Here is a 72,089-nt window from a genome sequence, read left to right as displayed (position 1 = left end):
ACTGGAATATAAATCCCACAAAGCAGGATATTTGTTCCTTTCCTTGATGTATTATCCCACCTGAATCGGGGCCTGGCATACTACAGGTATACAATAAACCGTGGTGTGTTGTTAAATGTTGAAAAACCAGCTCCTAAAACAAAAGCAAGCAATGTCCATGCTATAGGTGCATGGTGTGGTTGAAAAATACAGTAAATGCTTAATTTTTTAAAAATATATCAAAGACACACTAACCCTCCTCAGAAAGCTCCGCCTCACTTCAAACACACTTACCCCATCATCTTTGCAACTTTCCAGAGCAGTTCTAGTCCTTTTTGTGAGTATCTTTAGTTGCACTGAATGGCTGCCTTGATGTCCTAAATCCATTCAAAATATTTACCTTTCACAGTCACTACACTTTAGGCAAGAGCTAGAAGTCATATGGTGTGAGAGCCCATAAATAAAGTAGATGAGACACCCCAAAATGTTTTTCCAAGCCTGTCTTTTTGTTAGATGGATTTCAGCTACATTCAAGGTTTTGCTGATCATATCCCATAAAGACTCAGTGTTGTATTTTTCAATCACCATTGGTATTTCTGGCATGGCCAGTTTCAGCCTATATGTCTGCACGTGGATCTGGGAATATTTTGCCCTCATGAGCCATTATAAGTCAGCTCTGGCTGTAATATTAAAAGACTGCACAACACACACCTATAATTCCACCACTCTGAGAGGCTGAGGCAGGAGGATCAAAAGTTCAAGCTCAATCTGAGAAACTTAGCATCTTAATGAGACCTTGCCTCAAAAGAAAATTTAAAATAATATTAAAAGGGCTACAAATACTTCTCAGCGTGAAATCTTTGGATTCAATTCATAGTACTGCAAGAGAAAGGAATTCTAACTTCCAGATGGTGGAAAATACTTTTTCAGATAAACAAAACTATAATTTACTCCCCCACAAAACCTGTTGGATGGAACCTTTGGTCAGAGTAAACCCAGAGGGCTGGGATATAGCTCAGTGATACACAGTGCCTGCCTGACAAGCATGAGGGCTTGAGTTTGATTCTTGATACCAAACAAGAAGAAGAAAAAAAAGAAAGAGTAAATCTAGAGATTGCCTAGAGTTTTAAAGCAATGGCAATAGAGCAGAAATTAATAAAATGTACTGATAAATGTAACTAAGTATCCAACATAAAAATTTTAAGTACATGACTAATTTTTATAACTGTTTACTAGCTTTCTTTTCCTATGAACCTAAGGATTGAACCCAGTGCCTCTTGTACATTAAGGAAGTGCTCCACTCCCTGCCAAGGACTAATGTTTTTATATATGTAAAAATATGACACTAGCCAAGCATGATAACATGTACTTATAATTCCAGTACTCTGGGAGGCTGAGACAGGATGATTCAAATTTGACCCAGTCTGGAAAACTTAGCAGTTTAACCTAACTGTGTCAAAATAAAGAAATAAGCCAGGCACGGTGGAATATGTCTGTAATCCCAGCACTCAGGAGGCTGAGACAGGAGGATTGTTGTGAGTTCTAGGCCAGCATGGGCCATGTAATGACCAGACCAGCATGAACTACATAGTGAAACCTTGCCTCCAAAGACAAATAATAAAAAGAAAAAGAAACTGAAGATGGATCTCAGTGCAAAGCACCTGGGTTTAATTCCCAATCCAAAAAATAGTGATACTGAAACTCCAGACAACCAAAAGGAGAAAGGCTAAAAGAAGGAAGGGTTCAGTGATAAAGAGACTATTGATATGATCTTCATCTTACTTAAGAACTGGATAGAGATCATGAATGTTTAACATAATATTAAATATCTGAAAAATTCAATATATATTTACCAAACTTCCATTGTGAAAAAATAGATAAAGACTAGAAACCTTTGCATTCCAATACACAGGGGGAAATGTACCAAAGAAAAAGGGTAAGAAAAAATATGAAATAAAAAGGAAAAAGTAATTCACAAAACACAGATTAAATGTTTTTATTTACTGACAGAACATGTTTTTAATCCAACTCTATATCCAATATTCACTTCTAAATAAATACAACAAAGGGATTGAAAAGCAATGGATGAAAAGCTATATTACTTTTAAATAAAGAAAAAATGACAAACGGAATAAATTTACTTATGATCCATTTTCTTGCAGTAGGTACTGATTTTATTTATTTTTTTTATTTTAAAGAGTATAAAACCCAACAAAACAAAACAGAGTAAAGTCCATCAAAGCAAAGCAGTGAAAGCGATACAGAACTTTGAAGCAGGATGATAGGAAACAGCAATGGCTACCATAATGTCTCTTGTTATCTTCACAATAGTTGTCCATTCCATCAGACTTAGTAAAGTGAAATAAACAAAACAGAATAAAACTAATCAAGATAGAACATTGAATAATACAAAACAATAAATTGGAACAAAACAAAACAGTGTGAACAATGTTGGATTTCAAAAACAAGGCAGAAGGAAATCCCCCACATGTGCTATCTTGTATACTGTTGTCCGTCTAGTAGATGCTCAAACTACCGGCCTTAGGACTGCAAAATCAATCAAACATACAAGCATTTAGTTGTTTCTGTAGTCAGTTGCTATCAACTCAGCCTGTCCTCCGAACAAGCCAGTTGCTTACCCTGGGGTGGGGTGTTCTTGATTCTCAGCCTATTTGCTAGTCAAACGTGGAGGGAAATCTGGCGTCTCTCTTCCTGGGCCTCACATGGTTTGCACAGCTTACTGGAAGGGTGAACTGGCTTCTTGAAGTACTCCTCCCAGAGCAGCATGGCCTCTTTATGATCCATTTTGAAACTCTATTAAGATAATGTTTTTAAGACCTGAATTTACAAAAATAAAGCAATGGTAAACCACACAGTTATAATTTTACTAGTCTATGTTTGTAGGTCATGCAGTTTGCAGTCATGTTGGGAGTGAGCACACATACACAATGTAAGTTGTTTCTTTTTTTAATACTATTGCTTGCCCCACCCTCCCTCCTCATTAATTCTCCATTTTCCTTCTTGTTCATATTACTAACCTTCACCTCACATTTACCACGTACAATGTTTACATTCATTGAGATTATCAGGGCATGATACATGGTATATAATCTTTATTTACCTCCCTTTCCCGTCAAGTAAAATGACTTCATCACCCTGACCTCACCTCCCTCACCCCTCTAGGTATAATATTTTAAAAGCTGTAAAACAAGTGGATTCTTAGTAGTTAACTTAGCTGTTAGTGAGAAAATCATAAATACAACATGATTTACATGCAGACTTAAAAGCCTTAAGTCTTGGTGGCACCAGGGATCTCTGGAATTGGGTGAAAACAATGAAAACTATACTGCAGATAGAAAGATGGGCTGAAAGGCTTTAAGAAGACGGTACTCAGGTACATTTGTTAGGTTCTTTGATGATTTTACTGGTGATATATATAAATTACACAGATAAGTGCCGGACACTAAATTAACGTTCTGTAGATGTTTGCTACAATTCCATAGTGGAAAGTTAATAGATAATTTATTAAAAATAGTGAAGCAGCAGTGTACACATTTATTATAAAGATGGAGATTAATACTAAACAACCATCTAGAAGAATGTAAAGTTATTTTACTTGAGGGGAACAAAGTAAGGGGTTCCCAGTTTTTTTAATATAACAAGTTTGTAGAATACTTAACTCTAATGCTGTGTTAAAATTAATATTTTTAAAAATACAGAATAAAAGGCAGACATGCTAGTGTTAGAATTAGAAGAAAGCTAGTGTTTCTACTCACAACATTTTTGAAAAAGAAACGTGTGGGAGTTTTCCTTCAATTCTCCTCATACTAATTGAGTAGCCTGGAACTAAACTAACAATTTAAATAACCAATAAGACAGTCTGGACTCCACCGAATTGGAGCTCAATTAGTCTTTCCCAATTTCAGATGCCAATGCCAAATCCAGTCACCCAGCCTTCTGACCACTCAGCTTTAAAATTGAATGCTCTCAAAACTCCCAGGTTTGATAATTGATTAGAACTTTGCTTACTATTGCTGATTTACTATGAAAGATTCAATTGAGAAACAGCCAAGTGGAGAGATGTATTTGTGCCTATCGTATTTCATAGCGCAGATCTGATCTCTATTTCAGACAAGTTGTTTCGTATAACAGAAGAAGGAAACCTGTCAAACTAGTAATGAGGCTTTAAAAACCCTGATACCAAAACCAAACAAGAATAGTACTAGAAAAGTATGTGTAGCCAAATCTCAAAACACAGATGGGATAATTTAAAATAAAGTATGAAATTTTATATGAAAAAAGTAAAGGTCAAGAATATCTAAGTCAATTTAAAACAAAGAAAAGAATAGAACCTGCTCTAGCGGACCTTAAAAGCTATTTTAAAACTGTGACAATGAGATTGTTTGATATTGGTTCAAAATTAGTGATTAGGCTAAAGAAACAATAAAGAAAACATGCTTTGTGACAACCATACCATTGCAATGCAGAAGGCAAGAATGTACTGTTCAATTTATGGTGCTAAGACCATTTGTTGTCAATAATTTTTAAAAGGTGAATTAGATCCCTATTTTATAGCTCCCACAAAAATAAGACAAATGTTTTAAAGACCAAGTATGAGAAATGGTATTCTAAAGTTTTATAGGAAAATACAATTTTTAAAGTATTTCTTAAACAAGATTTCATAAACAAGACTTTAAAAAGATTGAATTAAACCTGTTCAAGATTAAATTTTGCTACATTAAATGAAAAACTTCTGTAAAGCAGAAAACATCTCACAATATTAAAAAATAATTCTCAGCCTAGAAGAAAATATTTGTGATAAAACTAACATAAATACAGAACTGGGATACACAGAAGGACACAAGAATCAACTCTGAAAATCACAAAAATCCAACAGAAATAAGAAGAAAGAATATAAAGAGTCGCAACAGTTTTAAAATAGCTTTTAAGGTCCGCTAGAGCAGGTTCTATTCTTTTCTTTATTTTAAATTGACTTAGTCGCACATCAAAAAGGCTTCACAAATGGCTCTTAAACATATGAATAAATGGTGAACCTCACCACTGATGAGACAAATACAAATGAAAATAATGACATAATATTGGTACTCATTAGATTAGCAAAATTTTATTGTGATGATTCCCCGAATTAGTGGAGAATATGAATCGATAGAAACACTTCAACACTGCAGATGACAGTGTGAATTTGAATAATTACTTTAGAAAGTAAACTTTTTAACAAATTTCTAGTAAAACTGATCCTGTGAGGACCCCATTAGACAACAATTGCCCTTTTAGGTAATATTCTCTAGGAACTATTCTTGTTCATTAAACAGGAATTTTGTCCTCCTTAAATTGATTCTTTAGAGTGAATCTAGAGGAGGTTCCAATTCCTCAACTCCAAAGCACATCAAGATATAACACAGTTTATCCTCCTTTATAGCTGAGTTGTATTCCATTGTATAAAATTACATTTTTTTTCCATTCTGCCATTGCTGGGCATTCGGGTTGTTACCAAGATTTACCTATTACAAATTCTGCTGCTATAACTACAGATGCACATATATCACTGTGGTATGATGTTTTCAGTTCTTCTGGGAAAATACCCAAAAGGGGAATAGCTGGGTCAAATGGGACCTCTATTCTAGTTTCTGAGGAATCTCCGCATGGATTTCCACAGTGATTTCACCAGTGTACTCTCCCACCAACAATGAAAAAGTGTTTCTTTTACCCCACAGCCCTACAGCCCAGCATTTGATACTGGTTGATTTCTGGAATGCAGTCATTCCTTCTGGAGTGACATGAAATTTTAGTATTGCTTTAACTTATGTTTCTCAATGACCAGTGATGGCGAAAATTTCTTCATGTGTTTATTTGCCATTTGTATTTCCTAACCTGAGAAGTGTGTATTCATCACAGATGCCCATTTTTGGATTTGGTCTTTGAATTTGGGGAGTCTGATAGAGGCTTTTATAGGTAAACAGATGTGACTTGAGACTATACTTGTAAGTGGAATAAATCAGACTTGCATATATAAATATAATATTGTCTCCCTAGTGTAAAAAGCTAAATAGTAAAAAGATCCAAAATGTACAATAAACACTGTGATAATGAAAGGAGAAGAAACTGCTCAAAATGAAAAGACAACTGGGATGAGAAAAAGGGAAAAGATTATTTATACAGATATGATACATATTTATATATTAGATAATTATACTACTATTCACTATTAGTTTATCAAAAGAATGATTTGTCATTTAATTTTTTTTTATTTTAAAGAGGATAAAACTGAGGAAAATAAAACAGAATATTTATAGTAGTGAATTTATAGCAGTGAATTCCCCTATTGGAAAAACAAAGCAATCTCAAATAAACAATATAATGTTGAATATCAAACATCTAGGAAAAGAGCAAGCTAACCCTAAAGCTGATACAAGGGAAGAAATTATAAAGATCACAGCAGAAATTTTTGCAATGGAGACTAAAAAAAATACAAAGAATCAATAAATTGAAGAGTTGGTTCTTTGCAAGATTAAATAAAATCGACAAACCTTTAGCCAACCTTATTAAAGAAAGGAAAGACTCAAATCCATGTAATTAGGGATGAATGGGTGAAATCACAACAGATATTACAAAAATTCAAAAGATCATCTATGCCTACTTCGAGAATCTCTTCTAATAAGATAAAAATACAGAACAAATAGATGGATTCCTAGATACATATGAATTAACAAAGCTGAATCAAGAAGACATAAAAATTCTAAGTCAATGAATATCAGTCAATGAAATTGAAGATGTGATTAAAAGTCTACCAACAAAGAAAAGCCCAGGCACTAATGATTCACAGATGAATTCTACAAGAAATTTAGAGACAATGTTTTACTTTTTACTTGTCACTGAGACAAAATACCTGATGCCCAAAGTTAGGGAAGGAAACATTTATTTCTTACAATTCTTGGAACTTTCAATCCATATTCAGTTGGCTCCAAGGTAAGTACAGCATGGTGAGTTAGCCATTCACGGTTGCTCAAAAAGCAAAGTATGAACCAGTGAAAGGGAGAGACACACCTTCTTTCTGCCATTACATCATATCCTGGCTCCACCCCCACTCGGATGAAACACTCACAACCACCAATCAAAGCACTAGACAATGAGACAATCACAAATGCTAGATTTGGTCCAGTCCATAATTCATGAGACTTGGGGGCCACCGAAATAAACCACGACAGACAACCTACTGCTATTATTTCTCAAACCCTTTAATGAAATTGAGGTCGAAAAAACACTCCCAAATCATCCCTGAAAGCAAACATTACCCTGATACAAAAACCAGAGAAGGATCTAATGAAAAAAGAGGCCAATCTCCCTAATAAATATAAATTCAAAAATTCTCAGGAAGATACTGGCAAACAGAATGTAGCAAATCATCAAGAAAATTATACACCACAACCCAGTAGGATTCATCCCAGGGATACAGGGTGTCATGGTTTGTCAGTGGCCACCAGGCCTCATGCATTGTTCATTTATGATTGGTTCATTGTCTAGCGTTTAAATTTATGGTGTCAGTGTTACAACCACCTAGGGGTGGAGCCAGAATACAATGTAATGGCAGCAAGAAGGTGTATCTCTCTCTCTTGATGGTTTCAGCCTTGCTGTTTGCATCTGCCATGATCTGCGGCCCAGCCATGCTACCCTATTTTGGAACCAACTGAGTATGGACTGAAACCTCCAAAAACTGTAAGAAATAAACCTTTCCTTTCCCAACTTTGGGCATCAGGTATTTTGTGTCAGTAACAAGTAGAAAGTAACTAAGATACAGGGTTACACAAATTGATTCATGTAATTGATACACAAATCAATAAATGTAATATATCATATTAACAAAGCCAAAGACAAATCATCTAATCATCTCAGTAGATGCAAAAAAAGCTTTTGTCAAAATCTAACACCCGTTTGTGAGAAAAAAAAAAACCTAAAGAAAATTGAAATAAATGGTGTTATGGTTGATACACTGTGTCAACTTGAGTTTAGAGGTTTAACTAAGCAACTTATCAGGGGATCTGTACTTTGTAAATATAATCCATGTGTACAAGAGGAGGACACAAAGGTGTTGTGAGTGCTACACCCACCCTGGGTGAATAGCCTGTTTACAATATAAAGAAGGAGAAGAGGCTTGTTCTCCCCTCTTTGCTCTGGCTGCTTTTGTTGGCTGCTGCCTTGAAGTGTTGTCCAATTCTATGCCACCTTGCCTTGGAGCCAGCTGATTATGGACTGAAACCTTCACAAACAGTAAGCTAAATAAACCTTTCCTTCCTTCATTTGGGTGACAGGTGTTTTGCGCAGCAATAAGAGAAAGGTAACCAAGACAGATGGTCTTTACCTCAAGCTAATAAAACTCATCTATAACAAACAACCAATATCATACTAAATGAACAAAAGCTGAAAGCTTTCAGTCTGACATCCAGAACAAGACAAGGATGTGTACCATCACCACTCTTATTCAATATAGTTCCAGAAACTTTAGCCAGAGCAATTAGACAAGAGAAAGAAATAAAAGGAATAAGGATAGGAAAGAAAGAAGTCAAATTATCATTACATGCAGCATTGTACTCTACATAGAAGTCTTCAAAAACCAGCAAGAGACTTCTGGTTTAATAACCAAATTTGATAGCGTAGCTGAATATAAAGCCAACACTCAAAAATCAATAGAATTCCTGTACACTGAGTTAATGGGGAAAATGCCTTTTACAATAGTATTCAAAAAATGGGATACCTAGGAATCAGTCTAATGAAGGAAGAAAAAAGACCCCTACACTGAAAACTACAGTACTTGAAAAAAGGAAAATGAAAAGGATAACAGAAAATAGAAAGATATCCCTTGTTCTTGGGTGAGAAGAACCATTATATTGGAAATGGTCATACTTCCAAAATTGTTATACAAGATTTAATGTAATCCCAATTAAAATACATGCTATTGAGAATTAGAGAAAATAATCCTAAAATTCATTTGAATGAGAAGAGATCTAGAATAACAGAAGCAATTGTGGAGAATAAAGGCAAGACATGGAACATTACAATCCCACACTTGAAATTGTACTCTAAAGCTACTGTGATAAAAATAATCAGAACCAAGGATCAATGTGATAGATTATGAGATGTAGAAACGACTCCAAACATTCAGCCACCGTATCTTTGACAAAGGTGCCAAACATGTTCTCTGGAAGAAAGATCACCTCTTTAATAAATGATGCAGAAAAAAACTGGCTTTCCACATCCTAAAGATTAAAAATAGACCTATATTTTTCACCAAGCACTAAATTAAAATCAAAATGGATCAAAGATATAAATATTAAAACAGAAACAGTAAATCTGCTGGAATATAGAATAAGTAGAACTCTTGAAGGCACTGGTGTAGGCAAAGTCTTTATGAACAAAACTCCTACTACACAGGATATATCACAAAGAATCAATGGGGATCTCATCCTGTTAAAAAGCATTTGCACAGTAAAAGAAATCACCGGCAGAGTAAAGAAACAACCCACAGCATGGGAAAATATTTTGCCAGTTGTTCTTCCAAAGGACTAATATCTAGAACTCAAAAAACCAGACAACCCTAATTTGAAGATCTAATCCAAAAAGGGACATCTGAGATGAATACACACTTCTCAGATGAAGAACTACAAATAGCAGATAATTATATGAAAAAATGTTTAGCATCCCTGGTCATTCAAGAGTTGCCAATTAAAATATCCTTCTTACTCCAGAAAAATGGCTAATTATCAAGAAATCAATAAGCAACAAATGCTGGCAAGGATAAAAGAATGCGTCTCCACTGTTGGTAGGAGTGACACTGGTCTAACTACTGTGGAGGTAGTTAATGTGGAGGTTCCTCAAAAGACTAAAGCTAGAGGCTCCATTTGACCCAGCTATTTTCCCTTTATATCTTCCCGAAGAAACAGAAGCATCATAACAGTAATATATGCCCACCCACGTTTATAGTGGCACAGTTGGTAATAGTTAACTCTTGGAAATAGCCCAAATGCCATCAATCAATGAATAGACAAAAAAATTTTGATTTTTTTTATACAGTGGAATGCTACTCAGCCCTAAAGATATTTAAGCTTGAGACATTTCTGGGTAAATGGAACACCTTGAGACCATATGCTTAAGTGAAATGAATTGAAGACATGTACAAACACAGGCTAGTTTCTCTGGCATGAGAAACAGAAAGTGTAAGTAAGGAACCAATAGTATGGGGAAATGGAAGATGTTCAAATGGGAACTAGAAAAAGAGATAGGGAAGAGGAAAGGAAGAAATGATGAGAAAGAAAGGAATAGAAAGAAAAGTGAAAATAGCTTTCCTAATAAAGGAGGGGAAGAGGGGCCATAGAGAGGGAAAGGGAAGGGGAAAAAAAGAGCAGAAACAAGGTATGTCATGTACAAGTACAAACCTATTATTTATATCTAAAATGCACCAATTTTTTTAAACTTTAGGAGACTGTGTACAGCAGGGTTCCCAGGACAGAAGCCACAGGAAGTTATAAACAGGGAACCAGGTGTGCTTAGTTGTATTTAAATATATCCAGTCAGGAACCCCAAAGGCCTCAGAAACTCTGGCTAGCAATTTACCTAGTAATTTTTGTGGCTACCAATAGAGATTGCTGGTCAAGTGAGTCTTGTCAGGGTCAGTGCATGGCATCATTTGTCATCTGTGACTAGCCAGACCACTGAAAAGATTGTGTGGATCTAGCTAGAGGACCAGCCTGTTGATACCTGAAGGAGCCATATTACTGACTCCTTTTTCTGGTAAAGAACTCACCATGCTTCTGTCCCCATGTAACCCTGACATTTCTAGGTGCAGTGGAGTTAAACAGATTTAGAAATGGAGCTACATCAATAGGAAAATGAAAACTGTATTCTTGCAGAACTGGCAAGTCAAAACTCAAGTAGATAGTGCCCTCGTGTGGAAAGAATTTTTCAAAGAAAATGAACTCCTAAGGGTAAGCCACAGCTAAGTGTTCTACAAAAATATGCAAGAGGTAAGTTTCACTCCGCAAATGAGAGCTAGCTGACAATCTTTCACAGACAAAACTAGCTAAAATTCTGAAACCAAATACTTCATGAAGTATCACCCCCAAAGGGTAGGAACTATAAAAATTTACATTCAAGAAGTTGTCTATGATTCACCCACAGTAGCCACTTTCGTGTTGCTGTCATCATCCTCATCCTTGTTGTTGGGATTAAACCCAGGGAGTACTGAGCTTCATACCCATGTTCTTATCTCTTTTCTTTTCTTTTCTTCTCTTCTCTTCTCTTCTCTTCTTTCTTTCTTTCTTCCTTTCTTTCTTTTTCTTTGTTTCCATAAGGTCTCATAATTTGCCCAGGCTTCTTGTTAGGAACAAGGTAGATACTAAAATATGTGTATGTAATCGTATGATGTGCAAGGAAAGGCTTATGATGGCCATCTGCAGAATCAGGGATAGAAGAAGGCAGACTGGCATCTGCATGCTGGAGATCCAGGGGATCTAGTCAAAGGCTGAAGCTTGGAGCTCCCTGCTGTGTATGGTGTGAGTCTGTCTTGGAAAACCCAAGGGTCTGCCTTGGAAGGCTGAAGATTCTGTGTTGGAAGCCTGAAAGAATTGAAGACAAATGTCCAAGACAATGTAAAGACCTGAACAAGAAAGTAAAAAGACCTCCTTCTTTTTTCCTTTTCATTCTGTCCAGGCTACAAGCCTATTGGTTAGTGCCATTCATATCCTGGGCAGGTCTTCCCCCTCAGTTTGCAGTCTATGTGTCAGCCATCCACAGACACACCCTGAACTTTACTAATATGCTAGCAGCTCTGACTCATTAAGTCAAGTAGACATATCACAGTTAACAATCACCATCCACCCCTGTCGACTTGACAAACAGACATGTCTCCTTCAACCGTATCTAGTCTCCAAATAAAATAGCAAGCTCATAATTACACCTAACATGATGTGGCTGCCCTGCACACCAATGAAAATGCACTAACTCCCTTGCCATAAGAAAAGCCAAAGTTTTTCTTTAGGTTATACTTATTACTCTCTTCACGTTCCATAACTTAAACATTATAATACAGATTTAGCAATAGTTAAAAACCAATATTAACTCTTTCTATAGTATTTTACAAAAAAAACAGATACCCACTTAGTATTGTGCATGTATATGCATATTAACAAAACAGCGAAAAAAATACTCATGACAATTACTATCCTCAGTTGTGTACCTGGTCATGAGGTCATAGTTGGCATTTGTATCTGCCCTTTTCTATTACCCATTCTATATTCTCTTGGCCTTGAAAAAATACCTCAGCAGGTCTTGATTCATTACCTGACAGAGTAACATATACCTTTACTCTTAAAGGGTTATTTATCACCGTGTCTGGATTGGGTTGTTATAATTTACCATCGACCTTAATAATATGCCTTGGTAATACTAGAAAACACCCTAAGACCCTTCCTGTACTCCAAATACAATCCTTCTTCTCTCCATTGCTGACTGAAAGTCTAATTTCCCCTTTGCAGTCTGGATCAATCATCCCTGCCAACACCCTAACTCCTTCTCAGCTTGTTGATTCAGAAGAACGAGGAACACAGTTATCAGAAGGAAGTCTTAATGTCCAGTTCAATGTCAGTTGTGCTTTCTGGTACAATCCCCTCCACCCCAAACCTAAAACTTATAGACCAGAAGAGGGTAACATTAAAGGTCCAGGAAGCAAAATTTTGCTAGGGGATCACTAGAGGTAATGGTGAGTGGCACTAGTCCCTTGTTCACACCTTGGTTCCTGGACTGTGAATCCTGGTAATTGGAGAAACAGTACTGTGTACTGGTAACGAGATGGTTTTTTGAAGCACATACAAACTCGCGGAGAACCTCTCCCCAGCTCTACAGTGCCTTCAAGTTGGCACCGTACTTGCATCTCACAGACACAATTTCACCTTTTTATCAATCTGGTTACTTCTGGATAGTGAAGAACAAAGACTGGTAGTTTCATAAATATGAGCCCTCTGTCTCACTTCTTTAACCATGAAATTCATTCCTTTGTCAGAAACAATGCTATGAGAAGTACCATAATGGTGCATGAGGCATTTTGTAGGTTCACAGATGGCAGTTTTAGCAGAAACTTATGTGTAAGGAGGGAAATTTTATACCCAGAATGAGTTCCTATGTCAAAAAGACAAAGCGCTATCTTTTCCATGACAGAAGTAGTCCAACATAATCAACCTGCCACCAGATCACAGTTTGGTCACCAGAGAGAATGGTGTCATGTCAGGGCGCCTTGGTTACTTTGTTCTTGTTGCTGAGACAAAAACCTGACACCCAAAATGAAGGAAGCAAAGGTTTATTTAGTTTACAGTTTGGGGAGGTTTCAGTCCATAATCAGTTGGCTGCAATGTAAGGTTTCTTGGTATTGGGGCAACACTTCAAGGCAGCAGTCAGAGCAAAAGGGGTAAAAGCAAACTTATTTTCTTCCCTTATACTGTACACAGGCCACCATCAACCTCTCCCTACCCCAGGGCAGGTGTAGCACTCACAAAATCTCTGTGCCTTTCTCTTGAACAGGATGAAGATATTTACGAAGTAAGGATATTGGCTCTCTGTTGAGTCTCTCAATAAAATTTCTAAACTTCTTAAATTGACACAGCATATCAACCATAGCACAAGGATTCAGTTCCAATCTCTATTATCGCCATGTTTAGCATTCAGCACTGTGACAATAGCCAGATCGGCCTTGGTACAAGTCCATGTTGCTGAGTCCATTCATAGCCTTCACTGATTCTACCATGGCCACTCTCCTCTTGAGTCCATTGGGCAATTACAAGGGAAGCTAAGGAAAAAGTTGACTGCTATCCACAGAATGAGTCATCCTATCTGTTTAAGTAAAGTCCTTTCCTGATGAGCTCACATTTCTGTGAGTATTTACATGGGACATGAGTATCTTTACATCCTTTGTTCATACAAAAAGGTCTAGTCACATACCTTTCCCCCAAATAATTTTGTCACCAATTTTCAAGTCATGCTCCTTCCAAGTCTTTAACTACTCGGCCATACCCCTGGCTCAGGCTATGAATCAGTATGTAGTCCCACACTGGTCATGTTTTTCTTCCAAGCAAAACTTATAACCAGATGCACTGGTTGAATCTTGTCTGCTGTCCTTCACTACTGTCATTCAGGAACATTGTGGGAAAAAAAACACAGAGATGCAGCTGTCTACTTTCAGATGGTGTTTGCATAATGTGCAGAGCCATGTGTAAACCAGGCCCTAGTTTTTCTTCATCTGTCAACTGATCATAGAGTATACCCTATGAGATCATAGGTGCGTACTAGAAGACAGAGGACTATATAATAACAGTGGGAACAATTGGTATTTACACAATTTCTTTATGTAACTTACTTGCACCTTCCAAATTTGCTTGAATTCACTTACATTAAATGATAAACTGTTGATATACATGTTTAACTTTATGACTTAGTAGGTCTGAGAGTGCCCAGCTCATGAGGGGCAGCTTAGGTCTCATGGTAGCCTGGAATCCCATAGTCAAGTGCTCAGTTTCCACTAAAGCCCAGTAGTAGCAGGATAGCCGCTATTTCTCAGAGGGAGGGGGGTTATCTACAGATGATGGCAAAGCTTTGCTCAAAAGTCCTAAGGACCTCAACTGTAATTCACCCATGGGGGAGGGAGACCACCAGAGTCTAAAAATAGCATCTGCCTCTGTTACCTCAAGTACTATTGGACCTGTTGGATCTTATGCTCCCAGCAGCAGAGCAGCCCACACCACAGGCTGTTGCAGCTTTCTCTTGTTCTGGGCTCCACTCAAATCCAGTAGCTTTTCAAGTCATCCTAGGACTTTTTAGTTTTTTGGGGGTTGTTTTGTTTTGTTTTGAGACAAACTCTCACTAAGTTGCCCAGTCTGGCCTTGAACCTCTGATTCTCTTTCTTCAACTTCCCAAGAAACTGGGATTGATTACTGGTGTGCACCACTGCACCTGGCTCTAAGGTATTAAAAAATAAGCATAATACCCAGTTAATAAAAACTTTCCCTGGCTCTCCCCCACTAATTAAAGATGAATTTACAAAAACAAAAGGGGGGAATTTGAAAGTATGCGTAATTATTAATTCTTCTCTAGAATTTCTGCTTATTTCACTGGTCTTTATAGCCTACCCATCTCCAAGGTTATAGCGACACAGCTTTCCAAGTCCACTAGTGCTTTTTATTCCCTCTCTAGTTTTCCCAGGAGCAGTGATGTTTGGACATTGAGTTAGACCTTTGTGTGAATGTGGGTCACATGCAAAAAGAGTAGGGGATTTCTCTAGAAGAAGCAAAGTTTTAAGGGTCAGAGAAGAGAGTCTCAACCCCCCTAGAACTGGAATCTTTCCCTGTTCTCTAGTAGCTCTATAGCAGATCATGCAAGCTAGGTAAACAGCGCTAGACGTAATGGACATACCAGCACATCGTGTTCCCCTTCTTTAAATTCTCTCACTCTCTTGTTCTTGCTTCCCTTATTCTTCCCACTGTACTTTCCTTCTTTTCTCCTATCCCATGTGCTCTATTTGCAAACTCACATCCATTCTAAACTCCCTCTGTTCCACCACACTGCTCTGATGTTTACACCCTTAACAGCCTATGCTTGTTCCACCTGAAACCCTTCACTCATGAATCCATTAAATACATGTCTTTTTCTTCTTCTCATGTCGTGGAAGCATTGCTGGAGAAAACCAAGTTGCCCTTAATGTTGAAATCATTGTCTGTGGTAAACAGTCTTACATTGCAGTCTCTTAAGTACTTTTTTAATATCTATTTATTGTGACTGGTTACTTAGCTCTTCTGAAACTTATCTGCCTTCCCAGAGTTGGTTATTCTCCACCAGTCTTCCCACACACACCTTCTGCATGTAATCCCGCATCCTATTTTAAGAGGAAAACTTATGATAGAAGTCATAGCACAGAAATTCTTTTAACTTTTTTAATGACCAGCCACCTAGAGTAATTATGCCATTGTCATCTAATATCTTTTCTTCTTATTCCAGTTGAAAAAAAACTGTCCCATCTCCTTTCCTTCTTTGTTTCTACTGTACTTCAATTTCTTTAGCGATGTATCATCTCCATATTGGCATATAAAGCCATTTAAATCCACATAATACCTAGCTACCACTTAGCTCTCTCTTCAGAGAAAAATTAGTTTAAAATTTTATCTGTTGAGCCTGCCATGTTTTTCTATTACTTTTCAATGACTAGTATAGCATTGACTGGAAGAAGCAATAATAGGCCTTCTATTATAATTGCCATTGACTCTGAGATGGTTCCTCAAAACTACCGTGTATGTTGTATTAGCTTGAATGATTTGAAATATCCAATAAGCAACTACTTTTGACTTACAAAAAGAAAGTTCTGAATCATTCAATCTGTCCATATCCTCCAGCCACAGATTACCATAAATATACCCACAATTGAACAAGCTGGGATGTGGGAGAATGCACACCATTGAGACCTGTGGGATATCTCAGGAGGAAAATGTTAGAAAACATTATATGACTTGAGTTTATCTTGGATGATTAATGGGACAGTTATGGAAACAGCAGGAAACAGATGTAATTCTGTCATTAGGTATTTTAATAATCTTATCAGAGAAGACTAAAGTTAACACTGCAATTGACAAAGGAGCAACAGTCATTCATATTATTCAGAGTAAGAGAACATTTGATAAAGTTGGTGATTTAAATAATATTTATGGACATGGTTATAGAATGGCCTTAGCTTTTATACTGATCCATCGTGGCCACAGAATGTCTTTGTTCGATGTTGGCATTCCATGAAATTATGTTCACTGGAAAAACATACAACTTAGCTAACAATCCTAAATCAACAGATGACAACATGATGGCTTGATGGTGGTGCCAAGCTAGCTTCTGGATATCAGAGACTGTTTTCTCAATTCGCTTTTTCTCCTTTTTCAGTTTCCTTCTTAACCAAGGAAAATTAATATGTAGGTTTTTGCTGTTGCTGAGATTGTGAATCTAAACATTGAAAAGTGGTCCAGAAGATAATCTACAGCTGGACTGAGATTAACTTTCCCATCTTCTCTGCTATAAGATGTTTTTAAATCATCTCACATAACAATGATAGTGCAATAATATTTAAAACTGTGGGCAGGCTATGCTAGCCAACTACAGAAAAAGCAATAACTTGAAAAAATATTAGTCCTTCACCTTTACATTAAATCTCAAAACCAAGGGCCAAGAATACAATATTCAGATAATGAAACCATGTTCCCAGATCTACCTGAGTCTGTTTTAGAATGTCAGGTAGATTTTTATTTTAGCTTTATTTTTATTTTTATCACAGTCTGTTCTACTTGTACTCTGCTATGTAAACACATAAAGAAGTGATTGTTACAGGGTAAATCTTTTCTTGACTTGTTAAGGATAAATCAAAAGCCTTGGCTGTCTATGATAATTCTACCCATTTAAACTCATGTATCAGTTATCTGGAGAAGAAATTTTATGATATATATTAAGTTTTTCTAAGTTTAACATCTTACCAGTGCTTTTTGTTTTGATTTGATTTGATTTGACTGTTGTAAAAGCTATCGCTCATACAGTATGCATAAAGAAAGAATTAACCTCCCCTACAAGAAGGTTTCCCACATAGCTTGCACCATGTTCTTTGAGGAGTTTTCTGGGCTTTGCACTGGTACTTTTGCATATCAGAATATCTCTAAGAATTATTCTGAATATACATTTTAATTTACTCTGTGACGGGCATTGGCAAAGTGATGCTTACAAAAGTAGTACTCTAGTATGTACAGACTGTTTTGAGAATGTACAGCAGGAAAAATACACCATTTTTTTTGTACTTCTAGTAGAGCTCTTTCTTTACATGGGGGAAAATATTTCCTGAAAAACAGGCTGATACATCTCCGAAGAGAACACAGAGATTATTGTAAAAAGTGGCTCTTAAGTTGCGGCTCATCCTTGAAAGACTAGATTTTTCTGATACAAGTAGTAATGACTTTAGTAAAAGCTACTGGGAAGTTAGGGTTTAATTTTTATAATATAAATAAGTATTGGAATTAATGATATGAGAAAATCTTAAGTTAAAGAAATTCTTAAAATGACACTCTACCTTTTGAAGTTCCTCATGAAACAGTTATCAAATCTTGTCAGCAGATAGTTAAATTATAGCCATAGCTGTGATCTGAGAAAAACATCAAAAAAGTTTTTTTTCTTAAATGGCCAAATAGTATAAAGAGTCAGAAGTAACAGAATAAAAATGAGAGATTATACTAAAAATCTTTTTATTTAGTTAATGGGATCAAACTATAACAACAGATAAAACTGACAGTAAATGAAAGGCAAATAAATCATGAAAAATTTGAAAACTAATCTTGCCCATTGTCTTGGATGAAAGATGTTTTTTCTGGGTAATCAGTTTCTAAGCATCCTAAATGTAAGGGCTATGAATGCAAGAGTCATTCAGTTGACAGCAGAAAATATCACAGGTCTTTGAAGTTGGTCTTAAACCATTGGTGTTTTAGTGGTGTGTTAACATGATTAGGAAAAGCCTATTCCACCAAGATCAAAGGCAGTTTCTCTCTAATGTCCTTTAGCAAACTAAATATCCAGATCTCCAATCATGTAGGTTCTGTTTAGAAGGATATTTTAGAAATGCAGCTCATGGATGATATTAGAGGCATCCGATTAATTTCTCGTCATATCATCCTGTTATGAAATAGAATCTAGGGTTGGAATTAATGCCAAAGGCATGACACATTTTAATTCATAGGGATCTTATAGCCCCTATAGTGTGTTGACCTTATTGCCAGAAGGGCTAATGGTAATAATTTGATTCTTGGGTACTTGAGGTTTCTTAGTGATTTGATAGTTACATATAGTTTTAGAATCCTCTGAATTCTTCCCATTTTTTCTGAAGCTCATAGATGATAAGAAAAATAGAGATTCTGAGAAAATGGTACAGATAGACTGGCACAGAGTAAATCTTAGAAGTACTTACCTACAATGTAAAATTAAGAAGTAGAAAAAGTGAGTTGCTAGAGAGATGAATGAAGCAAGCACCCAAAGATAAGGTATGGAAAGCCAGGCATGGTGGTACATGCCTGGAATCCTTGCTCCCGAGGAAGCTGAGAGAGAAGGCCAGCCTGATTAGCAAGACCTTGTCTTAAAATGTATTTTTTAAATGAATGGAGACTATAGCTCAGTGACACAGCATTTGCTTAGCAGGTGCAAAGCTCTAGGATCAATCCCTAGTACAGAAAAGAGAAGGGAAGGGAAGGGAAGGGAAGGGAAGGGAAGGGAAGGGAAGGGAAGGGAAGGGCAGGAGTGGAGGGAAAGGGAGGGGAGGGGAGACTAAGTTGAACTGCATGCTAGCAGGAACCCTACAGAGAGGGATGGCAGGGCGGGGAGGGGAGGGAAAAACCGAGAAGAGAAGGGAGGGAAAAAGAGAGTCTAATTTCCAGTTTTAGCCCTCCCAAGATCGCCCATGTTCCTACTCACAAGATATCCTATGGTCTTATAATAATGCCTCCATTTTTTAGTTTTGTTTAAGAAACTTGTATTTTATCAAAGTTGCCATAACTTGATTATCAATGAGAATAATATGCCTGATTCAAACCACATCCAATATGTATAAACTTATTATATGGATATATAAAACTTTGGAGAAATACCGTTTGTCACTATCAGGGGATGATACCAAACAGTTTATTATTTTGAAAACTGATAAAGAGAAGGAAAATGAACATTTGTCACACATAGATGAAATCACCAAGTAATCCACTATTAAATGAGCACTTTCTCTTTTAAAAAATATTCCAGGTGCATGTCTCTAGTCTCCACCACTTAAGAGGCTGACACAAAAGGAGTGAGCCAAGGAATTCAAGATCAGCCCAGGAAACATAGCAAGACCCTCAAAAATCAAACAAGCCATAAAGTTTTCCAAATAATAAATTTAAAAGGAGCGATAGAATTATATTATCATTATAAGTCCCAATGAATTATTAGATCTAGATACTAAGTATTAATATGGCACACACACAGACAACTTGATATTGTCATTTTTACCATACTAGATACTAGATATTAAACCTGGAACCTCATGCATGCTAGGCAAGAGCACTAGCTAAGCCCACTAAGAGCAGGGCTTTGCTCTCATCTTTTTAAAAACTTTTATTTTGAGATAGCATTTCACTAAATTACTTAAGGAAATCTCAAACATTTGATCCTTCTTCCTCATATGCTTGATAAACTGGGATGATAGGTCTGTGCCGTTACATTTAATCATTATATGCATTTTGATGAAAGAAATAGCACTTCCTATGGAGCAGTCGTAAAAGCTGAACTTGAATCTGAGTAGAATCTGAGCAAGCTGCTACTTAAAAGAAAATGTAGGGGACAGAGAAGTGTGCTATAAATAACACTGGGTAAATTCAATCAGCAAAACCACAAAGTGAAATGTAGCTTCATTTTGTTCAGCAAAGAAATGACAAAACTGCACCAGGGAAGTGAGAGCAAGCCTGACGAGAGTGAGAAAGATTATTACAGATTTTAAAAGATTTGAAAAGTCTATCAATTAATCCAGTCACGGGGCCTCATTTACATAATGACTAAAAGACTTAAAATGTTAGGAGAAAATTACAAAGTTGAACACTAACTAGATATTTTATTATATTTAGGATTATTAATTGTTTTTGTGTGATAATTATATTGTCATTATGTTTACTTTATAAAATAGCCTTTACATGTTAGAAATACTTGAAATATTTATGTGTCAAACATCTTGTCTGTGATTTTTTTAAAGACAGTGAATAAAAGGAGAAGAGGATGGAGCACAGATTAATCAAATTGTCTTTCAGTTACCAATTGCCAAAGCTAAGACTTAGAAAGGCATTTAATATTCCTAATTAATGTATGTGTCTAAGAATTTTCAATAATATGACATTTAATCAATTAGATCAATTTAAAAAGTAAAATTTGCATGGCATTTCACTAGTGTTGATAAGTTCTTCATGACCATAACAAAACTTGGGGCAAATTAGTTTTAAAAGAGAAAAAAAGTCAAATGGCTTCTTTATTTAGGCTCACAATTATGGAGGTTTAAATCCATTGACTTGGCCCTGCTGCTTTGGGCCCATCCTGATACCACACACCGTGATTAGTGCATTTAATGGAGAAGGCCTGTTTGTATAATAGGAAGAACAAAAAAAAAGGGAAGGATACTAGTGTCCTACAATGCCCTTGAAGGCATGCTCCCACTAGACCCTACTTCTTAAATGTTTTATCACCTTCCATAACATCAAACTGAGGACCAAACTGTTACACAGGGGCCTTTGGGAGACATTTAAGATACAAACTATAGCATCACTCCATACCAGAATAAATCTATAGTAGGTACATTCTGGGTCTATAAACATAACATAATCAGATCCAGAGAACATGGCGGACAGATAGCAGCAGCTACGCAGGCTCTCTCCAAGACCCAGCTTAGAATCCAGGAATGGTGGGGAGGGAGGAATCCTAACCAAGAGGAGATATACCCTGCTAACCCAAGAACGAACTGGGCCGAGATACCAACTGGGAATGCAATCCTGGTGCTATAACAGGAACAGATAAAGCCTGAGTGTGGAAGCTGGAGTCCGCACCATTGAAAGCCACGATTTGGGTTTCCTGCCACCGCAGCTGCATCTGAATCAGCTCAGCAGGGAGAGAGATGCGCGAAAATGCTGAAAACAGGAATCGGTGAACGAAGTTAAGAGCTGGGCAGGCGGGGAGCCGTGCATTGACCTCCGGTGAGTGAGGGAAACTGGGACTCTCCCATGGTCTAGGAAGCGCCAACAGAGGACATTCTGGGACCGGGCAGACTTGCTGGAACAGGGAGCTGTAGTGACTTCAGTCACATATCCCCCTCTCAAGTGGGATTGGTGAGCAGTGCCTAGCCTATGTGACGCTGCTGGCTGAGACCCAGTAGGCTAGCACAACCCAGGTCCCAGCACCAGGAGGTGCACCCTAGCGGTGAGGCCTTAGGTAGGTTGACCTGGAGGGGCGGGCCTCACATAGACTGCCTGGTCTGTAACTCCCTGGTGCATTGTGGTGGGCGGAAACACCTAGCTGGCCCAATTCAGTCAGACTGTGGCCAACAGGAAAGGAAGCTGGGCCTCCTATATATGCTTGCATATATAAGGAACAAAGAATATGGAAAGAGGGAGCAACAAGAAAGGCTCCTTGACCCCCAATCCTGAGAAACAGGCAATAGCAGACATGCCACCAATAGACATAAAAGGCTATCTCCAGAGCCTTATAGACGAGTTCAGGAATGAAGTTATTAATGACCTAAAGCAAGACATAAGCAGAATAGTCAGAGAAATGCTAAGCACCACCCAAGAAAAAGCAGATGGTGGAATGGAAGAACAGAAAAAGAGGGGAGAATTATTTGATGGAGAAAATAGACAACACATAGAATACGTGAAGCAGGTTCAAAGAGATTACCAGAAAACTAAAAACTCTATCGAAAACTGGCATAACAGCTTGAAAGAAACTAAGGGCAGATTATCTGAACTGGAGGGCAGATTTGTAATATGGGAGCATGAAATGAAAAACTTCTTTAAAATAACAAAAAACCAAACAGCAACAATACAAAAACTAGATGATAAGAGGATCTATAACTTAAGAATTAAGAACATAAGAGAAGAAGAGGGGACACAAACAAATGGACTACAAAAGCTATTCCCAGAAATAATCCAAGAGAATTTCCCTAATTTAGCAAACGGTAAAGATACTCAGATATATGAGGCATACAGGACTCCAGCTACCTACAACCCAAATAGAGCTAATAATAATAGGCATATAATAATCAAAATTCCAGAAATCCAATATAAGAACAGAATATTAAAAGCTGTCAGAGACAAGAAACAAATCACTTACAAGGGAACACCCATCAGAATTACAGCAGACTTCACAGCACAAACCATCAAATCATGAAGAGCGTGGGGGGAAATAATTCAAGGTTTGAAAGATAATAACCTCCAGCCAAGATTGAGATATCCTGCACAACTATTCCTGGAAATTGATGGAAAAACAAGGTACTTTCAGGATAAAGAGGAATTAGGGGAATAAGCAACCACTAATTCAACTCTACAGAGAATACTGCAGGCTATTCTAAAAAAGAAAAATACGAAGAATCCAGAAATAGTGGCAGAGAGGCCACAATGAATGGAGCAGAAAACAAAATGAAGATGACAAGCTAACAACTAATGACAGAAAAAGAGCTCAAGAGAAATGAGGCAGAGAAGATTGGATGATAGGAACAGCTATCTTGGAGAAAATGATATCATAATAGGTAGTGCTGATTTGGTATCATCTCATTTTGAAGTCAAATCAAGCTTTTGTTCTTCTGTCTCCATAGGTCTTAACATGTTCTATCTTATTGGATTTTATTATATGTTATAGTATAAACAAAAACTTTTATAGACAAAGAGATTATACAGAAACCATAGTTCATTATCTGTTAGTTGATTCTAAATACCCTGTAATACTTTCATTCTCTTGAATGGTTACACATTGTGTTGATATATTTGATGCTACAGTATATGAAGTTATACTCAAAGATCTCAAGGAAAGAGACAATATGGTAACTACTATTATGTCGGGATTATCTTGTGGGGAAACACTAATTTGCTTAAATGGTTATGTACTGATCTGCACTGTTTAGTTGTTATGCCCTCTTTTATCTCAATCTCCATTTTATTATTTACTTTTTAATTTTTATCCTTTTAATTAAAGGAAAAATAAATTTTAAAAAAGCAGGATATATTATAGTAACCCACTTTGATATTCTATTAACTTGATTTGAAGTCCTGTATTGCTCTTACCATCTTGTTTTGACTGATGTTCCTCTATGCTGCTTTGCTTGATAGTACCAGGTTCGAAAGTTTAGGCAACAGCTGTGAAGATAGTGGGTTTCATTATGACGCCCATTCTGATTGACTTTTATCTACTTTTGAAGACCTGTAATGTTTCCAATGTTTTGGTTTTGTTGGTTTCGTTCTTTACTGTTTTGTTCAATTTTATTATAACTGATGATATAGGCAATTCTATTTGAGATAGCGGGAGGCATTATGGTAACCATTGTTGATCACCTTGTATTATGTTTTTACATTAGCTATTATGTCCACCCTTTTGATTTAACCAATTTTGTTTTGTTAAGTCACATTTGGTTTTACTGTCTTCCAAAAAAAGCAATAAGAACTGTGGGAGCAATAAAACCCAAAATGTGTAATAGTCATTGTACAAAAAGAGGAAAAGAAAGTGCTCTAAATGGTATAACTCCATGTAAATTTAAGTGTATAAGATAGACAATGATATTACTGAGTTTTGTTAGATCATTGAACAGAACTGTTTGCAGTCTCGCTGTTTGAATGTCCACTTTATATGCTTTAATCTTGTAACTTGAATAAATATTTCTAAGATGACAATATGTAATCCATTAACTAGTGATTTCCTGCTGTTTATTTTTTTATGAAATTCTGTATAACTTGTACCCTTTTCCTGCTTTTTTTTCCTTTTTCTCCTTAAATAACAAAAAAAAACATAAGAGCAGAGAATATATTCTTGACCTTGGGCTAGAGAAAGATTCCTCAGATAGAACACATAAAGCACAAATTATAAAGAATATATATATATATATATATATATATATATATATACACACACCAGGAAAATATATATAAAGAATATATATACACAAATATATATTTGCAACTAAGGAAATAAGAATTAGAGAACAAGAGCTTATACCTAGATGGCTAAAACAAACAGAAGAAAACTAATAGTATCAAATGCGGGCAAGAATAAGGAGCCATTACAGAAACAAATACACTTTTGAGAAGTGTGAAAATTTGGGCAACTATTATTTTGGATGTTGCCACTTTTCCACTAAAGTTGAAAACACACAATGTATGATTCAGTGATTCCACCCTTAAATTTATATTCAACTGCAATGACCACAAGGAATAGATGGAAGACAGTTCATCATAACAGTATTTTTTATTGTAATAAAAACTACAAACTAAAAACAAACAAATATCAGTAACATTAAGGTAGGTAAACTAGTACTTTCACTGAATAGAATATCACACAGCCACCAACATGGACTACCATTACACAGAACTATGTGGAATTATAGCACAAATACATGTTAAGCAAAAAATATAGGTGCAAAACAATAAACATGGTATGAATCCATTTACATGAAGTCTAAAAACACATACAAAGTACAGTGTTTAGGTGTGCATGATTGGGTAATAATAACACGTTTTTAAAAAAGTATATCAGTGATTCCTGTAAGTCAGGAAATGTTTTCTTTGTGGGCAAGAATATCAAAATCATTGAACTTAGGCACTAAAAGGATTGGTGGCATGTTCCATTTCTTGATTTTAGTGGATTCATTTTGTGGTAAGTCCCAGAACTATATACTTTTCTTTGTGCATTTCTATACTATGTTTTACATGTTATAATAAGAAAAATAAACCCCAAATAGTAACTCCCATTATGGACATAGGGGGGAAAGTTTAAGTTTTTCAGCTAACACTGTTTCAGGTTTTGCTTCCTGATTTGAATCCCCATCGCTTCACTTGCTAGCTTGGTAATTTTGACTTGAGAGTCTCTCGGTATTTGTCTCTCTGTTTCGCTGCATTCACACTTAAGCTCTGGTTTACTGCCCACCAAGATCAGTGCTTTTAATAGTTAGTGAACTTTTATTAAGACATGAAATCAAAATACTTATCTGTCCCTTTGTTAAATATTATGAGAATTAAGCACGCTCTCTGGTTCCTATATTAAACAATGTTGGCAGGAATCATACTTTCCAGTTTTTCTGTGCTAACTCACACTGGAATTAAACAAAGATATTTATTTTTCTAAAGCCTGCTTCTACCAGATAAGGCTGTGAGGCAACTCAGAACACAACGAAACAAGGTGTCTTTAATCAGTAGCTATAAAGTCTTAGTTATGCAAGATGGATAAATTCTAGATACATGGTCTACACATATTCCTCTATAGTATGTAGTATTCTAGCATTTAAGTTATTAGAACAGAATTTATGTGTTCTACAACTTTTTGGTCCCGGCATAGCGTTGCTAGCGTAGTAAATGCTTGAGAAATGTATGCTGATAAAAAAATGAATGCACACTTAGTTCTACTAATTAGTTACCTGTTTTATAGTAAGTTTACACAATTTTAATTCCAAAAGGATAGTAATATTTTATTTATAAACATGGACTTTTCAAACTTTTGTGCTCAGGGAAAATTTGAATTTTTTAGCTTAAAATGAAAATATAACCTCTGTTCACAGGAGAAAATTTTAAACTATTTCTATGATAAAAAAGCAGACAACGTCCAAAAAGTTATTTGACAGGTTCTTTCTGTAATCAGCGTATTTCTCACTAGAGGGAGCTCAGCACCCACAACTAAATTGCAAGGCTTGATGAATAAAATGTCATTTCACTTTAGAATAATACAGTGTCAGTAAATAGGGCATGTATTTGCAGAAATAGGGTATTTTTTATATGACAACCTTCTTCAACTGCTAACCTTTGCAATCCTAAATTGCATAAATGGAATAATGCAAGATAAAATAATAATCATCCAGTTAATCAATGTTAGTATTTTACATAAGTATAGAGTGGGACAAATAAGAGATCTATCATTATCTTTATTCTCTTTTTAGTAAAATATCAGAAAATATCTCTTTAGTACACTATAGAAAATATCTCTTTCACAAGAAAGAGAAACAATATAAGACAGTGATCGGGACTATACGTGGTACAAGTTTTTTGGAGGAATGAAATGCTCTCTGGTTGCCATTTTCCTGATGTGCAACCCCATGGAACATCTTCCCTTGAAGTCCTGTCCTCTTGGGTGCATTTGGGGAAGGCGCTGTCCCACAGACACGCCTAAGCCTGTGTGCTCAGCACCCTGTTTCTCTCTTGTCATTTGTCACATCTCTGACACTCACAGCTCAGAAACTGGAGTCACCAGCCTTCCTCATCCACTCCCTTGACTGCAGCCACCAAGTTCTTTATTCAAAATAGTGTAGTTAAGACTGTGTGAAGCAGTTTTGTTAATGATTTTCAGAAACTACTACCATATCTTAAAAACCTCTCACCTTTTTACCTGGGAACTCAGTGACCACCATTCTCCTTGGATTCCAGAACCACCAGCAAACTCACTCTCTACACCATAATATATATGTAGAATTAAACTCGGGACCTCACACTTGCCAAGCAAGTGCTGTGCCGCTGAGTTGACCCCCAGATTATGAAACCTTTCTCTATTTTTGAAATTCTACACATCTCTCTTTATCCTAGCCTGGGTTCCAAAATGTTCCAGGCAATTACATCCCAAATATTGAATGGGATAGACTAAGTAAAAAAAAAAAAAACTATTTTTCATTTATCCTAAACTCAAATTTTACTGGCAGTCTACATTTTTTCTAAATTTAGTAACTTTTTTTTTTTTTTTTGGTAACTCTTGCACTAAAAGCCTTCACTCTGTTTTCCCTGGAAACAGGAGAAAAATCAGGATTCCTTTCCACTTATCAAATAAGTTTTCTTTATTTCATCTTCTTATATCCAGGGAATAGTCAGAGAAACTAACTTTTCTTGCTTCTCCCTTAGAACAAATACTTGGTTTATATAAAAAATAGACTTTTTCATTCTATCTCAGTACCACATCATCTGTCCTTTGTTTTTTTCAGTTCAGGGAATTAAACCCAGGGCCTCATATGTGGTAGGCAAGTATGCCAGGCAAGTGTGCTACCATTAAGTTATATTCCCAGACACTCACCTGCCTCTCAGTATATCTGCATCCAGGAAGTTAAATAAAGGGACTTGTTTTCAGGTTTCGTTATTTTGAGTGGACACAGTTGTTTCAGAATCATCTTTTCCACACATGTAGTTGACTGCATTCATGTTAATTCAATGCACGTAGCAGGTTAGACACTATGCCAGAGAAGTAATCAACTAGCCTGCTTTAACTACTGGCTCTGAACTTGGCTGAAAACCCTGAATTATGCATGGTGTTTTCACATTTTGGTTGGGAATAGTCTGTGAGTTGGAAAAGGCAGGCTTCTGGACTACCAGCATCGTACTTTGTTCATCCTTAGATGAATCGCTCCCCTTGAATAAACCGGGGAGTAAATTCTGTCCAATGGATCACCTTTAAAACTGAGCTAAACACCAAGACTGATTTTGGAGACTGACAGAGAACTGTTTCTCAGGAGGTATAGACAGAAAAGATAAAGACTTCCTACACTTAGTTAACTTCAGTCACTTTGGGTAGGTCCTTAGGAGTTTTCTTCTTTAAAGACTACTTAATTGCCAACTTTTGGAGTGTGTCATAGCACTTAGGGACTATTATAACTAGACATAAGTTTATCGATGAATAAGCTACTCAAAAATATTTTTTTAAAACTCAAGGATTATTAATTTGTCTTAAGCATCTGCCCAAAGGCCTGGCTATTTAGAATATGGTGCTCTGATGGTCTTTGGCTTCCTTGAGAGCTTGTTAGCAATGAAGATCTTCCCATTTCACCACAAAATTGACATCTCTATGGAAACATGATTCTCAAGTGCTTTGAAGGGATTGAGCCATAATTTCTACTAAATTTGAATCTGGAATATTTCCCAAAAGCCTGGAAAACTATGGAATTTTTAGGAGCTGGGGGCCTAGTGGGAAGAAGTTAGGCCATTGGGAGTGTGCACATGTAGAAGATATGGGGACGCTGACCTCTGCTTCTCTCTCTTTTTTTTCCTGGCTAGCATGAGGTAACAACTTTGTTCTACATTTAGTTCCCCATCACGATGTGCTCAGAAACAACAGATCAATCAACCATGGACAGAAACTTTACACACTGTGAGCTAAAATACACTCATCTTCCTGAAAAGTTTATTTTTCTCAGATACTATTACAGTCATAGAAATATAACCCACACAATCCTGAAAGATATATTCCCTAAAGCCTGAAATCACAAAAGATCAATATTCAAAAAAGTCCTGGAAAAAACTTAAAAATTCTTTAAAATATATTCATTCACATTTTTAAAGGGTATTTGCTTAAGAAGCATAAAAATATGACAGAACATAGACCATTTTACACAATAAAATAGTAAAAACATACATATCTTTGCAAGCAAAAATATTCAAGTATACTAAAAACAGTTTCATGGCTGTAATATGTATGAGCAGATAAAGCCTGTTCATAAGGAAGTAGGCCAACACAGCACCTGTAATTGGAATGCTGCTCAAGGGCAGAGTACTTGACTATCATATGTGAGACTCTCAGTTCAGTCCCCAGAACTACCAAATAATAATAGTAATATACTCTAGCTCAAGTGCTACTCTCACAGACACACTTAAGTAGTGCTTTACCAGCTTCTAGTTATTGGTTCCATCTAACATTGTGTGACTATTCCACACAGTTCAAAGACACATTAATCTTTTCCCAAGAATTTAGTGAGGTTTTTTGATGGATATTTTTGGAAATTTTACAAAGTTTTTTCCCTCCCTCCATGGTAATTGCAATTTTCAGAATCTTAGCTTTCAAGGATTTTTGTATTCCAGATTTTAATCTGTTGAAATTGTGATTCTTGAATTTTTAGACTAGTGATTTTGCTCTTTTGGGATTGTCTTTAAGAATTATGTAGTATTTTCATCATAAAAATACACACTTGACCAAGACTATAAAAATACTTCATACTTATTTGCACAAAAGAGAATATTTGTTGAAAATGCATCGGCTGGGGATTTAGCTCAGTGGCATAAGTGCCTGCCTTGCAAGCAGGCAGTCATGAGTTCGATCCCCGGTACCGATAAAAAAGAAAAAGAAAAAAAAATGCATCTTCCAGTGACAAAAATAGCCCCCTCACCACCACAGTGCACTTCTACCACAAGCTCAGCTTCGGATCACTCATTAACACCGTCTGCTTAGTATCTGCCACAATGACTGGAGCCTAGGGAGGTTTCATGGAAAGCCCAAAATTCAGGGAAATGGACTCAGTGGCCTTTGAAGCTGTTATGGACTTTACCTAGGATTATTCCTGCTGAATCCTTTATGGAAGAAGCTGTATAGGGAAGTGAGGAAGTTACTTGATACAAAGACCCTTTTTTTTTCTTATTCAATTTTTTTTAATTTTGAAAGTGGTAAAATACAACAGAACAAGACAGAATAAAGCCAAATTAGACAATGTAATGAAATGGGTACAGAATTTCACAGCAGGTTACCGGGATAACAGTAATAGGTATCACAGTATATTTCGTTATCTTTACAATAGTTGTTCTTTCAATCACATATATCAAAATAAAATGAAACACAGAACATTATAGAACTTATGAAAACAGAATATTGAATTGAGCAGTACCATTAATCAGAATAAAGCAAACCAGTAATAAAGACATTCGCCTTCAAAGAGATGGTAGAAGGAAATCCCTCTTATTTGCTATGGTCAACCTCCCAAGAGATGCTCAGATTTCTGGGTCCCATTTGCTAATGGGGGGACAGGGGAAGGAGGATAAGGGAAGTGGCGTGTTTGACTCTAGACCATGTACCAATAGGCTCACTATTGCTTACCAGGGAGGGGAGCTGCTTGCTTGGTTTCCCAGGGTCCTCAGTTCCAACATGGCGCAGATCTCAGGAGCCACTGGTGGTTCTCCCCCTGGAAGGGCCGCAGTCTGCCACACCACAGCCACTTACCAGGGTGACGAGCTGCTTGCTTGGTTTCTCAGGGTCCTAAGTTTCAACATCGTGCAGATCCCCTTGATACAAAGACTCTGTGGGAAAAGGTAGTCAGCCAGACTTCAGATCTCACTGTGACAAAAAGAACTAATTTGAAAAGCCCCTTCCCATTAATTTGTGTACTGATAGATGGTTATTACTTGTTGCTAAAATATGTTGTTGTTCACTACTAATTACATATTTTCGTTTTTTGCTGTAATGCTCTAAGAAACCTCTTCACATATAGAAGGTGTGTTTTTCCGATGTCAGTTAGTTCTTAGAAGCCTCTTTGAATTACATGCTGTTGTGGTTTGGATCTGGACTATCCCCCTATTATGGTTTGTGTCTAGATGTCCCCCCTCCAAAGCCTGCAAGCCATGCAGTCATGGGGACAGGTTTCTAGTCTGTGATTGATTCATGGACTAATGCTGGGATTATGGGTGTATTTCACCTTCTCTGGGGAAATAAGTCTGTATACAATATAAGGGGTGGAAAAAGGCTTGATTTCTCTCCCTTCCCCTCTTGTTCTTGATGCTTTTACTGTCTTCTGCTACCATGAAATGTTACCTGCCTCTCAACCATGCCACCCTGTCTTGGAGCCAGCTGATTATGGCCTGAAACCTCCATAAACTGTGAGCTAAATAAAACTTTTCCTCCTTTATCCCCAAGTGTTGGGTATTTTAGCTCAGCAGTAAGAGAAAAGTAACCAAGATACTCCCAAACTCTCATGCCATCTGAGGTGGGGCTTTTGAAGGGTGGTTATGTCTTAGGAGTGCTACATTCCTATGTGGATTCAGCCACTGGAGAATTCAGTGGCTGAGTGTGCTACTGGGGTGTGGGCCTGGGTGGGAAGAGACAGTCATTGCAGGCATGACCTGGACAGGTATATCTCCCTCCCCAGCTCCCCGCTTCCTTCTCTACTTCCTGACTACCATGATGTGAGCAGCTCCTCCCCCAGATCCTCTCACTGTATCCTTTCTGCCTTCGAGCCTGCTAACCATGGACTGAAAAATATGAGCAAAAATAAATCTGTCTTCCTTTAAATTGTGTCAGGTATTTTGCCCTAGCAATGAGAAAATGTCTAAGACCCACACAAAAATCTGCTATCATCAAAATTTATTTTGCATAATCAGCTGATAAAATAAGACCAGGCCCATCTAGACATAAGTTCCTTGAATAACAATGGGCTCAAATTGTCTTTCAGGAGAAGCCTCCAGAATCTATTGATGACAGTAAAAAATAGGTTTTTCAATATGGACATGAGCCAAAGAGGCCAGCTTATTAGGTCAACTGATCATCGTACATTACAAACTATTCAAAATCAATGTGCAGAACATACCTCATTACTCCCCACTCAAAACTACACAACTTGTGAAGAGGCATGATGACCATCTGGCCTACCAGACAGAACTGGAAAACCCCCTCTTTTGCCACCAGTCAACAAGCAGCTTTTCCTTCTCTCTTCTTATAAATTTCCCCACTAATCTAGGTTTGGAAAGCGCCTCTTAAATTATTGCTCTGGACCTCACTGCTGGTTGACTATACTATATAGATTTTCTTGAAAAATCTTGTACCTAAATATTGGGTTCTGTGCACTTTGGGCTGCAAGCCTTTGCTTTGTATCTATAGCTACATTTGGTTCTCAGAGACACTGCAAACCGTCTGATTTGCAAGGGGATTCTTATGAAGACTCTAGAGTAATTTATTTTCTTATTTTGACAACAAAATGTCAGATGAAGCACAGAACTGTTTTGAGCAAAAAATTATGGGGGAAGGGGATAAAGAAGGACAGGCGGAGAAAAGAGTATGTTGAAAAAGGATGCCCACGAATGGATTATCAACCAGACTGATTTTTACAAAAAGATACAGACATAAACTAAGAAACTTTAAGATAATTCATTCCATGAAACACTTGCACTCTACATACAGTAGGGATCTCAGCAAGATAAATTAAATGAAAAGTACTCCAAATGCAGGTAATCAGAGGCAACCAAGTATTAGTAGGTTTCACCCAGGACACAGAAAACTCCAGTTCATGAAAGAGGCGTCTGCATTGTCCACAGAGCCCAGTGAACACAGTTCAAGTTTGCCGCACCCACTCTCTTGTCTATGCATCTTTCTAAAATAGCCATAACATTACAATACATCCTTTCTTTGTCCCAAAGCCCTTCATCAGGACCTCTTGAAGTCCTACTGCCTGTGAACAATCATTTGATCTTTGCTGATCTCACGTGAAGATTTCACTGGCTTTCAGACATTCCCTCACTTAACACATCCGTTATTTTTTAATTCTAGGTTAAAGTGAGCTGTGTCTCAAAAAAGCGGATCTGGCTTCATTCCAGACCGAGAACACAGCGTCTGGTTCCTAAGTGGAGTTTGCATGGAATGTTGTTCTTTTACTCCTTCTTCAGAAACATCCTGTACCTCAAAAACACAGCTCCACTCGACTGGCAGGGAGAACGCTCCGCCTCCTGCAACTCCAGGAGGAAGGATCCGCCAGACCTAGGCACACACATCACGCATGCGCACGGCGAAGGAGCCTCGAGGGCGGGAGGAGCTGGCGCGCGCACGCAGCGGCCGAGCGAAGCGGGAGCGCGCCCGGGGCCGCGTCCGGGGCTCGGACTGGCTGGGTACGTCTCGAGCATGCGCGCCGCGGCCCGGCCCAAACCATGGCTCACAGGCCTCAGAGGACGTTCCGGCGGCGCCAAGTGGACTCCAGCGACAGCGACGGGCCCGAGGATCCGGCTGCTGAGCCCGGGGAGCAGAAGGAGCAGGCGGCCCCGGGCTCTCCGGCAGGAGGTCCGCCCCTCGGAGTCCGCGCGGAGCTGATGGGGCGACAGCGTCGGGCCCGGGGCCCTCGGGGCCGGAGTCGGGTCTGGGCGAGCTCGCGGCGCGCGGACGGCGGCCCAGGCGTCCCAGGTGACGTGGGGAGGGATGGGGCGTCAGGTATTCTCTGGATGATCCACAACCTGCGGATCCCTGGCCGCGCTGGCCTCGGAGGTCATGAACCCGTGGCCTGCGAGCGCTCGCCCGCTGCCTGCATCCTCCTGTGAGGCTCCTGGGGCTGGGACGGAATCCTCCAGCTGCTGGCTGCTTTTGCACCTTCCCCTGACCCCCACCGGTTTATAGTTAAAGTGATGTTTATGAAGAATCTAAGTGTTCACAAAGAAGTAAAAGAACACCTAATATCATATACTGGGAAAAGTTGTATCTTTTAGAAAATTTGTACATTTTTTCGTAAAATACATTTAAAAATAGTACACAAAAAATTGTACACAGATGACAGATTTGGGAACATTTGCTTTTTTCTTTCATCAGTTATTTACAAAATCTGAGATCAAAACGTGATACACATAACACTTCAGTATCCTAACAGAGATTGATAAGATTGTGGACTCTGTGCATAACTAAATCAAACTAATTAACATCTCACAGACTGTGTGTGTGTGATGAGAATATTTAAAATCTCAGTGTTTCCAGTATCATGTGTGACAAATTGTTACTTCCTGAAGTTAATTAACCATGGCTTCTTTTGCTTAACATAATGTCATATAGGTTCATAACCTGATTTCTTGGTCATTGTTAGGACCAAGTTATAATGACTTTAATGCTGATGCCATAAAATGTGAGTTATCTGATTAAATTTTAGTAGTGATAAAGGACAGAAGTTGACTTTTGACTTTTAGAGCAGTTTTTAAATATTATAATCTTTAACATCTGGCTAAAGAGAAGATATTTAAATTCTCATAGCTGCTTCTGCATTTACTCCTTGTACTGTGTTTTGAAGTATTTACAGAAAATACAACTGCTCACAAATACATGAATAGAGGATACTTTTAGGCTACCAAGGGTTCTGCTTTAATATTACAACAAAGTGCAAAGAGTAATAGTTTCTGAAAGGAGAGTTGCACGGTGAAACCTTTACCCATATCAGTAAGTTTTGGTAGTCACATTAAAGTCACATAGGTCTGTGTTGTACTTTATTTTTCTATTTTAAAGAGAAACAGTTTCAAAACAGGTTAGGACAGTTGCAATAATATATTGTATATTGTTATAGTTATTTAGAATATAGTATATAGACGTGCTATGTTGTCTAAACAATATTAGCACAAACCTTTGAACTAAGAGAAACTAGCCATGTAACTGTCTTAACTGTTGGATCTTTTACTCATTGAAAATTGGTAATATCAAGCACTTGTTGTTTGGGAACAAGTGCTTGGGATGTTTGGGAAATATTTGTTTACTAAGTTCACACATCTTGGTGTACTTTCTTGTACACCATCAGAATATTACTGTTAATGTTACTACTGATCTTCTCAGAGTATTGGAAAGCTGTCAGTTTCCCATCAGATAACTTTTCCAGAATTGCAGTTTTCATTTAAACTTTAATTTTTGCAGTAATAAGTTCAACTTGACATATTTTTGAGAGTAATTGTCAGTTATCCACATCTGAATAACCAAGTTTTGTCTTTCAGTCATTCTTTTAAATGAGATGTTTCTCCTTGAACGAGTGGCTAGTTCAGCTTCCACTTGAGTCACACACCTGCAAGGCAACCAGTGCATTTCAGTATGCAGGAGAAATGCTGTATGCACGCTTCCATCTTACCAATCACGGCATTCAAAAGATACTTGCTAACTAGCAAGATTTGATAATTCTGTCACATCAGTTTTTCTTCGATTTTCCCTTTTCTCATTGCATCGTTTTAGAAATGTCTTATTAAATAGGTAATGTGAAGAGTCTTTGTACATTTAATAGACTATCCAGTTATTCTAGATAGATTGGAAGTTGGAGAAAGTTTAAATATGTGGAGGAAGTTGAAATACCACAATTATATGCCATCTGTTTTTCAGAATTTCATTTATTGGTTCCACTATTTTGACTCTTTCTTGTTATATTCCAAAAAATTAGAATCCAGGAGAGTTGATCTTTCAACTGATGAAGAGGATGGAATACAGCACTCCTCAGAGAGTAAAGATGATCAGACCTCATCCTCAGACAGCTCTAGCTCATCCTCTGAGAGCTCTGAATTTTCATCAGCAGGTTGGTCATTTTGTTTTAAGAACTTCTGTGTGCGAGTGTACACACGTAGCTTGTGCACTCATAAGAGCATGCCCAGGACTGAACCCAGGTGCCTGTAATATCTGTATTTTCTGTACTAATGATGGACTATGGATCAAATAGATTCTTGCTCGTGATTATCAGAGTGACGGAATTTTCATTAGATAACATTTCCAAGGGCAGCTTATAAGAGGCTGAGACATAATTTGAATCAAACAAGTCTTTGTCAGACTTTGTTCTTAACTGCTGTGCTGTGCTGGGAGATTCACTTTGTGTGTTAGTCACTTTCCAGTTGTGGACACAATACCCAGCACCCTTAATTTGAAGGAGGAGAAGTTTAATTTGCTTACGCTTTAAGAGGATTCTGTCCACGGTTGACTGGTTCAGAAGTAGAAATATGATAGAAGGCTGTGTTGGAACAAAGCTGCTTAGTTCATGATAGCCAGGAAGTAGAGCAGGGAAGCAGTGCCTGCCGGAGATGAAAGGGTAAGGAACCAGACCTAGCCCTCAAGGCCACACCTCCGTGACCCACTCTGACACCCACCAGTGTGCTTCACCAGTTTCCCAGTGGATCCCCAAACCCATCAGATTGACACTCTACCTTAACCACCCTACCACGGCACCTGAAGGATGATAAGAATTTGTAAAGAAGATATTTCAGGTACATGGTATGGCCTATCAAAAACTCTAAGGAGGATAACTTAATATGTACAGAAAACTACCCCTCAGGACGATGTGATCACTTTCCTTTTGTAAAAGACCAACCTATTTCCAGAGGTCAGCCAGTTACTATTTGTGGGGCAAATGTGACCCACCACTTATTTTTGTAAAGTTTTAATAAATGCAGTCACATTCTTTCAATTACTTTTTTATTATTTTAGACTACTTTGCACTACAGGGGCAAGAGTTAAGTCTCAACAGACTTTATATTCCACAAACAAAAAAATATTCATCTGGGTCTTTACTCAAGTGTATATAACTTGTTTTATGTACAGACTCTTTTTGCAATCTAGTGAAGTTCTAAGACCTTTTTAAAAAAACTAGTAAAATACATAGCTTTATGAGTGGCACATTGTTTTGAAATATTACTAAAATATATTATAAAAGATTGATAATACACTAATAAGTGCTTCTTTATTAACTCATTAAGTAATAAACAATAGCTTTGTTGCCTTGTAATCTTTTTCTTTTTTCTTATCTACTTTCACAAGGTACAGAACTACTGAGTGATGAACTCATTATTAAGAATTTTGAGCCTCTGGGCTGGGGATTTAGCTCAGCGGCATAAGCGCCTGCCTTACAAGCAGGTAGTCGTGAGTTCGATCCCCAGTACCAATGAAAAGGAAAAAGACAAAAAAAAAAAAAAAAAAAAAAAAAAAGAATTTTGAGCCTCATAAACATTTGAAGTCTTGTTTAGATTCTAAATATAACCCTGCCCAATAGAATCTTCTGTTCTGGAAAAATTCTGTGTCTTCACCCTGTTCAGTACAGTACCAGCAGCCACATATGGGTATGGAGCTCTTGAAATGTCCCTATGAAATTGAGGGATTCAGTTTTTAATTAGTTACGTTTAAATAGTCAAGTATTTCTAGTAGCTGCCGTAAAACTGTGGCTCTGGAAGATGGTGAGTTAAACACTATGAAACAGTGGCTGCCAGGTGTTTTGCAGCTCCGCCCACCTCACGAGAGGGCAGTGTTTGGAAATGCATAGGACGATTTTTCATAATCACAGTGATTGAAGTGGTGTTGGATGTTGTAGCACTCGAGGGCCCCAGAAGTGACAAACAGGTAGCCCTCAATAAGACATCAGTACACCTGATGAGTGAGACAGCCATGATGAGACAGCATGCTTTCAGTATATTTCCTGATACGTCTAGATTGGGATCAGCTCTGTAAATTGCATTTCATGTTATTAAATTTACTTTCTTTCTTCACTGAGGTAGATTTTTGTGTGATTAATTTATATGGCATACATCAAAATAGCAAAAAATTGAGAAACATTATACCTTTTTTCTTTGTTAAATGTAATAGATACGTGTTTCAGGCATTTCTGTTGGTGTTCAGGTTTCATTGTCCTCTTCTTTGTTTCTTTCAGTTAAAATCCCTGATGCAGCTTTTATTCAGACAGCCCGCAGAAAACGTGAACTGGCCAGGGCCCAAGGTGACTATATTCCTTTGGATGTAAACCATCCCGCCACCGTCTCTGCCATGACGAGAAGCAGTGAGGAGGATCCTGAGAGTGAGCCCGATAACCATGAGAAGAGAATACTCTTCACACCAAAGCCCCAAACACTGAGACAAAGAATGGCTGCAGAAACAGGTGTGTATTTCATTTATTTAGCAATGTATAGTGAAGACATTTTTCATTGGAATATATTACAATGAAATTTCCATTGCAGTGTAGTATGTCATCTCACATTGTAAAGAGTGTTGATGTTGGGCTGGGGATTTAGCTCAGCGGCATAAGCGCCTGCCTTGCAAGCAGGCAGTCGTGAGTTCGATCCCTGGTACCGATAAAAAAAAAAAACGAAAAAGACAAAAAAAAAAAAAAGAGTGTTGATGTTGGTTTTTATTTATGATCAATTTGGTCCTGACTTAGTGGCCTCTAACAGATGTAGGGAAATATTGTTATTAGAGGGTGTGGAATGTTGACAGAGGCCTGCCTCGCATGTGATTTTTTTGACAGATTAAAAAAAAAAAATTATGCGTAGTCTTCTTTTTGAATCATTGGAAACTTAATATCATGTTTGTAAAGATAGTCTTTAAGATTTATTTATCTTAAAGTACCTTATTTTGTAAGGTTCTTCAGAGATTTTAGGTGTAGGTTTCTTTTGTGAGTAATACTAAAGTCTCAGAGGATATTTTCATGTTCCTCATTTATAACACATCCTACCAAGACTTTTGTTTCTTCAAGTAATATTTTTTTCAGAATCAAAGTTTAGGTCTTATAACCTAAAATGATTTTTGTTTGTATTTTTGGGCAGGAATTAGAGATTTTTAATGAGAAAAATCCATACTTTGTCAGTCCTTTCCATTTAGAGGGGCTAACATGTTTTGAATAGTAAGAGTGCAGGCTCTCAAGGAGATCTCTGCGTTTCTGTTGTAGCCATAGCAGAGTCTGTGGACAAGTTACTCACCTGCCAGTATGTGAGTTACTCATTTATAAAATGAGGACAGTACTGTTGCCATCCTGAGTGAATCACATCGAAGTGTGTGTAACCTTTCATAAAACAACCCATACAAATACTGACTACTACAGTGGAAATGGAGAAATATTAAATATTTATTTGTGAATTTTTTTCTTTTTATAGCAAGCAGAAGTGAAGAAACAAGTGAAGAGAGCCAGGAAGATGAAAATCAAGATATTTGGGAACAGCAACAAATGAGGAAAGCAGTTAAAATCACAGAGGTAACATTTTCTAATGCCAGGTATATTAGGTTCCTGGAGCTGCTGTGACAGTTTAGCGACTTAGAACAGCGGATGATCATTCTCTCCTATCATGAAGGGCAGATGGCTGAAGTCACAGTTGGCAGGGCTGTGCTTCCTTCCAAGGCCCTATGGGAAAATCTGTACTTTGCTTTCCCAGCTTCTGATTATTCTGGCTGTTTCTTGAATTGTGATGGGAAAACCCTTTTTATTTTTTGGCACCAATAATCAAACTCAGGACCTCATGCTTGCCAGGCAGGCACTGTGCCGTGGAGCTAAATTCCTGGCCTGATAGCAAAACCCTTATCTCTGCCCCCATGGCCTTCTCTTCACCCCTACTATTTCCTGTAGGGACATCTGACTTTATGGATGTCCTAGTGTCTTGCAGACAATCCATGATGAACCGGGAGGGACAGCCAATGGGAAAGTTTGGGAAAGCCTCCACAGAAGTAGTGCTATTTTACTGAGCTATTCAGATATGTTTGTGGTGTGTAAGACTGGAAACTGAACGTATCAGGAGTATTTGGGGATTTGCAGGAAACATTGGAGCTAGCTACGAGACATGATGAAATTAGAGATGAGAAAGGATGGTGGTTCTTAGAAAATTGAACAAGGATAATTAAGCTACTGAGTTTGCCAGATATCTGGTCCATGTCTCCATATGTCCTTATCAGAAATAGAGGTTCTTCAGAACACTTGGAATCTCCACACCCTGTCGTGATGAGCATTAGCCAGCGGATACCAATGCGGCTTATATGACCTCACAAGATGTACTAGAATACATTCCTCTGCAAGTATTAGAAAACCTCCCAAGTAATGGCTTTGATCATGTAGCTTCTTCCAGAACTGTAGAGTACATTTGACCATAAACAACATTAACTTCAAACACTTTGAGAAATGAACTTCTGTGAAAACTCAGACTTTTAGAATTTGGGTCTTATGTGTGAATTTACTGCTTTAAAATTTAAAACTGAAGATTTTCAAAACATTTAATAGTTACCATGAAAACAGATGCATGGAATTTTGAGCTGGAAAGCAACCCAAAATATCCAGTCTTTTTTGTAAGGTAAATGAAGTTTTTTTTTGTTTTTACCGTATCTAGGGAAGAGACATAGACCTTTCTCACAGGAGTGATTCTCCGGCAGTGAAGAAGTTTGATACTTCCATTTCATTTCCACCAGTAAATTTAGAAATTATAAAGAAGCAGCTAAACACTAGGTAAGTCATATTCATTGTTGAAATTTATATCATACTCAACATTTAATAGAGACAACTGCATTCTTTTTAATTATTAAATGATTTATAAAGAAAACAATAGCACCTGCTCGGTTATATTAACTCAACTGATTTTGTTGTTCATCTTTTCAGTTTTTATAACCTATAATCACTAATTACAAAATTCTACTTTTTTGTTTAATAATGGTTAAAGCATTTTTCTACATTGTTGGAAAGTCTTTAACTTTTTAAAAAGAATAATGTGCTTATCCCTGTACTGAGTATGTCATAAATTATATAAATATTTCTGTGGTGCACATTTTGATTTTAAGTTTCCTCTGTATTTGCTATAGTTGATAAACATTTTGTTCCTTTAAGTCTGTCAAAGTTTTTTTCCTTAAAATAAACAAAGAAAGTTCTATGTGGCACCAGCCGTATTTTTATGTTCCTTGGTATGCACTGCCTTTCTAAGCACAGCTTCTATTCCACCAGTATTAATACTTATCTCTTAAATAGTATTACCCTTTTGCTAAAAGTAGGACAAAATGTATCATAGATTATTGTGTTTTAAATATGTCTATTTAAGTTTGTGCTCAAGATTTGAGATGTGTAATTAGATATATGAAAGGATGAATATGCTGTTCAGAGTTTAATTTGTCCTTATAGCAGTTCAATACAAAGGAGCAGGTTTGGTTCTCCTGCTTTTTAAAGAATACTGTGGTTACTTCTCTGTCTCAGAGACATTGGCTCAATTTTTGCTCCTAAATATCTTTTCTATAAATTAGCTTTAAAGTGACTTCATTCTTTTGTCACATTGCAACTAAAATGTATTCGTTGTAGTTGTTCACTTAAATGAAGGTTTGATGTAGAAAAGAATTTTGTAGCATTTTGTAGTGAAATAAATACTTCAGCATCTTCAGATGTATCATTTTTCAGATATTAGATTATCTTTGTACTCTGGGCATTTGACGAAGGAGCAGCTCCTCCCCTGATTTTATAAATAATAAAGGGGCAGGGAAAAAAGGACAAAAAGGAGGAAGGAGGAAAGGGGGAGGGAAGGAAATCTGCTTCATATTCCTCCATTGGTACACATGTATGACAGGTGACTGAATTTTGAAAGATAAACAGTCATTGAATTATTTTGACTGTTTCTTCACATAACATCAGTTGAGGCAGAGCTTATTTACAAGGGCTGAAAGAAAATACTCTGTTGTGTCTGTAATAGGGCAGCTTTAGGGAAATGCAGCAAAACAGTGGCAGAGGAAGTGAAAGGCACTGCCTGGAACAGTAGCTTCTAGTGGCACACAGAAACCATGGTGGGTCACAAAACAAATTCACATCATACCAGGCTACCACATGGTTAAATGACATGAGCACCAGCTCACTCAGATACCCGTATTCTAAGACCACTGATTAGCAGTCACTGCACAGGACTTTGAAATACAAGGTCACTGATTTTTTTTTTTCTTCAGAATCTACTTTATACATTTTCACCAATATTAGCCTAAAACCATATTCATTAACTTTTGTAAAATTAGCCTGTGATGAGCTTCTGCCTCTGAAACCCTTCCAGTGTCCTTTTTATGCTTCCCCTTTAAGGTGCCTCTAATTGTGATCTCCTTTGCTTATCCATTCTAATAAATCCAGTTTCTATACTCATCAATGTCCTTGGTTCTTTGAAAACATTTGCAGTAGAAGACTACTTTAAAAAGGAAAGTTTGAAAAGTAAAGCCTTTTCATTTTATTTATTTAGATTACCTTTACTGATACTCTATATAGAGATTTTGTTGTTTTTTGTTTGTTTGTTTTATTGCTTTCTAATTTTTCTGTGCTTTTTTTCTTTAAAATAAAAAAAAAAAATAGATTAACTCTACTACAGGATACTCATCGCTCACACCAGAGAGAATATGAAAAGTATGTAGAAGATATCAAGAGCTCGAAGAGTACAATCCAGAATCTAGAGAGTTCATCAAATCAAGCTCTAAGTTATAAGTTCTATAAAAGCATGAAAATGTATGTGGAAAATTTAATTGACTGTCTAAATGAAAAGGTACATATAAATATACCCTTTTTTGAGAATACTATCCCTTACCATACAATTAGAAAGATAAAATTTAAATCTCACTATATAATACTTTTCTATGGCATTTTTCCTGCACATTTTTAATACAGGGCTTTTTTTTCAATTATTTTGTTGTTATAAGTAATGCTATATAAAATATTGTCTACAAAATTTTTGTATTAAAATTTCAATTTAAGAAAAATTTCTAGAAAATGAAATAAGTCAGAGTGAATAATTGTAAATATTTTCAGGCTTGTTAAGCGTTTTGTCAAATTGTCATGAAAGATTTTACCAGTTTTATTACTTTACTAGATAAGGAGAAAAATGAATTTTGGTTTTGTACATTGTATTCTAATCTCAAACACTTTTTTCATTGGCTGCATGTACTTTTTCTTCTTGTGACTTCTTTTTTTGCCCTCAGCATTTCGATTCTTAGTGGGTATTGATTTTCAGTTTTTAGTTTTTTTTAGTGATGATGAACAATTCTTTATAGCTTAAAAGTTTAATAGTTTACCATATTTTATGTAAACTTTCTAGTTCGTCTTTTCGCTTTTTGACTTTTGACATTCACGTATTTTGAAATTTCTATATTAACTGATTTATTAATCTTTCAACTTATACTTTATGGGTTTGTTTTATGCATACTAAAAATGTTGAAAAATATTTGCATCCCTTGTCCTTTAGTTTTGCTTTGCATAGGCTGAGTTCTAATATCATTTGGGTAATTACTTTCTAAGGTGTTTTGTACTATGTAATTTTTTCTTCATTCATCCTTCAAAAAGTACAGTGTTAAAATCCTACTGGGTGCACACTGATGAATCCTTGCAGCATGTGTAAAGCATTGCAGGAGAAGCAACTGTTGCTGAAAGGAGTCTAGATTTCAGCTGGTGATGATTTTGCATCACACCTTTCTTAGCTGTATAAGTTTTCTTGCATTCTTAATATTTTTTTTTCTTTTTTTAATCTCCAGCCCCTCCACTCTGGTTTATCATACCCTCCCAGCTTCTCCAGTGCCTCCCTGCTGTCTGCCCCTTTGGCCTGTGAGGAAGAGCGGCACTGCCTCCCATTTCCTTCTGCTCTTCTGTCTCAAAGAGGAATCTTTCCTCTTTTCTGTCACTCATACCCATGTTCCTAACTCCATCCCGTGTGGTTCCATTATCTGCAACATTTATAGCTGTTCCAGTATAGGAAGTTGCTTTTTCTATCAATATTAAGTGTCTGCCTATAGGTCTGTGCTCACTGTATCTTATAACCAATATGTGACAGTATTGCAAACATTTCTTCATACAAAAGCCAAGCATATATATATGCTTATATATCTCCTAAGTAATAATTTTTATACATTTTATAGTTTGTTATGGGTGACCTGCAAAATGTTACTTGTATATGTATTTCAGATTATCCACATCCAAGAAATAGAATCATCCATGCATGCACTTCTTTTAAAACAAGCCATGACCTTAATGAAACGCAGGCAAGATGAACTAAATCATGAATCAACGTATTTACAGCAGTTATCATGTTAGTGTTTTTATGTTCAATATGGTTTATTATTCATTAAGCTAATGTACCATCTGGAGAAGAAAAATGTTTTTATCCCTGTATAAACGTTTTTGTATATTTTCCTACTAATCTTTCGTCCACCCTTCCCAAAATTCCAAAATATTTAGAGGTAGTTTCAAAAGTACTTTAAAATGTGAAGTTAAAACATAAACACTACTATAACTTCTAGTCATTGCTATTTGAGACAAATGTTTATATGGCCATTTGATGGTTTTGTGATGAGGTTACATAAATCTGTTGCCTCTACCAGAAATACAACTTTAACAGTTTTAATGGCCTTTCCACAGACTGCTTCTAGTAAGTTCCAGTATGGATTCACTGTACAATCTCATGGTATAAAATTCAGACTCTCCTTTAATTGTCGCATAAGTTTTTTTTTTTTATTTCGGTTGTCGTGAATGTGAAAGAGATGTGAAATTAAGTACCTGATAAAAGAGAAAGCATCTTTCATTCACATGATGTTTGATCAGTCATAAATAATGGCAAATGCTAAAATTAGCAACAAAATGAATCAGATACAGGGCCAGGGATTTAGCTCAGTGGCACCAGCACTTGCCTGGCAGAAGGTTATGAGTTCGAGCTCCAGTGCCAAAAAACAAAAGAATCATACATGGTAACATAAATACTTCTAGCATTTGGCTGTGGAAAATACTGGTAAATTTTCCAGAAGAAGAATGTGAGGGAAAGAATTTTTGTAATAGAATTTTGTTGCTGTTCGCAAGTGTTAAACTGCTTTCAGTGAAGGAACATTTTTTTAAGCTAACAAATTTGATGCCTATTAATAATTATGATAGGGAACTAACATTGAAATTTCATTACACAGTAAAATACGCAATTTAAGCATATTATGTTTATATTATTTGTTGATAGGCAAAGCTGAAACATCAACAAATGGAAGCTTGACTTTAGATGAAAATACTCAGAAGGTTTTAGAAGAGGTTGAGTTTCGAAGGTACCTATATAAAGTGAAGATTTAAGCCATCATTGAGCAAGTATACTTTTCACTACCTAAATATAATTAACTGTATGAATTAATTTAACCTGACATGGTAGTTTGTGAGACTGATACTAAATCACAGTTTAGTTGGGCAGTTTTCAATAGCTTTAAAGACACTGACTCTATTCAGTCAGTGAGATGGACTATATAAAATGATATATATCAGGCAAGGAATTGCTCTTAGTGAGAAGCTGTTCCTAATTGTTAAACCTTCTCTAGAAACTGGTTAACTCTTGGGAATATTGTAACTGAGATTGTGCTATTAAAAAAAAAACGGGGAGAACCACCAACTCAAGCTACATGTGTCAACATAGTGGCTCTGGTTTTGGCCAATTTAAATAATAAAATTACTTACTTTTGCTTTAAAGCATTTTTTTTTCAACAAGAGCTATTGCTTTTCACTTACTTTGATATACTGAAAAACATAGGTCACAAAGAAGACAAGCAAGAACATTTGCTGGGAATTGTAACCATCAGGAGGGGATGTCTAGTGATGAAGAACTGCCTTCTGCAGACATAACTGACTTCCAGAAAAACCAAGGTCAGGTACCAGGTCTCTAATATGTCTTGATTTGAAGTACTGAAATAATAGGAAATGCTTTGCTGTGACTGTCTTTAAATATATGAGCTATATAAAATAGTTGAGAAAATTTAGGAAAAAAATGGAACTTTTCTTTAGCTCTTTGTGACTTCATGCCTTTAGAAAAATGACAAATTAGAGGAGCATATGCAAATTGCTGCATCTACATAGCTTTTCCCCTTGGACTTTCTTCTGTACACATGACAATTTCAGTTTCCTTTCTTTACTGCATACTTCCTAAAGTACCTGTTGTAGTTTGAAACAGTTGAGCTTAGTGAAGCTGTTTTTAGCATTATGACAGAGCATGAAGATTCTAAACATTGATGTTAAATAGACTTGAATTCAACAAGAGACTTTACGCTTTGTACTTATAGGCAAATGCCTTTATCTCAATCCAGTGTTTGCTACCTACAAATAAATAGGTTTTGTATCTACCCTGTAGAGGAGATAAGTCGATGAAATGAGATGCGTTTGTCATCTCTTGGCATGTAGGAGGGTCTCAGTACATGGTAGAATTTATTAGTATTGATGTCACTTTTATCAAAATGATAAATGTTTTTTAATAAAAATAAATTTATATGTCAGTGGGAAAGGGATTTGAGAATTGATTACATAGTCTTACATAACTTTATTTACAAGGAAGCAAAGTTAAAATGCATAATATAAATTTTGTTTTGTTTACAGATGACATTTTACAGGATCATAAGAAAGTTTTTGAAGATGTGAATGATGATTTTTGTAGCATCCAGAGTATTTTACTGAAATTTAAAGAATGGCGAGAAAAATTTCCTGAATCCTATTATGAAGCTTTCATTGGTTTATGCATACCAAAGCTTTTAAATCCTGTAATACGATTTCAGTTGATTGATTGGAATCCACTTAAGGTATTTATGCTTAATGTGTGATTATCTTGGTCACATCAATTGCTTAAATTCCCTTACTATGAGATTAGTTATAAAACACCTTACCCATTGGGTTGGTGCTGAAATCTAGAGCTTTGACATAACAGTCTGAAAATGACTACCTTAACTACTTTGGTGATGCTTTTTCTTAGCTCTCACTTGATTTTTAAGGCTGAGTAGTACTGAACATCAGTAAGCAAACAAGTTTTGTTTTTTATGGTACTGGGTATAGAACCCAGTGCCTCACATATGCTGTGCTCAAGTTGCCCAGTCTGACGTTGGACTTATGATCCCCTCTCTTCACCTGCTTTAATACCTGGGACTATATGGCCAGCATAGCTTTTTCTATCTTTCTTTCTTTGTCTTTTTTTATTTTAAACATTGTTTGAAAATTCCCCCCAGAAGTAGAAGATACAATTATGTTTGGGTAAATGTTATATAAAAGCCTGTTCCTGGGATTCTGGAGTAGGTGATAACATAGTGGAAAAACTTAATTAGGAAGGATGAATGGAAGAAGAGTAATTTAAGTGATGCATGGAAAGGTATGTAGGATTTCGACGGAAGGAGAGAGGAAATCAAAAATTTTGCAGAAATATAAAGGGAAAAATATTAATTTAACAGCAAGAGATTACACTGAAATTCAGACCCTAAATTGAGAAAAAAGAACTTACTTTGCTAAGTAATGGGAAGACTGATGTGTTGGAAATCATGTTTTAGGAAGCCCCAGTAGCAGGTTGCCTGGAGAGAAGGGAAGAAAGTGGTAGAAAGCTATAATGGTAGCCCAGTGTGACACACTATCAGAAGAGAAGGAAAAGATTAATTGCAAGAGCTATTATGATATAAGAATTAATAAAATGTAGACCCTCTCCATACAAACATAGCCCCAAGTTTTGGATTTTGGAATCTTGGAAGAACAGTTATTCCATTAATAGGTATGGAAACTTTTCAGAAACTGAGAAAGGATTTTGGAAAGAAGTTTTCATAAGTGATGAAATGCTGGAGAAATATCCATATGGCTGTGCCTACTAAGCAAACAAATGAGGATTGAAAAGATGAGAGGATAGAGCTAAAGGTGATGATTAAATGAAAGGATAATAGAACCATGTCTTTATCTTTGATTGAACCTCAGGCCATGCGTACACTGAACACAGACTCTGCTCTTTCTTAGTCATACTTGCTTATTCCCACTAAGACAGATTCAGGACTGCACAGTCTGCACCAAACAGTAACCAAGTTTATTCCTAAAACAGTGTTAGGAAGCTAATTGGGCAGCAGCCTAGTGTTAGCCATTCTAGCTGAATTTGGTAGGAAAGATCATTCCATTCATCTATTCAATAAATAATAAATGGCTATCTGCTATCTATCAATAAGCTGAATCACAACAGGTTTCACACTTATGCTTTTAAGAATCAAAAACAGCAGAAGTACATTTTGTTTGAAGTTAATAAAATTTTATAAGCAAACTTTATGACCATTTCAAGTTCCTAACAAATGAATGAATACTTTGCCCCAGGCAGGAGACTTACCATGTGGTAAGCTCTGAAGGGCCTGCACCAGTTCAGTGAGTATTATGGTACCTTGGTTCACAGAGTTGCTTCTTTCTAGTGTTTCGGTCACAAACCAAGTTGAGCAAGTTGGTTACATTCAAGTTGACTTTATCAGGAAATTTCATTCAGTTCTCAACCACGCCAGTTTTGGACCAGAACTGTGGAGGTGATTGAGTTCATGAGCCAAGATACCACTGTATTTCTTGCACAATGGATGCATGAGATGCAGCCGGGTTTTTCACTGCCTGGGTGCTGTGTCTTAGTCACGTCACCCTGCTGAGCCTTGGTGCACTGGTGCTGTATACATAGTGTTAAAATAGGAATTGTTTTCCTTGATTCTTAGAAAAGTTCTGGAGGTTACTGAAAAAGTTGATAACTTTTAAAATATACTTCTGTTTAAGAATTTATTTATAACTTTTATAATTTCTTTTGTCAGCTGAACTCAATAGGTTTAAAACAGATGTCTTGGTTCACATCTATAGAAGAATTTATTGACAGCAGTGTAGAAGATACTAAGAAGGACAGTAGTTCGGATAAAAAAATTTTGTCTACGGTCATCAACAAAACAGTTATTCCTCGACTTACAGGTACTCCGTTGTAATCTTGCTTAAAGTAAAATACTGTTTGTCCTAACTGAGTATAAGATCATTAATTTTTATTATAATCAAAACTATTTTTTCCAAAGTTTTAGAACACAAGATTTATTTGCAGTAATGATCATCAGGTGTCAAATTCAAGCTGGTTAAAAAAAATGATTGCAGTGTGTGGTTGGCTACCAAATCTCTGACACTGTGAGCCTTTCATATTTGTGATATTACTGCTGTTTTTGTGATACCTAAGTCGTGTATTAGTGATACAGTAATATATACTATATGCATTTCTCTTTCTCATCTTGTTGTTTCTTCTCTTTCTTTCTTCTCCTTTTTTCTTGAAACATTGCTGCATCTCCTTTCACTTGCCACTACCAACTATTAGTATTAATGCCTCAGCTTCGACTGAAGTCTGAAGAGTCTGGTTTCACCTGAAACTGTATTTGATAAGGGCCTGTTTTACTATGTCATGGAGAATGAATTTTGGCAGCAAAGCCCGCAGAACTGTATTTTAAAAGATGAAGCAATCTGTGTTTCATTGTTTCTCGGTCAACTTGATTGAGTTTGAAACCTATTAAGTATTTTTTCTGAAAAATCCAAATGCTTACTATTAATCCCACAAATAAGTAGCTTTATAAGAAATTATTACCTGTAGTGGTTCCTGTAGTGAATGAATTCTGTGTATATTTCAAAAGTAGCACCAACAGACTTTGCTGATGGATTGGTCATGGGGCAACACAGGAAGAGAGGAATCAAGAATGATTGAATGATTTGCCCCTGAACAACTGGAAGGACAAAGTTGCTGAAGTGGAAAAGATTGAGAGGAGTAAGATCAGAGTAGGGAGGTATATCAGGAGCTCAGGGCCATGTTGAGTTTGGGGTGCCTGTCATCCAAGTGGAAATGTCAATGAGTTGGTGAATATATGAGTCTTAAAGAGGCAGTGCAGACAGCAGGTTTGTGATAGCAATTTATTATTACTGTCATAACAAGACTGTGAATTCTAAGGAAGAGAATGTAAATCAGAAAGAGGAAAGAAGTGACCTAAGTCCTGGGCTATTTCAGCGTTTAGAAGTCAGAGAGGTAAAAAGCAGCTAGGAGAGAACAGAGGAAAAGGCAGAAAACCAGGAGTTTGGTAACCTGGAAGCCAGAAAATGTAAGAAAAATGAATGATAACCTGTTGCAGTTGTTGGTAATAATTTAGGATTAGAAGCAGGCATTGATGTTTGCTATATGTATGTATCCTGTCATTTAATAAAGTCAGTTTAGAAAGAATGGTGGAAGATGAGGCCTAATTGAAAGGAATTTAAGAGAAAATAGGAAGAGAAAAATTGGAGATAGGTGTTTAGACAGAATTTTGTTTTAAAAGGAAGGAAAAGAATGGAGTAGTAGTAGAGGGGATATTCAGGTTACCGGGGGGATTATATTTAATAGAAAAGAAAATTGTTTGAAGGCAGATGTGAAAGATCTGATAGAAATTACGGTAATGGTGAAGGTAAAGAGCAGGCTCTTAGAGTGACACGTGGGGTTGGATCTTGTGTACAGATCAAGGGTTGGTCTTCCTGAGAGCACACGTGCTTGACTTGTAGGACTAGGAGACAGGTAGAGCCTGTGTGCCAGGATGCAGGTCAGTGTTGTTTCTGTGGCAGGAGCTGATGGAACCTTTCTTTTGCTTGCTTCTGTTTTTCTTTTGTTTCATTCATCAAATTAGGAAATTAAGTAAGAAAGAGAGAGCAGGCAACTGAGAGTGAGAGCAAGAATGAAGGAGAAGGGATGAAATACTCATCTGGGTGAGGGGAGAGTGCGTAGACCAGAGAAAGGGGTGTGACTGCTGGCCAGCAGTAACGAACCACTTTACAGTGATCAGTTAAATGGGATTTTTTAAAGCTGTACATGGTTTCAAGCACTGACCCAGTTACAAGGTAGATTTGACTAGAGAAGTCCAGCTAAGCCTGTGGAGGACAAGGAAATTGAGAGGGTATACAGATGTACGGTAGTAATGACTGGCCATGCACTGTAACCTGAATAAGACAGGAAGTAGTCTGTGTTTAAGTCCTTAGTTGTTTATACATAATAAATAAAACAGTCTGTCAAACAAATTGTACACCTGGAATATTTGTTTCAGACTTTGTAGAATTCATTTGGGATCCTTTGTCAACCACACAAACAACAAGTTTAATAACACACTGCAGAGTGATCCTTGAAGAACATTCCAGTTGGAAAAATGAAGATAGTAAAAGCAGACAGGTAAAAATTTGTTGAACCAGAAATATAGCTCAAAGGTGGAATGTTTGCCTAGCATGCACAAAGGGATTAATCCACAATACAGCCATAAATAAATACAATAATAACTTATATAAGCTCAGAAGTATTTTGTAGAAGTATTTGCTAGAAAATTTTCCTTTTTTTTTTTTCTTGGCACAGCATTCAAAACATTAAGCAAAATCAATTTTTTTGTCTTAATGTTACGGATGATTGTATGGAAAGATAAATATCAGTGCAGTACACTTTTTTGTGAAAAGTAAATTTGGTCACACTTAGACATAGGCCTAGTTTTTTTATGGGGTAATGACAATTTAATTTGCATTATATTCAGTATCATTGATTTAAACAGTAATTATCATTCTTGTTTATAGTATATCATTTTCATTTTTCACATATGGATTTTTAAGGCATAGATACCATGGCTCATAGAAACATTACTATCAATGAAAAATATTTTAGAATTCCACTGTCTTTTTATCCTAGTGTCAAGGATTGATAACATTGTATGATTTTTTTGTTGAACATCATGATCCTAGTGGACATATAAGGATATGTCATACTTCTGCATAATATCATACTACATTTATATTTGCATGTTACTACAGTTTTCATAAACCATAACTAAGCAGTATTTCCATTCAGTGATCCTTTATAATTGAATATTTTGGTCATTCCTAGTTTTTAACATACTAACAAAATGAATTTGCAAAAGCGAATTTACTGTATCAAAGATCATAGACAAACCACAAGTACCTATAGCTAGAAATAAGAAAGAGACAGAAGCTAATTGAAAATAAAGTAAGAAACATAGACAAGCAGGTTAACAAGGTCGCACCCAAATGACAACAATATGGGGGACTAAATTTCTTGTACCCAGTTAATAATTATTTTAACAGCTGATGCTGTGAATGTATACAGGTTTGCACTGTTAAAATTTCTTTGGCCATGGTATGTTGGTACATACCTGTAAGCTCAGCTACTCAGGAGGCTGAGACAGAAGGTTCACAAGTTCAAATTACTGTGGATAACTTTTGTTTATCAACTTATTGAGGCCCTGTATCAAAATAAAATATTAACAAACTGGACATGCAGCTCAGTGCTACAGTACTCTGAACTGATCAACAGTACTGATAAAATAACTTTTTTTTTGTAAATCTGTATCCACCTGTAACTATCACTAATGCTTTTCAAATTTTTAAATAATAGGATTTACTTAAATCCATTGTTTCAAGAATGAAGAAGGCAGTAGAAGATGATATTTTCATTCCTCTGTATCCAAAGAGGTAAGAATTGTTAATTTCTTGATTGTAATGTAGCATCAGTTATACAGATTTAAGAATATTCTGCAAAAGAAATTACAGTGTTTTCAAAACATACCCATCTGTTAAGTGCAAATGGAGATTTTAACAAATACTTCTCAGTCACCTACTATGTACCACACCTGATATATGGTGATTGGATGTCATGCTTTTTATTTTTTTATTCTTTATTTATTTTAAGGTATCCTGGGAACATGAGGGGTGTCATAGTGGAAAAGAGCAGCATTTCTGGTGCTTAGATCTATCATTTCTGTATATTTGACCTTGGGTGCTTTTGTGTCTCAATATCCTCTCATTCAGTGAGGATAAAATTAATAGCTGCTTTATAGGACACTAGAAAGCTGAAGAGACTGCTCCAAATGGAACAATGCCCAGCACAGAGGAAGCAGAGCATAAGCCTAAAACTGAAAGACCAGGAACTGCAGCTGTGCCATACTGCATATGGAACATGCAGTATTTGAGGCATGGTAGACCTGTACTATAAAGGCCTCAGTTATGGTAATGGTTTATGGGTAGCCAGAGCTACCCAGGGAGTACTTACAAGATGGAAGTGCTTTATGGAGGGGGGAAAAAGGAACCCTGGAACTTTACGATTTATTACGAGTTGTGAGGAGATAACTGCATGTGAAAATTCCCATGTAAAGTTTACTTTGTAGTGTTTCAGATGCGTAAAACATTCAATAGTTTAGAAGTACCATATTGAATGTATTTTGTTAATGTATTTAAAATGAAAAGTTTTACTTCTGCCCTGACCTCCATCACTCAGATTTTGCCTTTACTCCAACATATATATGATATAATAACCATCAGTAATTGTTATCTTTTCAGCTCTTCATGCAAACAGAAGTTAATACTCATCTTCCTTCCCCTCCTTTCTAGAGCAAAGTATATTATGAACAGTCATAACCAGCTTTATACCTTTTCTTGATTTAGTGCATCTTTGAAATTTTTTCACACTATCGTGGTGCCGCCTCTGACACATCCTGTAATGGATGGCTGCATTGGCAGTAAATGCTTGTCAACAGTGATGGTATAAATTAACCTGCCTAACATTCTGCGTATGCATAAGCATCAATAAAGGCAGCCTCAGAATTGGGATTGTTGGGCCAGAATGTGCATGCGTTTCTAATTTTGATAACATCAAAGAACTTCCATTTATATCCCATTAGAACTTAGGTTGGTGTTTTTAAACCAAATTTGGTGACACCACCCCTCTAATGCCAGGACTGAGAAAGCTGAGGCAGGAGGATCACTGTAGGTCCAAGGTCAGCCTAAGCTGCATAGTGAAATCTGTCTCAACAACCAAAAAAAGAAAAAAATGTTATTTTTTAAATTCACTTTTCCTAAAAGAGTAAAAGCCTTTAGATAACTTTTTTCTTTCTCTTTGTTTCAAATGATTAGCTCTGTAGAAGATAAAACATCACCACATTCAAAGTTCCAAGAGAGACAGTTCTGGTCAGCGTTAAAGGTAAGCAAAAGACTGCAGAAATACAGATACAGTTTATCATCTACATGTGAATAAATACGGTCATAACCAAGTTTCTGACTTTGGCTGTGTTTTCACTGCTAGCTTCTAACAGTTTTTCAGGAACATGGTAGGAGATGTAGGAAAAAGAAAAGGAGATGAGAAAAGGTTGGACGTAATAAATGTTGGACAGATTGAGATACAGAGGTCTAGAAGGCATCGATTTAGGAGTCCACACTTCAGGGGACAGATCTGAGCTGAGGATTTGGTAGTCTGCTGCATACTGGCAGTACCTGGAGCCAGTGTCATGAATGACAAGTTCTGAGAAGGGTGGTTGAAGTGTGCGGAGAGGGCAGAGGTCAGAACTCTGGAAACACTTTGAGAGAGGGAGCAAGGAAAACGTAGTCTTCAGAGAAACCTTAGAATGGCCAGAAGACAGCAGCCTCATGATGGTTAGCAATAAACAAAAGGTTATCATGGCACAAAGAGTTAAAAGAAAGAGAGTATTTACTGGATTTGACAATTGATCACCTCAACAAGAATGGTTTTAAAGGAGTAAATGAATGTTTTTCATGCAGTTGAGTCAGGACAGGGAACGTTTCAACGATGACATAAAGTGAGAAAACACTATGTATTAGTGAGACTTCGTGACATTCAGCACTCGGTATAGTAAATAAAGTATTGGAAGGAAGGTGGAACACACCTTAAAATTATCAGGAAGACCTGGATTGAGAGGCATCAAAGGGAACTAGTATTTATTTTATAGTTTTTGGTACTGCAGCCAGCCTATCTCCAAATATATGGTTGACATTCTTATTTTACATAGAGAAATGATGCTGTCAGCATTGAGTGACTTCCCAAGGTCACACACTGGTGGTAAGCATGACGCTGCCTTTGACCGCAGCTCTTTCTGACCCAAGACCGTGGATTTGGGGCAAGAGTATTGATGTGGAAAAGCAGCAGTAAAGTTTTTTTGAGGTCATTGGGGTTTATAGTCTAGAAAATAAAAATAGCAGAAACAAATACATAGAGGTTGAAAAGAATCAGATACTTTGTTAGAGATGTTTTCTAAAATTGATAGTTGTGATGGGTCTTATTGTGAAAATTGGAAGTTGGATCAAGTCTTTATCTTTGTTAGAGACTATTACGATTTTTCTTTAGAAAACAAGTACCTATTCACTTGGTGTTTTATTTTAGCTCCTCCGTAATACTCTGCTTTGGAACAGACTCCTGCCGGATGACACACTGAGAGAGCTAGGCCTGGGAAAGCTGCTAAATCGCTACCTTATCATAGCTCTTCTTAGTGCCACTCCTGGGCCAGATGTTGTCAAAAAGTGCAGCCAGGTAAGATGTATAGGAACCAGTTCTACCATTGTCATTTCTAAAACTTAGCTATTAAAATTTCTCTTGCAGCAGAATACCTAAAATTGTGATGATCACATAAGAATAGATGAGTCAGTTTAACAGAAACCCAGAAGTAGGCCTGTGTGTAAGACTTACTATACTAGCCTGAAACACCACCTACAGAGAAAGGGAAAATTACTTACTAAATGATGCCAGGACAGCTGCTACCTATAGAAAAGAGTGCTAGATCCTCACCTCTCACTGTGCGTCAGTATACATTTCAGTGAGAGCTGGGGTGTGGTCCAGTATCAGAGCACTTACCACAGTCAACCCTTCAATCAATTTTAGGTGAAAAGAACTAAATGTGAATTAGTAAAATGTAAAATTAGAATTACAATATATGCTAAAGAAATAAGTAGCTTGGGGTAGGGAAATGATGAGTAAAAGCATATTTGGTAGGAATATAAAACAACAGTGCATTAAACAATAAAGAAAAAGGTGCTGAAATTCGTTGATCACTGTTAAAGTAAGCTGTGTGTGCATTGGGATCATTCTATTCTTGTTTTTTCATATGGAGGTTGAACCCAGGGCCTTCACAGTGAGCTACATCCCCACCCCATTTTTAGTTTTTATTTTGTTACAGTTTAGTTATTTAGTTAGTTATAGTCAGTTCAGTTTTTTAGTTATGGTTAAGCCTCACTAAGTTACCCAGGCTTAGCTTGGACTTGGACTTCGCTTGCTCTTTCTGCTGCAGCTTCCCAAAGTGCTGGGATTATAAACTGGCACCACCAGGCCAGCTCTCTTGGTTCTTATCTTTGAAATCTACTACAATAATAAAAGTTAAAAAGAGAGTTGAAAAATTAGATAACAAGAGCTTTTAACAGATAACAAAAGTTAAGATCCACATTGACTGAAAAAGCTCTGTTTAACTTAGTAAACAATTCAAACATTCTTATTGAAGATGACCCAGAAATATGCACCAAATTATTCAAAAGGATACACTAAAGTAATGTACAAAGATGTGGGAAAGAGTAACAGTACTAATAACCAGAGAAGAGCAGATCATTACGTAGTGAAGATGCTTGTTTTATAAGTCCTGTCGAGGAACATGTTCTTGCTTTGTTGTGTCACCTGTAATTTCCAGTGTCCACACAAGCAGCAGCAGTGCTGGCGTGGCAGGAGCAGGCATCTCTCACCAAGAGCTCACAGGCAGCACAGTGGTTCTGGAAAAGTTTCCAGCACGGGCGGGAGGAGAGGCAGCTCTGCTGGAGTTCATTTTGGCATGATGGGTGCAAAACTTTTATTAAAGTTCTTAACTTTTGACAGGTCCTAAGTGAACAATCAGATTTATACATACAGATTTTTTAGGGTAAAAGAAATGTAGCATTATTCATAATAGAAACTAGTTGGAAACTATCTAAATGTCTCCCCAAACTTACTGATAAAGATGAAAGCCAAGAATTTTGAAAAATATAGGCAAATACTTATTTTACAATATAATTTCTAAACAGAACAACATATGCACTTGTGTATCAGTTCCTAGTCAACCACAGATTTTAGGCTGTAGTTTTTATACTATATAATTTAAGCATTATATATTAAAAATTTAGATCATTTTTCATGGTATGTCTCTCAGGGTTAGTGTAGTCTCCTTTGACTATAAGAATATTATGTGAAGAGGACAAGAGGAAATATATTTACCATATGACCAGAAAGCAGGCCAAGAAAGTATGGCTTTAAGTCCTGGGATGATTTATACTAAAGCCCCATGGCCATCTGAGAATTTTTTTGAGACTTGTAATACAAACTAAAGAGGAAACAAATGTAAAGGATATTAGGTTCCAAGCCACTAAAAGACTGGGTTTAAAACATCGGAAAAGAGATTTTGCATAATGCTAAACATCAGACCTTTGCCTAATGCAACCACATGTCTGAATTATTTTTCTGAATTGAAAAAGAACAATTGTATGTACTCATTTTGCTGCCATGAACACTTAAAGCAAGGTGTTTACTTGATAAACCATAATTAATTTTCCTTTCATTTCATTCTGTGTATCTTTGAATTACTCACTTGATTTTTTAACTTTATGTAGACCATATACTAGGCCACCCAATTTTTTTGTGTGAAATAATATTCATTGTGCATTATTTTAGAATTCTAATGACTGAAAGGTAATTATGGTGGTTATAAAGTAGTTTTTGTACATATGTAGCAGTTTAGGAAATAATATATAGAGTAATTATGAGTGTTTATGAAAAGCAGTCTTTTAAACATTTAGTAATAAATTTTTCAAATGTTATATATAACCTTTGATGCAAAATGGGAAATTGTTCAGAAATTTGTATTAAAACATAAGCTATAGGGGCTGGGGATTTAGCTCAGCGGCATAAGCGCCTGCCTTGCAAGCAGGCAGTCGTGAGTTCGATCCCTGATACCAATAAAAATGAAAAAGACAAAAAAAAAAAAAAGAACTATAAAATGAAAATATTCAAATTCCATAATCACTGTAAGAGTATGTTAGCACAGGTCCTTAGGTAACTGCCATTATTGTAAATAACCAGTGTTTTGATTAACAGATAGCGGCATGTCTACCTGAAAATTGGTTTGAAAATCCTGCTATGAAGATGTCTATTCCTCAGATGGAAAATTTCATTCAGTTTTTATTACAGTCTGCACATAATTTATCTAGAAGTGAATTCAGGTAATGCATATTTATTTTTACTTGCATTAGACCTTTAAAAATCTGTTGACTTTGTAATACTATAGAATTAGTAGATATTTTTATGGTTACTTTGGAATTCCTTGTCACTTTATATTTGTACCTCATGCATATTCACATTTTTAAATATAAATCTCCAAGATTTTTTTAAAAACTGCATTATCACAAATTTAAATTAAAACTGTAAATTAAAAATTTCTTAATATACTTTCAAATGTGTTGTCAGTTTTCTTTACTAGTTTTAAAGGGTTTACTGCCTGCTGTTTAGCCAACAGTACCTGAATCTCTGTCCTGAATGTTTTCATTCATAGCAGCAGGTATTTAAGGAATTAAATACCACGGTGTTATGATAAAACGCCTCTGCAAAAAATTGAAAAGCCCAGATTTGTAGCATTTCCTGGTGGTCTTGGTGTAAATAATCCTACCATGGCTCCCACAAGCCAGCAGCACATAGCATTATCAGGATTTCTAATGACAGACTTTCTTACTGCTTTTCTACTTTTCAACAGATACTCACATTGACGTTTGCCAGATTACATTGACGGATAGTCTGTATTTGGGTCTTAAAATTACAGTCGGTCGTGGGTAGCTTAATGACAGGGCTAAGTCTGAGAAATGCATCATTAGGCAACTGTGTTGTTGTGCAAGCATCGTAGGACATACTTACGTAGATCTAGATGGTATAGCCTACATACCCAGGCTGTGTTTGTCACATACATACGTACATAGAAAGTACGTACAGCCTTTCACTCCTAGGGTCATGATGAATAAAACAACATGAAATTAAATCAGTCTCAAAGGAAATGATGCAATCAGGAGATGCAAGAAACATGAAATGTATGCAGTTGCTACTGCCTCAATAGCAGACTGCTTTAAGCACTGTAAACTTTATAAGGAGGATTCTGTCTAAATGATGATGAAATAGTACAGTGTAGTAAATTCAGAAATCAAATAGCAGTCATTTATTATCACGGATCATTATACATAATTGTATTAGTGTCATACAATGTGTGACTATGTGTAAAGAAGGTAGCATTTTTTATTTTATGCAATGTTAGATAGTGATTGTAAGGTAAAGCTTAAAGCTTAGAATGAAACTGGTTTTACACTGATGAGCATGGCCTTGCGGCATCTGACCCCTGAGCTGTATCCCCAGCCCTGGTATACTGCATTTTTAAGTGGAGAGGAATACTTTTTTGTTTTGTTTTTGTAGGAATGAAGTCAAGGAAATAATTCTTATTCTGGTGAAAATAAAAGCTTTGCATCAAGCAAAATCCCTCATAGAAGACGATCACCTCAATGATCTGAAATCACTAATAAAAGAAGTTTAAGTAAACTTTCTAAGTACTAAAATGAGCTTCTACCAGTTGCACTCGGTGGCTTCGCTTCAAGAAAAGCTGATGCTTCTCTGTTCCCTCTGAGGAGGGTAGGCTTTGCAGAAGAGCAGAGCTCCCTTCCTCCCTCCCTCCCCTGCACACTCTACCTTCTGGTGACACAGAAGGCTCCCCTTCCGAACCTGTTGTGTTTCAAAGAATTAAATGCATGGAAGCTGTGAGAATTCAGTGTTTCTTATTGTTTCTTCTTTTTCAGTTGTAAAGGGGCGTTGGAGAAATCCTATGTAACTATTTTGACTGGGGAGCATGCGAAGTCATCTAACTGCTGAACCATAAAGCTGTGCTTATTTGAACTACCTCTGCTTATTTAAGTAACAAGTCTTAACTAGAATCCATTAAATAGCAGGCATTTTAAGGTATTCTACAACTGATACTCAAATTGTGCTCCAGAAGTCTGTTTCAGATTATTGAATCAACACAAGTGTAAGAGAGCCGCACTATATCCCTGCCGGCAATACATATGTACTGGTATTATTTTTTTAATTCATTGCAAATTTGATAAGTAAAAAATCTTATTTTGACTGTTAGAAATGAAACATGTTGGTTTTAGCCATTTATAATGCTCTTTGAAATACTCATCTGTTTTAAAGAAAGGCCTTTTATATTTTGGAAATATTGATCTGTTGCCCATCTTGCATAGCAAATAGTGTTTCATTTGCCAATTTTAGTTTTCATATAAAATGGTTTCTGGTATAAGTCATAACTTACTAGCAAGTTTCTGAGTTTTTTTCTTTTTTGTCATTGGTATGGTAAAAATGAAGCATTTTAAATACTCAGGACATGTGATTCATTTTCTGATAAAATAATACTTGTTAGCTTAAGGAATTATAAAGCAAGATAACTAGAAATTAAGTTTTAGAAATGAGATTTTGCTAGTAATTTTCTTAAGTTTGTTTGTTAAATCACTTGGGCAGCTTTAAAAATATATTTTGTAAATAGTTGCTCAGAAGATACTGAGAAATTATTAAGATTTATATCAGTTATCACTTCTACTTTCAAAATTACATAATTTAACAGGTATGTCACCTCTCCTGCAATGAAGCCGTGTGATTCACTAGTGTGATGGACTCATTTAAACCTTTAAGTATTTGTATAAGTTATATGGCAATAAACTTAACATCTGTAAAATTCAAACCATTGCTTAAAAGCAGAGATGGAGGTGGAAGAGGGATGACAAAAAGAATTAAGACGTGAAATGTACACGAAACAACTGTCCATGATTAATGTAGTATGTCCTGCAAAGACGCATGTACTAATAAAGATTAAAATGTTTTTAAATAAGCATGGAAAAACATTTATAGAAAGGAAAAAAAGCATTTGGTATTCCCATACAGCTAACTTCCCCAGGGAGAAATGCTTTCTCCATTTTAGTGTTATCCTTTCAGACATTTTGTTTACAAAGAAATGCGTGTACATAAAATTTTATGTAAATGACAGATACTTTATTATATATGAAATATGTAAATTCTTTACTATTAAAGGTAATATTTGGAAATTAAATCCCGAGTCTTGGATTTTTAATTGTAGATGTATTGGTTGTGTAATTGGGTAGAGCTACTTCTCTTATACATTAGAGAATACTAGAACTGCTCTCAACTACTCAGTAGTTTTAAATTTTGTTATGCTTGGAATTTGAACCACAAAGTTCTGTCATACACTATAATCCAAAAGCTTACTGAAGCTTCCCTAAACATCAGTGCAAATGTTTTTCTTCCTTTTCCTGTGAAATGCACAGAAAGAAAGAGAGGAATATAACTAGCAAGAACCAAACACTGACTTGCCATTTCATTTTATAGCTTAATTATTCCCCTGGATTTTTTCAGCTTTTTGTTCACTTAATGTGAAACTTTTCATAAGTCTGAAAGGAGGAATTTTTAAGAATTTTTTCTCACAATGAAAAAATAATTTCAAAATAACTCATTTTTGCGTCATAGGCCCATGACATGTAGATGATGCCTAAGAAGTACATATAAAACTTAAAAATGATACAAGAAAACAGCCCAGTGTCCTTTAATGAAAATGGATATGTCTTATTAGCAAACTAAATCTAGTATGAAAATGGAATTTTAAAAAGGCCAGCAAAGACCTGCATGTGTGCAACTTCTCATTAAAGGCTCAAGTTCATTCATTGTGCACTTTATACCAGTATCAGTAGAAGTATGTGCTTCAGTGTTTTGCCTCTTTTATTTCTATTTCTATCTACACACCCCAGAAAAAGTACAGAGGGATGACAGTTCTAAATATAGGACTTAGAAACAAAGGTTTATGGAAAAACCACACAGTACCTTTGATTTGGGGACAGGTAATTTCTGGAGCAGATTATAAAGTGCACTAACCATTAATGAAAAAAGGATAAACTGACTTTGGGAAACTTACACAGGTGTTCAGTATCATGTACTCTATGAAAAACAAAACTACCATAATTTCACATCTATTACAATGACTTAGAAATGCTGTAATGAGCAAGAATGTGAAGCCGTCGGAATACTCACTGGTGAAAGTGGAAAATGGAGTAATTGTTTTGGAGAACGGTTCATCTGTTACTGAAGTTAAACCTTACATGCCACAGAGAGCATGGACAAAAGCAGGAATGTATGACCCGGAGAGGAGAGGGAAAACATACAAGTTAACAGAACAGCCTATGAGAGCAACGAGATGTCAGATTTATCAAAATGGTTTTAGCCACTACGAGTATTCACAGAATTAAAACTTAGGAAAGTAAAGGAATATAGGGTTATAAGAATGTTGTATCAAATAGGTAACAGTAAAGAGAGAAGTGGTTGTTTTTTAGCAACACATTTAAGGTTTTAAAATGCATGATTATGTATCATCCCACAAACAAATGCCTTTTAGGTTGACCAGCAATCCTAATTTATCTGGGACTTAGGAGTTTTCTAAAGACTTCTAATGCTACAACTGGAGAGCAGATTTAAAAAGTTTATCTTCCAGCAGATTGTCTTAATTTTTAGATACCTGATCCATTTTCGTTTTAGTACATGGAGAGAAATTGAATCTAGATTTGAGTCTTCTGTATGTGTACAGCCAGTTTTCTAGCACCATTTGTTACAGACTCACTCCATGGTGTTTCTGGCCCCTTTGTCAAAGAACAGGTGGCTGAATGCACCTGAGGTGGTTTCTCTCCTCTGTTCTGTTCCACTGATCACATACCTATGCCAATAGCATGCTGTCCTCATCACTGTAGGTAGGCAAGGACTTTCTGAACAGAACCCAAATTACACAAGAAAAAAGATCAAGAATTAAAAATGGGACTATATCAAAATTCCCCAACAGCAGAGGAACTCACCAACAGTGAAGAGAATGGGAAAAAAAAATTAACAGCTATTTCTTGGACAGGACTAAGATCTAGAATTTAGAAAGAACTAAAAAAAAAAAAAAAAAAAAGTAGCCCCCCCTAAATAAAAGACCAAGTATAAAGGGCCAAAGAACACATGAAAAATGCTCAGTATCTCTACTTTTAGAGACATAAAAATTTTAAACACTACGAAAAACTGGTTACCATCAGAAAATCAAATAATAAAACACTGATGCATCTACAAGAAAAAAGAAACTTCTGCATTATTAGTGGGAAGAATATACTAATACAATCATATAAAAGTCAGTGTAGAGTTCTCAACCTACAACTAGAAATTCCATTCAACCCAGCTATTCCCTTTCTAGGTATCATCTCAAAAGAGTTAAAACACATATTACAGTGATACATACATACCATGTTTATAGTAGCACAACTCATAATAGCTAAATCTTGGGAGTAGCCTCTATGTTCATCACCAGATAAATAGGTAAAGAAAAAGTGGTATTTATACGTCCTGGAGTACTACTCTGCCAGAAAGGAAACTTGAGTCATTTGGAGAAAAATGGATGCACCCTGAGACAATGTTAAGTGAAATAAATCAGACACAGAACTTTAAATATACGGTTTTTCTTAAATGAGAAACCAAAGTATAAATATTTTAAATAGAATAAAAGATAACAGGAACCAGAAATCTTTTGCAAGTGAAAAGGGGGCCAAGAGGCAGAGTGGGTTATTAAAAAGAATTAAAATGTGTACAGTACAGTTTTCCAAAAGGAATGTATTACAGGAAACGTACTAAAAGTAGTGTTAAAAATACACATGCACTTTAGCAAAATGGTAGAATAGGCAAATTCAAAATCATGAGCTGTCATGGAAACATGAAAAACAAGCAAGATCATAATCAACTTTCGTCAGAATCTTGAACTGAAAATGTGGAGCAACCAAGCAAATCTGCCAAGCAACAGTGCTATCAAGACAGGATTGTGGGACTGGGGTGCCACTGAATGATACAACCTATGATTATTGTGCAAAGCCTGAGTGCAAAAAAATTTTTTCAAAAAACTACATAAATCATCTATATATTAGATTACCTATGTATGCCTTGCTCAGTTAGATGGCTGTATGAACTAACCCACAGCAGCACCTGAATGTTGCCATCTGACAGACTTCATCTAAAAAGATTGGAACCCTCTAGAGAACCTGACCAAGACACACATTAGACTCCTCAAAAAACCCATTTAAACAACCCTATGGACAACTTTCCAGTCGAAGGCTTTGCAAGCTGTCGTCTCCTATTGACACAGTCAAGGATTACCAGATGTCCCAGGAAGGCCTAATGCACAGAAAACAAATGTACAAAAAAAAAGAAGCCTTTTTTTAGGGAGGGAACATAAGTTGCAACAAAACAATTTCAAAAGAAAAAAAAAATCTCACAGATGGATATAAAGGAATTGAAGGCACTATATAAGGAGGAACTTTCTTCACAAGTGGAAAAAAAGTCCTGACGTTTTAAATGACAAAGAATTGCAAGATAAAACTAGGACTAAAAACAAAAATAGGTCTTAAAAAATGGACACTCAGTACTGGATAGGTTCTAAAATCCAAGTATCAGAAAGCAGGAGACTCAAAAAATGTTCTTTCCCAGGAACAAGTTACGTTTAATATCATCAAAACCCCAAAACCTCCCAAACCATACCACATCACTGAGAATTTCGTTAGTGTGAAGACTAAAACTTTCTACGTTATGTATAAGGAACAGAAATTAAATTATCTTTGGATTTCTCAATACAACAGGGAAACTCATAGTGAAACAATACCTAACTATGAAGAATTATCTCCCACCTGAATTGTTAATAAAATAGGAGACATGCAAGGTCTCAACACTTTTACTGCCTTTTGTATTTTTCTCTAGAAGTCGCTAAAGAATGCACTTCATGAAAATGAGTTAGTGGCCAGCAAAATGGAAAGCACAACTCAGTACACAATGCAGGAAAAGTCTCAAGACAGGTGGGCCCTTCTGACACCTAGGTTCAAGTGACAAGCTGAGGGTTGCTTTCAAGATCGGGAATACTGTTCTACTTTATTATATGTAAGCTAATATCTACCAATATGTGACACACGTCCCTTTTCCCAATCCGTGCTTAGCGTGGATCACCGTCACTCACAGCACTCCCTGAAAGTTCACTATTTTGACTTAGTCTTAAGAGCTGGAGTTTGATTCATCATGCTCTTTAAAAAATCAGTAAATGTCATTTATTATCTTGGATTACATTTCTGCTAGCTATTGGTTATCCAGTTAACTCTCAACTCAGCCAGATGCCTTAGGGTAAACCTTCTGTTCAGCAGAACTCACTCATGACCTTAACTATGAACTTCCTCAAAAGTGCTTTTATATTTTCTGGGAAACTGAAACAAGAATATGATCAAAGACTGTCATTTTCTTTTTGAAATTTTCAAGTAATAATGACAAGAAAGTCCCTTTATACTTGTTAATAGGCTTTTCCAAAGTAAATATATTCTTTATGTATATATATATGTATATATATATATACATATATATATATACATACACATAAAGGTATTGCTAAAAGGCTTTTCCAAAGTAAATACATCCTTTATGTGTGTGTGTGTGTGTACATATATATAGACAGAGGGAGAGAGAGAACTAAAATATAAACCAGGGAATGGTTAACATAGGATGATGTCTGCATCTAGGAGGGCTATGACACATAGTTGTCTTCTTAGAGCTTAGTAATTGCTCTATTTCTTAACCTGACAGTGGGCTCACTTTAACACATAGTTTGTTCCGTAATTATTTAATTCACAATTCAAAATTAGCATCCCAGCTCAGTGGCACAAGTGCCTGCCGGACGAGCACAGGTCATGAGTTCAATACCCAAATAGCATCCCACCCCTTCGTCTAGTCCAAGTCCATGCTGACTCAGGTACATTCTGATGATGCTGTCTTCCATGTCCAGCTTTGCCTCAAATTAGCGAACAAACACCGGACCATTTGGCAGTTATATTATTTTTCAGTAACAAACTGCTATGAAAATTTCATTTTTTGGAAAGCAATTGAGAAAAAGAATGCTTCGTTTATTTAAGGATTATGTTCTTGTAAATAAAGTTAACTTGGTTTCGGGATAAATCCCCTAAAAGCCAATTCATCTTCCTCAGGTAACCAAATGCTTCTCAGAATCAGGACTTGTTTGATGCTTCAATTTCATCCCAAATCCCAGCTTCAATTTTTGAAGTATCGTATTCCCTCATCATATCGAATTCAAGCCATGGCTGACTCCACTTCTGAGCTGCTTCCATTTGTTCATCAGTTAGACAAAGATCAAATCTGATTCCTTTAATATTAAAATATGGACGTTCCCAGCGTTTGGACCAAGGCTTGGGCTTCATTTTCACTTTTAGCTAACGAAAAAATAAACAAAAGGATTAGCAGGGCTGCAAAATGTCTTCTCATGTTTTCATTAAGACCATTCGTTCATATTTTATACTTTCACTGCCAAATGTGCATCCTATACCTCATTAACAGGAACTTCACCGGTAAACTCCGGTGTTTCGGGCTTCATATTCACATCGAAAGTGCTGTACTCAGGAAGCGCATCTCGTAAGTATAGCAAGCTATCATCCAGCCGTTTCTCTAATTTGACCACTTGGATCTCATGGATTCGCGGATTATACAGGTCATAGCAAATCTCAACCCCTAAAAAGACGATATATTCATACAATAAGTCCAGATTCCTGTAAATACCTCAAAATATGAAAGCTATTTTATAAAGGAACTAGCAACATTTTCAGGTGGAAATGTGACATAAGTTTGTAATTTTTAAGATGGCTACTGAAAAAAACTAAAATCCATTTAAATAAAAGCTGAAATACATAGAAAAATGAGAAAACCTGGATTACAATAAGTCTAAAGAAAAATGTCTTTTATAAATATGCTGCCACATAGCTCCTCAATTTTTATAAGACATTAATTTAAGAATACATCAGTATGTCATGTTCTCATTTATATCCCAATTACTTAATTAAAAACTGTCCAGGACTAACAAGAGTAATGATATAAAAAAAAGTATAATTTTAAGTTTTAAATTTAATATAGAAGCCCCTCTTAAAGATGGTCTGTTTTTAGTACAGTAGCTTTCCACATGAAGCAAGAGAGGTACAGCTTTGAATATATCAAATTGCCATTAAGTAGTAATTTAATACATGCCAAGTAAGAGCATACTTTGAAGTTTTCGGAAATAAAAGTACTATCAATATCTATTTTTTTCCAAGCACTAATCTAGGTACTGTGCCTAAGTTAAAACCTTTCTCTCATGAAGCTCAAATTCTAAGTGGGTGACAAAAACAAAACAAACAAACAAAAACCACCAACAAGGTATTGCCACATAGTGAAGACAAGACAGGCTGATGGCACTGTGCTGGAAAGGCCAACCTTAAACAGTATCACCAAAGGAAGTCTCTCTGAGATGACTATGAACCGATGCAATAAAGGACCAAGAACGCGCCAGGTAGAAAAAATAACAAATGCACAAGTCCTGAGGCGCTAAAAACTTGCCATGTTGGGGAAACCAGGGAAGGGCCCGTCGGGCAGGAACACAGTAACTGGGAGAGCAAGGTGCAGTAGTCCGAATGTGTCCTCCCAAACTCCGCGCTGAAATCCCCAGTGGTGGCGGTATGAAGTGGCACCTTTTGGGAAATCATGAAGGTCTCTTTCCTCACACATGAAGGAGCCAGACAAAACTACCCTGGACGCTTTTCGTCCTTCTGTCTTTTGCCAGATGACAATTTGGGATTTGTCCCTCCAGACCACACAGCAACAAGGCACCATGCTAAAAGCAGGGAAGAGGGCCCTCACCAGACAGGCAACCTGTCCTGATCTTGGCCTTTCCAGCCTCCTGATCTGAGAGAAGTGAACCTCTGTTCTTTATAAATTAGCACAGTTTGGGTATTTACTTTTAGGAGCACAAACAGATTAAGACATCAGGAACATCACTGTTCTCAACAGTTTTTCCTAAAAGTAACCTGACCGTTACTTGTTCCTCGCTTGATGTTACCAGGCTGGGGAGTCTACTTATTTTTTTTTTTAAGTACCAAGAATCCAACTCATCACACCGTGCCTGACAAACAGGCGCTTATGCCGCTAAGCTAAATCCCCAGCCCATTTTTTAAAAAATATTTTCTTTTGTTTTATTTTTTGGGAAGTTTATTTCTAATGGCTGTTGTCCCTATAATAAAAGAAGCTTTCAAGAGCACACAGACCACCAACTGTATTTAAGCAAATGACCACAGTTCCCAATCCACTCCAAGGCCACAGCCTCCCAAGTCTCCTCTTACACCATCTATGTGTTCATGTTCAACTTCCGAGAGTCTTATCTAAAGAGACGGAAAACAAAAAGGAATCCTGATGTAACATTTCCCAGACAATTAAAACAATAAAGCAAAACGTACCTTGTCTTTCAATAATATTCCTAAGAATAAAAGTAGCTCCAAGTCCACTTCCTGACCTCTGGATGCAAATTCCCAGAAACTGGTTAGTTTTTCCGGGGGCATAGGGGTCAGCCGTGGTAACACGCAGGATGCTTCCTACAAGTTCATAAGAGAAGCGGATTTTTTATATGAAATGCAAAAATGAATACTATTTCTAGGTAATTTACCTTCTAAATATTTTAGTATTTTATTAGAAGTACCCAAAATGGTAAAAACTGCAGAGAAGTGAAGAGTGATTTCTTATACAAAGAAAACTAACCCTCTAACTACCAAAAAAGAAGAAAGAATTCAGCTCTTACCAACATAGAACTCTGGAATGTCAAGTACTTTTCTCCTTTCCAACATATCTTTTCTTTCTATTTGAAATTTCAGAGGATCTGTTCTTCCCCTTGGAGGAATAAACTCAGGACTCAAAAACCTGTGAAATATAAATTAAAAAAATTTTAAAAGGAACAAGACAATGAGAGGAAAAAAAAGAAGTGTTCCTTTATAAAGAAATGAAGAATACAGTATTGACACATTTTATTCATTTTCTAAGTTTTTTCTTTTTGAGACAAGTTCTCACTATGCATTTCAGGCCAGCTTTGAACTCACTACATAGTGCAGGCTGACCTTGAATTCACAGTGATCCTCCTGCCTCAGTCTGCCCTGTGCTGAGATTACAGGCATTTGCCATCCCATCCAGCGTCATTTTCCAACTCAGAAGCCAATATTATTTAATAAAACTATCCTTCTTAAATTGCTAATAGTCACAATAGCTAATAATTATTGATACTCCTGGCATTTTGTTAAAAGCCTCATAAAACATGTAAATAGCTGTTATGGTTTAGATCTTAAATGTCCCTCCTAAGGCCCAAGTGCTAAAGGTTTGGGGGCCAACCTAAGATGCTCCTGGGAGGTGTGGAACCTTTAGGAAGGGTGTCAGCAGAAGAAAGTTAAATCATGAGGGGTGGAGGCTTGTGGGGGATTGTTGGGACCCCTGACCTTTCTCTGTTTCCTTGCTGGCATGAGGCTAACGGCTTCACCTTCGAGGCACTCCTGCCATGAAGAACTGTCTCTCCACAGGCCCAAAGACAAAGGGACAGGTCACAAGCAACTAGGCACTGGAAGCAGGAACCAAAAAGAACCTCTCCTCTTTGAAGTTGAGTACCTCCAATCACAGTAATCAAATTCTAACACATTAGCACAATATAATCCTTATAGCATAGATGAGTTTGGTATCACCAGACAAAGAAGGCAAATAACTGGCCTACTAGTACATTAAGTTATAAATCTGTCAGTCTCCAAAGCCTATGGCTGTACTCACAGAGCTCACACTAAGCTGTAAATTATAATAAATTATCTTGGAAAAGACAGATATGCCAATTGCAAACTGATAAAATTAACATTCTAATTTTAACTGATTTTAAACTCATTATAAAACATCAATGTACTGAAAAAGTATATTACAATGAATATTTATGCCCTTACCACTCATCTAAAGAAATTATCATACAGTTGAAGCTTCTGTGGATGGTTCATTCTTCCTACTTAATTACTATCCTAGATTTATTACTAGGACATATCTATTATAATTACAGCTAATTAGTATCCTATTTATTTCCAGGAATTTCTTCTTCAATTTTCTATTTTGAAAATTTTCAAACGTACCAGAATTGACATAATAATACAAAGAATACCAAATATATTCTTCACCAAACTTCAGCAACTACTAAAGTTTTGCTATATTTGTTTGTTTCCTAGGCCATCTGGAATGTCAGATAGCAAGCAAGCCATGTCGGTATTCAACAACTAAGAAGGTTTAATGTTAAGCATGAGGACTTTCATCTACGCTATCACAAGACCTTTGTGACACGTAAGAAAATCTGCATCAATTCAATAATGTACAGTGGCATAAACTTAATGCTTTTCTTGCCTCTGAGGGTCACAAACTGAACCAGTCACAAAGCAAATCATTCAATGATTAGGTTCAATGGTGACCTTTGGGAAGATTTGATTCACTTCATGATCAATTCAGTTTGCAACCAGAATTATGGAAATAATTAAGTTTGTGCACCAAGGTATCACTGTAATTTAATATCTAGCTCATATTCAAATATACATAATTATTCCAGGTCTTGTTGTATCTGTTACTCAATTCAGGACATAATCACGATTCACATATTGTATTTGGTTGTTAGTCTCTTAAACTAGTATTTCTCACAGCTTCCTAATTTCATAATGTTGATCTTTTTGAAATGTTAAGCTTAGTGTGCTATCTTATGGACTATTACTAGAGTCCAGATTTATTGTTTCTACATCCTTAAACTGAGGTTAAACATTTTTGGTAAGAGTATTACAAGGAATGATGAAAGCATCTTAAATTGTGTCACCATCAGAAGGAAATAACGTCAGAATGTGGTAAAGTTTGAATGTTGGAAGAAGGAAGAATGTCCTTTCTACATTTTTTTACCCTTTATATATGGATACGTTTATATATACTGCATCAAGTTCCCTGAAAGCTGGTTTCTTCAGACATTTGTGAAATTCATTCATGTTTTTAAAAGATTGCTGTAACTCACTCATTTTTACCACTATATAATCCAATATGTGATTACACTTGCCTGCTTATCTATATATAGGTCAGTTCTAAACCTCTGTTACAATATTGTTATGTTCATTCTTGTACATAATTCCCTGGACATAGGTATGAGTTACTTTAACCTGTGTGCCTTCTAGGTGAGAAGGTATATACAACTTAAAATTTAGTTAAGTTCTGCCAAATTATCTTCCAGAGTACAAAATTATGTTCCCACTTAATTGAGTTTTACTAAGCACTGGTCTTCAAGAGACAGATTCCTTGCCAGGCACTGTGATGCAACCCTGTAATTCCAAAAGTTTGGGAGGCCAAGGGCAGGAAGATCATAAATTTGAGTTCTTCCTGGGCAAATTATCAAAATTCTGTCTAGAAATTAAAAAATAAAAATAAAAAGGACTGGATATATAGCTCAGTGCAAAGGCTCTGGGTCCAATCCCCAGTTCCCAAAAAAAATGAGCGGAAGAGACAGATTCTTTACAAAAAAGCAGTTATATGAAAATCATTGTTTTTAATCTCTAGGTTAGTGCCATTGAACATTTTTTTTTAATTTTTTTAATTAAAAAAAAAAAAAAAAAAGCCCAGAAAAGATCCAACCAACAATTTACAGCAATTTCAGAAAGCCTCATACCAAAGTTTCTCCTATAGCAAAAAATGTTTTCATCTCGCTGGGCATATGGGATATGTCTGTAATCCCCGCACGTGGGAGACTGAAGCAGGAGTTCAAGGCCAGCCAGGGCTACAAGAGTGAGACCATGCCTCAAAAAATAAAACAAAAACGTTTTCACAAAGCTCTGCAGGAACTCCTTTGCTAAGTCTTGCTTGGATTATTTAAATTTACATGAAACTCCCAGGTTACCAACAAGTCATTTAAGTGAACCCGAATTTATTTACAGTTTTTATTTACAGTATTTATTTACATTTTAGGCGCAAATCAGCGCAGAGTTGTACTACTGTACTCCATCCTCCAGGAATGCCCATCCTAAGTACGTTAAGTTTGGGCCAACTGATTTCTACCCTGAATTAAAGGTTTTAGGGAAGAACGATTGGCCCTGGAACGTAAACAAGAACAAGACCTGTCTGGGAGGGGGAAAGCTTCAAATCCAGGGAATCCCTACTCCTACAGTACTTGAGGTTGTGATTTAAGCAAGAGATCAAAGCAGGTTAGAGAAGCAGGGAAAAGGAAACGGAGCTAGGCACACTCTATCCTCGGGCGCGCGAACCCCACACAGCGGCGCGCGCAGTGGGAGCTGCGGCCCCCGCACGCGCGCGTGGCCCGCGAAGTCAACACCGCGCGCGCGCTCGCAGCCGAAGCCACCGGCTGGCTCCACGCGCAGATCCCGGTCTCACCTCCGGTCCCCACCCAAAGGTCGGCGCTTGTCCGCGATGACCGGTTTCCGCGGCGGCTGGAACGCGCCAGGCTCGGAAGGCCCATTGCTCTGCTTCCGGGCGGGCCCAGAGCGGAGCCCT

At 36.6% G+C, this 72,089-nt stretch overlaps 2 protein-coding genes across 8 annotated transcripts in view; one reads left to right on the top strand and one right to left on the bottom strand.

Moving 5' to 3' along the window:
- Positions 1–33,359: 33,359 nt before the first annotated feature.
- Positions 33,360–60,726, top strand: Gcfc2 (GC-rich sequence DNA-binding factor 2). Of its 7 annotated transcripts, XM_003468906.5 has the most exons (17): positions 33,374–33,699; positions 35,690–35,821; positions 37,934–38,158; positions 39,150–39,247; positions 40,368–40,483; positions 42,344–42,530; positions 43,940–44,063; positions 44,976–45,057; positions 45,531–45,643; positions 46,367–46,566; positions 48,568–48,718; positions 50,845–50,966; positions 52,191–52,267; positions 53,705–53,771; positions 54,966–55,112; positions 57,690–57,814; positions 59,046–60,726. In XM_003468906.5, the coding sequence occupies exons 1-17, from the start codon at positions 33,450–33,452 to the stop codon at positions 59,161–59,163; spliced, it is 2,334 nt and encodes a 777-aa protein (XP_003468954.3). In that variant the 5' UTR covers positions 33,374–33,449; the 3' UTR covers positions 59,164–60,726. The 7 variants fall into 7 exon arrangements, 3 of the variants coding, with proteins under 3 accessions (XP_063085706.1, XP_003468954.3, XP_063085705.1); XM_063229635.1 differs by lacking the exons at positions 43,940–44,063; positions 44,976–45,057 and having other exon boundaries at positions 42,344–42,493; XR_010040682.1 differs by lacking the exons at positions 48,568–48,718; positions 50,845–50,966; positions 52,191–52,267; ... (2 more) ...; positions 57,690–57,814; positions 59,046–60,726 and having other exon boundaries at positions 33,361–33,699; positions 44,976–45,093; positions 46,367–46,435.
- Positions 60,727–65,339: 4,613 nt separating this feature from the next.
- The window catches only part of Mrpl19 (mitochondrial ribosomal protein L19), a 7,083-nt gene continuing 333 nt past the window's right edge, over positions 65,340–72,089 (bottom strand). Inside the window, exons 2-6 of the mRNA XM_003468965.5 lie at positions 71,970–72,087; positions 68,344–68,462; positions 68,006–68,140; positions 66,073–66,254; positions 65,340–65,959 (exon numbers count right to left, since the gene is read on the bottom strand). Of these exons, the coding sequence (XP_003469013.1) occupies positions 65,738–65,959; positions 66,073–66,254; positions 68,006–68,140; positions 68,344–68,462; positions 71,970–72,087 (776 nt within the window). The 3' untranslated portion in view covers positions 65,340–65,737. The remainder of the gene's footprint in view (positions 65,960–66,072; positions 66,255–68,005; positions 68,141–68,343; positions 68,463–71,969; positions 72,088–72,089) is intronic.

This window comes from Cavia porcellus, unplaced genomic scaffold (genome assembly GCF_034190915.1).
Source record: "Cavia porcellus strain 051 isolate PalLab524CR breed Dunkin Hartley unplaced genomic scaffold, mCavPor4.1 scaffold_18, whole genome shotgun sequence".
Taxonomy (NCBI): Eukaryota; Metazoa; Chordata; class Mammalia; order Rodentia; family Caviidae; genus Cavia; species Cavia porcellus.
This window is presented reverse-complemented; position numbering and strand designations above follow the sequence as displayed.

Excerpts from the sequence above, each read along its gene's own strand:
- Gcfc2 (XM_003468906.5), top strand. The coding sequence starts at position 33,450 with ATGGCTCACAGGCCTCAGAGGACGTTCCGGCGGCGCCAAGTGGACTCC. Across the intron at positions 40,484-42,343 it reads AAGAAGCAGCTAAACACTAG|ATTAACTCTACTACAGGATA; the intron begins GTAAGTCATATT and ends AAAAAAAAATAG. Across the intron at positions 50,967-52,190 it reads AAGATAGTAAAAGCAGACAG|GATTTACTTAAATCCATTGT; the intron begins GTAAAAATTTGT and ends TTTAAATAATAG.